We start from the raw sequence: 60,948 nt of genomic DNA, 5'->3' as shown, positions 1-60,948 counted from the left end.
CGAAATGAATAACCTGTCAGCCCTGCATCCACGGATACACAACCGTTCTCACGCTTACCACTTATTGATTCCCGTGAGGGATGGATGGGTATCCTGGCACAAGGGCCACGGGACATAAGCCTAGGGTTTCTTCAGCACGCTCAGTCACCTAGCTGGAAACCAGTTACCAAAGTGGACGGAGCCCCATAACTAAGAATGCTCTGTGGGGACCAATCTCTACACCTGTTCCAAAAGCATCCATAATTCCAGGAGAGCACACCATGATGCGTGGCGAGAACCTGGATTTACTCCAACTGCCAAGGGTTTTCAACCAAACCCTAATACGTGAATCATCAAGTTAATTCTGGTCCTAACCCTGATCAGTAACAACAAAGTGACAGAATCCATCACAAGCCTGTCTCCCCAGGAAGCAGTGGCCAGGACACAGGCCTCAGAGTCTCAGACTGCTGTCTCAAGAGTCTCAGACTGCTGTCGATATGGACCAGAGCTGGACGGCTCCTCTTGATGTCCTTCTCTCTATGGACTTAGTGCCCAGGAGAGCCCCCGAGAGAGGAGACACTCTTCCCCCAACACTCCAGTGGAGACAACCGAGCTGGGAGGGTTTGGAAGGTTTTTTTGGCTCCCGTGGGCCTTTTTTAACACGCAAAGGGCGGAGGGAGAGGCCCAGCTCCAGAGGGTGGTTGGCATTTCTGGAGCAACAGTGCCATCAAGCGGAAACCTTTTGAGCATGGCATGCAGGCCCTTCCTGTGGGGGAAGGCCCGTGACTGGAGGAAGCGAGGGTCTGGAGCACTCACAAGATCCTGGGCGAACCTGGTGGCCAGCCACTTCACCAGAACAGGTGTGGGACCAACAGGGACTGGTGTGCTGGGGCCTGGCTTACCCACCAAGGAGCCCCTGGCTGTCAAGCGCTCGGGGGCATGGCGTCAGCAGCGGCCATGTTCAAGAACAAGGCTCTGAAGCGCCTGCCCCCGGCCACCTGGCCCATGCTGCAGGAAGGCTACTTTTGCTAGGTTTACAAGGACTCAGGTTGCTGAACTAACCCTGCCTTTGCTCAGTCTTAGCATTAACGAAGCACCTCCATGGAACTAGGGTAAACTGGATTAACATACTTCGGAAATCATCTTTCTCAAAGGCAAAGGAGTAAAACACAAAGTATACCAGGGAGTTCTCGTCCACACCCATCAGATGTGTGAAATCCCCTCCAGGAAAAAAACGGCCCTTGCCGGGCTTGAGTTTAAATTAAATTCAGGCGCCTTTGAACTTGCAGATGAGTGATAGTTGAGACAAGCAGGGAAAACTTTGCTGATCATTACGATCACACAACTGCAGCCACTGAGTATACCTGAACACGCTACTAACCAGACAGTAACCTGAGAAATTCGGTGAGAGACCTGCCTTGAGAGAGGTGCCTACTGTACAGAAGCGGGTAACAGAACCAAAGGACGACTGAGGCCTGTATTGCGCACCTACGAGACGTGTGAAATCAGTGTCTGGTCTCGGTCAATTCCTCAACGCTGGCTCCACACCAAGGCAACGAAGGAGCCGTTGATCACGCTCTTCTCTTACTTTAGCAAGACCCCACCTGGAAAGCAAAGAAAATACCATTTTACACCTTTGCCACATACGCAGATTAACATCCTTCAGTAAGAACTCAGCTTGAAAAACATAAGAAGGAAAAAACGCACCAGTCCCCTCCTAGTTCCATTAACAGAAACCAAACAAAAACACCCTAGCGAACCACACTACCTACGCTTAGGAGAAGTCAGCCTAAATGGCCAGATGGTGTGGACTCTATACTGCAAACCCACTGTGACGTACTTCACTGTGACCATTTAGTCGCCAGTAGAGACACTTCCTGGGACTGAGGTTGCAGTTCCACATACTAATGACCTTTCCTGCTTACCTAAACGTGTAGCCCTGAGGTTTGCGAAATGAGTAACCTGTTCGCCTTGCATCCACAGATACGCAAACGTTCTCCCGCTTACCACTTATTGATGCCCGTGGGGGATGGCTGTGCTGGCACAAGGGCCACGTGACATAAGTCTAGGGTTTCTTCAGCACGCTCAGTCACCTAGCTGGAAACAACTTACCAAAGTGGACGGAGCCCCATAACTAAGAATGCTCTGTGGGGACCAATCTCTACACCTGTTCCAAAAGGATCCGTTATTGCAGGAGTGCACACTATGATGCACGGGTAAAACCTGGATTTATTCCACGTGGCAAGGGGTTTCTACCAAACCCCAATACGTGAATCATCCGGGTAATTCTGGTCCTGACTCTCATCAGTAACAACAAACTGACAGAATCCATCACATCCCGGTCTCCCTAGGAACCAGCTGGCCGGGACACAGGGCTCAGAGTTTCAGACACTGCTGTTGATGCGGACCAGCGCTGGCCGACTCCTCTGGATGTCCTTTTCTCTACGGTCTTCTGGCCCAGGAGAGCCCCCGAGAGGAGACATCTCTTCCGCCAACATTCCAGTGGAGCCGACCCAGCTGGGAGGGTTTGGAAGGTTTCTCTGGCTACCGTGGGCCTCTGTGAACACGCAAAGGGCGGAGGGGGAGGTCCAGCTCCAGAGGCTGGTTGGCATTTCTGGGGCAGCAGTGCCATCAAGCGAAAACCTTTTGAGCATGGCGTGCAGGCCCTTCCTGTGGATCCTGCTGGGGGAAGGCCTGTGACTCTAGGAAGTGAGGGTCTGGAGCACTCAGAAGATCCTGGGCGAACCCGGAGGCCTGTCGCCTCACCACGTGTGGGAGGAACAGGTAGTGGTGTTCTGGGGCCTGGCATACCCACCAAGGAGCCCCTGGCTGTCAAGCGCTCGGGGGTGTGGCGGAGGCAGCAGCCATGTCCAGAACGGAACAAGGCTCTGAAGCGCCTGCCCCCGGCCACCTGGCCCATGCTGCAGGAAGGCTACTTTTGCTAGGTTTACAAGGACTCAGGTTGCTGAACTAAGCCTGCCTTTGCCCACTCTTAGGATGAAGGACACACCTCACTGGAAGCAGAGTAAACTGGATTCATATCCTTCAGAAAATCATCTTTCTCAAAGGCAAAGGACTAAACCAAACAGTACACCGGTGAGTTCTCTTCCATACCCATCAGACAGGTGAAATCGGCTCCAGGAAAATAATGGCCCTTGCCAGGCTCAAGTTAAAATTGAATTCAGGCGCCCTTGAACTTGAAAATGGTTGACAGCTGAATCAAGCAGGGAAAACTGTAGCCACTAAGGATACCTGAACACGCTACTAACCAGACAGTAACCCGAGATATTCGGTGAGAGACCTGCCCTGAGAGGGGTGGCCTACTGTACAGAAGCGGGTAACAGAACCAAAGCACGGCTGAGGGCTGCATTCCGCACCTACGAGAAGTGTGAAATCAGTGTCTGGTCTCGGGCTATGCCTCAACGCTGGCTCCACACCAAGGCAACGAAGGAGCCGGTGATCACACTCTTTTCTTACTTTAGCAAGCCGCCACCTGGAAAGGAAAGAAAACACCATGTTGCCCCTCTGCCACATATGCAGATCAACATCCTTCAGTAAGAATTCAGCTTGAAAAATATGAGAAGCAAAACAAAAAAACGTACCAGTCACCTCCTAGTTCCATTAACAGAAAACAAACAAAGAAACCGGATCGAACCACACTACCTACCCTGAGGAGTAAAAGTGAAAGTGAAGTCCCTCAGTCAAGTCCAACTATTTGCAAACCCATGGTCTGTAGCCTAGTAGGCTCCTCCGTCCATAGGCTATTCCAGGCAAAAATACTGGAGTGGGTTGCCATTTCCTTCTCCAGCAGCAGTCAGCCTCAATGTCCAGATGGTCTGAACTTTATTCTGGAAACCCTCTGTGATGTAACTCACTGTGACCATTTAGTCGCCCGTAGAGTCACTTCCTGGGACTGAGGTTGCAGTTCCACATACCAATGACACTTCCTGCTTACCTAAACGAGTAGCCCTGAGGTGTGCGAAATGAATAACCTGTTAGCCCTGCATCCACGGATACACAACCGTTCTCACGCTTACCACTTATTGATTCCCGTGAGGGATGGATGGGTATCCTGGCACAAGGGCCACGGGACATAAGCCTAGGGTTTCTTCAGCACGCTCAGTCACCTAGCTGGAAACCAGTTACCAAAGTGGACGGAGCCCCATAACTAAGAATGCTCTGTGGGGACCAATCTCTACACCTGTTCCAAAAGCATCCATAATTCCAGGAGAGCACACCATGATGCGTGGCGAGAACCTGGATTTACTCCAACTGCCAAGGGTTTTCAACCAAACCCTAATACGTGAATCATCAAGTTAATTCTGGTCCTAACCCTGATCAGTAACAACAAAGTGACAGAATCCATCACAAGCCTGTCTCCCCAGGAAGCAGTGGCCAGGACACAGGGCTCAGAGTCTCAGACTGCTGTCTCAAGAGTCTCAGACTGCTGTCGATATGGACCAGAGCTGGACGGCTCCTCTTGATGTCCTTCTCTCTATGGACTTAGTGCCCAGGAGAGCCCCCGAGAGAGGAGACACTCTTCCCCCAACACTCCAGTGGAGACAACCGAGCTGGGAGGGTTTGGAAGGTTTTTTTGGCTCCCGTGGGCCTTTTTTAACACGCAAAGGGCGGAGGGAGAGGCCCAGCTCCAGAGGGTGGTTGGCATTTCTGGAGCAACAGTGCCATCAAGCGGAAACCTTTTGAGCATGGCATGCAGGCCCTTCCTGTGGGGGAAGGCCCGTGACTGGAGGAAGCGAGGGTCTGGAGCACTCACAAGATCCTGGGCGAACCTGGTGGCCAGCCACTTCACCAGAACAGGTGTGGGACCAACAGGGACTGGTGTGCTGGGGCCTGGCTTACCCACCAAGGAGCCCCTGGCTGTCAAGCGCTCGGGGGCATGGCGTCAGCAGCGGCCATGTTCAAGAACAAGGCTCTGAAGCGCCTGCCCCCGGCCACCTGGCCCATGCTGCAGGAAGGCTACTTTTGCTAGGTTTACAAGGACTCAGGTTGCTGAACTAACCCTGCCTTTGCTCAGTCTTAGCATTAACGAAGCACCTCCATGGAACTAGGGTAAACTGGATTAACATACTTCGGAAATCATCTTTCTCAAAGGCAAAGGAGTAAAACACAAAGTATACCAGGGAGTTCTCGTCCACACCCATCAGATGTGTGAAATCCCCTCCAGGAAAAAAACGGCCCTTGCCGGGCTTGAGTTTAAATTAAATTCAGGCGCCTTTGAACTTGCAGATGAGTGATAGTTGAGACAAGCAGGGAAAACTTTGCTGATCATTACGATCACACAACTGCAGCCACTGAGTATACCTGAATACGCTACTAACCAGACAGTAACCTGAGAAATTCGGTGAGAGACCTGCCTTGAGAGAGGTGCCTACTGTACAGAAGTGGGTAACAGAACCAAAGGACGACTGAGGGCTGTATTGCGCACCTACGAGACGTGTGAAATCAGTGTCTGGCCTCGGTCTATGCCTCAACGCTGGCTCCACACCAAGGCAACGAAGGAGCCGTTGATCACGCTCTTCTCTTACTTTAGCAAGACCCCACCTGGAAAGGAAAGAAAATACCATTTTACACCTTTGCCACATATGCAGATTAACATCCTTCAGTAAGAACTCAGCTTGAAAAACATAAGAAGGAAAAAACGCACCAGTCCCCTCCTAGTTCCATTAACAGAAACCAAACAAAAACACCCTAGCGAACCACACTACCTACGCTTAGGAGAAGTCAGCCTAAATGGCCAGATGGTCTGGACTCTATACTGCAAACCCACTGTGACGTACTTGACTGTGACCATTTAGTCGCCAGTAGAGACACTTCCTGGGACTGAGGTTGCAGTTCCACATACTAATGACCTTTCCTGCTTACCTAAACGAGTAGCCCTGAGGTTTGCGAAATGAGTAACCTGTTCGCCTTGCATCCACAGATACGCAAACGTTCTCCCGCTTACCACTTATTGATGCCCGTGGGGGATGGCTGTGCTGGCACAAGGGCCACGTGACATAAGTCTAGGGTTTCTTCAGCACGCTCAGTCACCTAGCTGGAAACAACTTACCAAAGTGGACGGAGCCCCATAACTAAGAATGCTCTGTGGGGACCAATCTCTACACCTGTTCCAAAAGGATCCGTTATTGCAGGAGTGCACACTATGATGCACGGGTAAAACCTGGATTTATTCCACGTGGCAAGGGGTTTCTACCAAACCCCAATACGTGAATCATCCGGGTAATTCTGGTCCTGACTCTCATCAGTAACAACAAACTGACAGAATCCATCACATCCCGGTCTCCCTAGGAACCAGCTGGCCGGGACACAGGGCTCAGAGTTTCAGACACTGCTGTTGATGCGGACCAGCGCTGGCCGACTCCTCTGGATGTCCTTTTCTCTACGGTCTTCTGGCCCAGGACAGCCCCCGAGAGGAGACACCTCTTCCGCCAACATTCCAGTGGAGCCGACCCAGCTGGGAGGGTTTGGAAGGTTTCTCTGGCTACCGTGGGCCTCTGTGAACACGCAAAGGGCGGAGGGGGAGGTCCAGCTCCAGAGGCTGGTTGGCATTTCTGGGGCAGCAGTGCCATCAAGCGAAAACCTTTTGAGCATGGCGTGCAGGCCCTTCCTGTGGATCCTGCTGGGGGAAGGCCTGTGACTCTAGGAAGTGAGGGTCTGGAGCACTCAGAAGATCCTGGGCGAACCCGGAGGCCTGTCGCCTCACCACGTGTGGGAGGAACAGGTAGTGGTGTTCTGGGGCCTGGCATACCCACCAAGGAGCCCCTGGCTGTCAAGCGCTCGGGGGTGTGGCGGAGGCAGCAGCCATGTCCAGAACGGAACAAGGCTCTGAAGCGCCTGCCCCCGGCCACCTGGCCCATGCTGCAGGAAGGCTACTTTTGCTAGGTTTACAAGGACTCAGGTTGCTGAACTAAGCCTGCCTTTGCCCACTCTTAGGATGAAGGACACACCTCACTGGAAGCAGAGTAAACTGGATTCATATCCTTCAGAAAATCATCTTTCTCAAAGGCAAAGGACTAAACCAAACAGTACACCGGTGAGTTCTCTTCCATACCCATCAGACAGGTGAAATCGGCTCCAGGAAAATAATGGCCCTTGCCAGGCTCAAGTTAAAATTGAATTCAGGCGCCCTTGAACTTGAAAATGGTTGACAGCTGAATCAAGCAGGGAAAACTGTAGCCACTAAGGATACCTGAACACGCTACTAACCAGACAGTAACCCGAGATATTCGGTGAGAGACCTGCCCTGAGAGGGGTGGCCTACTGTACAGAAGCGGGTAACAGAACCAAAGCACGGCTGAGGGCTGCATTCCGCACCTACGAGAAGTGTGAAATCAGTGTCTGGTCTCGGGCTATGCCTCAACGCTGGCTCCACACCAAGGCAACGAAGGAGCCGGTGATCACACTCTTTTCTTACTTTAGCAAGCCGCCACCTGGAAAGGAAAGAAAACACCATGTTGCCCCTCTGCCACATATGCAGATCAACATCCTTCAGTAAGAATTCAGCTTGAAAAATATGAGAAGCAAAACAAAAAAACGTACCAGTCACCTCCTAGTTCCATTAACAGAAAACAAACAAAGAAACCGGATCGAACCACACTACCTACCCTGAGGAGTAAAAGTGAAAGTGAAGTCCCTCAGTCAAGTCCAACTATTTGCAAACCCATGGTCTGTAGCCTAGTAGGCTCCTCCGTCCATAGGCTATTCCAGGCAAAAATACTGGAGTGGGTTGCCATTTCCTTCTCCAGCAGCAGTCAGCCTCAATGTCCAGATGGTCTGAACTTTATTCTGGAAACCCACTGTGATGTAACTCACTGTGACCATTTAGTCGCCCGTAGAGTCACTTCCTGGGACTGAGGTTGCAGTTCCACATACCAATGACACTTCCTGCTTACCTAAACGAGTAGCCCTGAGGTGTGCGAAATGAATAACCTGTTAGCCCTGCATCCACGGATACACAACCGTTCTCACGCTTACCACTTATTGATTCCCGTGAGGGATGGATGGGTATCCTGGCACAAGGGCCACGGGACATAAGCCTAGGGTTTCTTCAGCACGCTCAGTCACCTAGCTGGAAACCAGTTACCAAAGTGGACGGAGCCCCATAACTAAGAATGCTCTGTGGGGACCAATCTCTACACCTGTTCCAAAAGCATCCATAATTCCAGGAGAGCACACCATGATGCGTGGCGAGAACCTGGATTTACTCCAACTGCCAAGGGTTTTCAACCAAACCCTAATACGTGAATCATCAAGTTAATTCTGGTCCTAACCCTGATCAGTAACAACAAAGTGACAGAATCCATCACAAGCCTGTCTCCCCAGGAAGCAGTAGCCAGGACACAGGGCTCAGAGTCTCAGACTGCTGTCTCAAGAGTCTCAGACTGCTGTCGATATGGACCAGAGCTGGACGGCTCCTCTTGATGTCCTTCTCTCTATGGACTTAGTGCCCAGGAGAGCCCCCGAGAGAGGAGACACTCTTCCCCCAACACTCCAGTGGAGACAACCGAGCTGGGAGGGTTTGGAAGGTTTTTTTGGCTCCCGTGGGCCTTTTTTAACACGCAAAGGGCGGAGGGAGAGGCCCAGCTCCAGAGGGTGGTTGGCATTTCTGGAGCAACAGTGCCATCAAGCGGAAACCTTTTGAGCATGGCATGCAGGCCCTTCCTGTGGGGGAAGGCCCGTGACTGGAGGAAGCGAGGGTCTGGAGCACTCACAAGATCCTGGGCGAACCTGGTGGCCAGTCACTTCACCAGAACAGGTGTGGGACCAACAGGGACTGGTGTGCTGGGGCCTGGCTTACCCACCAAGGAGCCCCTGGCTGTCAAGCGCTCGGGGGCATGGCGTCAGCAGCGGCCATGTTCAAGAACAAGGCTCTGAAGCGCCTGCCCCCGGCCACCTGGCCCATGCTGCAGGAAGGCTACTTTTGCTAGGTTTACAAGGACTCAGGTTGCTGAACTAACCCTGCCTTTGCTCAGTCTTAGCATTAACGAAGCACCTCCATGGAACTAGGGTAAACTGGATTAACATACTTCGGAAATCATCTTTCTCAAAGGCAAAGGAGTAAAACACAAAGTATACCAGGGAGTTCTCGTCCACACCCATCAGATGTGTGAAATCCCCTCCAGGAAAAAAACGGCCCTTGCCGGGCTTGAGTTTAAATTAAATTCAGGCGCCTTTGAACTTGCAGATGAGTGATAGTTGAGACAAGCAGGGAAAACTTTGCTGATCATTATGATCACACAACTGCAGCCACTGAGTATACCTGAACACGCTACTAACCAGACAGTAACCTGAGAAATTCGGTGAGAGACCTGCCTTGAGAGAGGTGCCTACTGTACAGAAGCGGGTAACAGAACCAAAGGACGACTGAGGGCTGTATTGCGCACCTACGAGACGTGTGAAATCAGTGTCTGGTCTCGGTCAATTCCTCAACGCTGGCTCCACACCAAGGCAACGAAGGAGCCGTTGATCACGCTCTTCTCTTACTTTAGCAAGACCCCACCTGGAAAGGAAAGAAAATACCATTTTACACCTTTGCCACATATGCAGATTAACATCCTTCAGTAAGAACTCAGCTTGAAAAACATAAGAAGGAAAAAACGCACCAGTCCCCTCCTAGTTCCATTAACAGAAACCAAACAAAAACACCCTAGCGAACCACACTACCTACGCTTAGGAGAAGTCAGCCTAAATGGCCAGATGGTCTGGACTCTATACTGCAAACCCACTGTGACGTACTTGACTGTGACCATTTAGTCGCCAGTAGAGACACTTCCTGGGACTGAGGTTGCAGTTCCACATACTAATGACCTTTCCTGCTTACCTAAACGAGTAGCCCTGAGGTTTGCGAAATGAGTAACCTGTTCGCCTTGCATCCACAGATACGCAAACGTTCTCCCGCTTACCACTTATTGATGCCCGTGGGGGATGGCTGTGCTGGCACAAGGGCCACGTGACATAAGTCTAGGGTTTCTTCAGCACGCTCAGTCACCTAGCTGGAAACAACTTACCAAAGTGGACGGAGCCCCATAACTAAGAATGCTCTGTGGGGACCAATCTCTACACCTGTTCCAAAAGGATCCGTTATTGCAGGAGTGCACACTATGATGCACGGGTAAAACCTGGATTTATTCCACGTGGCAAGGGGTTTCTACCAAACCCCAATACGTGAATCATCCGGGTAATTCTGGTCCTGACTCTCATCAGTAACAACAAACTGACAGAATCCATCACATCCCGGTCTCCCTAGGAATCAGCTGGCCGGGACACAGGGCTCAGAGTTTCAGACACTGCTGTTGATGCGGACCAGCGCTGGCCGACTCCTCTGGATGTCCTTTTCTCTACGGTCTTCTGGCCCAGGAGAGCCCCCGAGAGGAGACACCTCTTCCGCCAACATTCCAGTGGAGCCGACCCAGCTGGGAGGGTTTGGAAGGTTTCTCTGGCTACCGTGGGCCTCTGTGAACACGCAAAGGGCGGAGGGAGAGGCCCAGCTCCAGAGGCTGGTTGGCATTTCTGGGGCAGCAGTGCCATCAAGCGAAAACCTTTTGAGCATGGCGTGCAGGCCCTTCCTGTGGATCCTGCTGGGGGAAGGCCTGTGACTCTAGGAAGTGAGGGTCTGGAGCACTCAGAAGATCCTGGGCGAACCCGGAGGCCTGTCGCCTCACCACGTGTGGGAGGAACAGGTAGTGGTGTTCTGGGGCCTGGCATACCCACCAAGGATCCCCTGGCTGTCAAGCGCTCGGAGGTGTGGCGGAGGCATCAGCCATGTTCAGAACGGGACAAGGCTCTGAAGCGCCTGCCCCCGGCCACCTGGCCCATGCTGCAGGAAGGCTACTTTTGCTAGGTTTACAAGGACTCAGGTTGCTGAACTAAGCCTGCCTTTGCCCACTCTTAGGATGAAGGACACACCTCACTGGAAGCAGAGTAAACTGGATTCATATCCTTCAGAAAATCATCTTTCTCAAAGGCAAAGGACTAAACCAAACAGTACACCGGTGAGTTCTCTTCCATACCCATCAGACAGGTGAAATCGGCTCCAGGAAAATAATGGCCCTTGCCAGGCTCAAGTTAAAATTGAATTCAGGCGCCCTTGAACTTGAAAATGGTTGACAGCTGAACCAAGCAGGGAAAACTGTAGCCACTAAGGATACCTGAACCCGCTACTAACCAGACAGTAACCCGAGATATTCGGTGAGAGACTTGCCCTGAGAGGGGTGGCCTACTGTACAGAAGCGGGTAACAGAACCAAAGCACGGCTGAGGGCTGCATTCCGCACCTACGAGAAGTGTGAAATCAGTGTCTGGTCTCGGGCTATGCCTCAACGCTGCCTCCACACCAAGGCAACGAAGGAGCCGGTGATCACACTCTTTTCTTACTTTAGCAAGCCGCCACCTGGAAAGGAAAGAAAACACCATGTTGCCCCTCTGCCACATATGCAGATCAACATCCTTCAGTAAGAATTCAGCGTGAAAAATATGAGAAGCAAAACAAAAAACGCACCAGTCACCTCCTAGTTCCATTAACAGAAAACAAACAAAGAAACCGGATCGAACCACACTACCTACCCTGAGGAGTAAAAGTGAAAGTGAAGTCCCTCAGTCAAGTCCAACTATTTGCAAACCCATGGTCTGTAGCCTAGTAGGCTCCTCCGTCCATAGGCTATTCCAGGCAAAAATACTGGAGTGGGTTGCCATTTCCTTCTCCAGCAGCAGTCAGCCTCAATGTCCAAATGGTCTGGACTTTATTCTGGAAACCCACTGTGATGTAACTCACTGTGACCATTTAGTCGCCTGTAGAGTCACTTCCTGGGACTGAGGTTGCAGTTCCACATACCAATGACACTTCCTGCTTACCTAAACGAGTAGCCCTGAGGTGTGCGAAATGAATAACCTGTTAGCCCTGCATCCACGGATACACAACCGTTCTCACGCTTACCACTTATTGATTCCCGTGAGGGATGGATGGGTATCCTGGCACAAGGGCCACGGGACATAAGCCTAGGGTTTCTTCAGCACGCTCAGTCACCTAGCTGGAAACCAGTTACCAAAGTGGACGGAGCCCCATAACTAAGAATGCTCTGTGGGGACCAATCTCTACACCTGTTCCAAAAGCATCCATAATTCCAGGAGCGCACACCATGATGCCTGGCGAGAACCTGGATTTACTCCAACTGCCAAGGGTTTTCAACCAAACCCTAATACGTGAATCATCAAGTTAATTCTGGTCCTAACCCTGATCAGTAACAACAAAGTGACAGAATCCATCACAAGCCTGTCTCCCCAGGAAGCAGTGGCCAGGACACAGGGCTCAGAGTCTCAGACTGCTGTCTCAAGAGTCTCAGACTGCTGTCGATATGGACCAGAGCTGGACGGCTCCTCTCGATGTCCTTCTCTCTATGGACTTACTGCCCAGGAGCGCCCCCGAGAGACGAGACACTCTTCCCCCAACACTCCAGTGGACACAACCGAGCTGGGAGGGTTTGGAAGGTTTTTTTGGCTCCCGTGGGCCTTTTTTAACACGCAAAGGGCAGAGGGAGAGGCCCAGCTCCAGAGGGTGGTTGGCATTTCTGGAGCAACAGTGCCATCAAGCGGAAACCTTTTGAGCATGGCATGCAGGCCCTTCCTGTGGGGGAAGGCCCGTGACTGGAGGAAGCGAGGGTCTGGAGCACTCACAAGATCCTGGGCGAACCTGGTGGCCAGCCACTTCACCAGAACAGGTGTGGGACCAACAGGGAGTGGTGTGCTGGGGCCTGGCTTGCCAACCAAGGAGCCCCTGGCTGTCAAGCGCTCGGGGGCATGGCGTCAGCAGCGGCCATGTTCAAGAACAAGGCTCTGAAGCGCCTGCCCCCGGCCACCTGGCCCATGCTGCAGGAAGGCTACTTTTGCTAGGTTTACAAGGACTCAGGTTGCTGAACTTACCCTGCCTTTGCTCAGTCTTAGCATTAACGAAGCACCTCCATGGAACTAGGGTAAACTGGATTAACATACTTCGGAAATCATCTTTCTCAAAGGCAAAGGAGTAAAACACAAAGTATACCAGGGAGTTCTCGTCCACACCCATCAGATGTGTGAAATCCCCTCCAGGAAAAAAACGGCCCTTGCCGGGCTTGAGTTTAAATTAAATTCAGGCGCCTTTGAACTTGCAGATGAGTGATAGTTGAAACAAGCAGGGAAAACTTTGCTGATCATTACGATCACACAACTGCAGCCACTGAGTATACCTGAACACGCTACTAACCAGACAGTAACCTGAGAAATTCGGTGAGAGACCTGCCTTGAGAGAGGTGCCTACTGTACAGAAGTGGGTAACAGAACCAAAGGACGACTGAGGGCTGTATTGCGCACCTACGAGACGTGTGAAATCAGTGTCTGGTCTCGGTCAATTCCTCAACGCTGGCTCCACACCAAGGCAACGAAGGAGCCGTTGATCACGCTCTTCTCTTACTTTAGCAAGACCCCACCTGGAAAGGAAAGAAAATACCATTTTACACCTTTGCCACATATGCAGATTAACATCCTTCAGTAAGAACTCAGCTTGAAAAACATAAGAAGGAAAAAACGCACCAGTCCCCTCCTAGTTCCATTAACAGAAACCAAACAAAAACACCCTAGCGAACCACACTACCTACGCTTAGGAGAAGTCAGCCTAAATGGCCAGATGGTCTGGACTCTATACTGCAAACCCACTGTGACGTACTTGACTGTGACCATTTAGTCGCCAGTAGAGACACTTCCTGGGACTGAGGTTGCAGTTCCACATACTAATGACCTTTCCTGCTTACCTAAACGAGTAGCCCTGAGGTTTGCGAAATGAGTAACCTGTTCGCCTTGCATCCACAGATACGCAAACGTTCTCCCGCTTACCACTTATTGATGCCCGTGGGGGATGGCTGTGCTGGCACAAGGGCCACGTGACATAAGTCTAGGGTTTCTTCAGCACGCTCAGTCACCTAGCTGGAAACAACTTACCAAAGTGGACGGAGCCCCATAACTAAGAATGCTCTGTGGGGACCAATCTCTACACCTGTTCCAAAAGGATCCGTTATTGCAGGAGTGCACACTATGATGCACGGGTAAAACCTGGATTTATTCCACGTGGCAAGGGGTTTCTACCAAACCCCAATACGTGAATCATCCAGGTAATTCTGGTCCTGACTCTCATCAGTAACAACAAACTGACAGAATCCATCACATCCCGGTCTCCCTAGGAACCAGCTGGCCGGGACACAGGGCTCAGAGTTTCAGACACTGCTGTTGATGCGGACCAGCGCTGGCCTACTCCTCTGGATCTCCTTTTCTCTACGGTCTTCTGGCCCAGGAGAGCCCCCGAGAGGAGACACCTCTTCCGCCAACATTCCAGCGGAGCCGACCCAGCTGGGAGGGTTTGGAAGGTTTCTCTGGCTACCGTGGGCCTCAGTGAACACGCAAAGGGCGGAGGGAGAGGCCCAGCTCCAGAGGCTGGTTGGCATTTCTGGGGCAGCAGTGCCATCAAGCGAAAACCTTTTGAGCATGGCGTGCAGGCCCTTCCTGTGGATCCTGCTGGGGGAAGGCCTGTGACTCTAGGAAGTGAGGGTCTGGAGCACTCAGAAGATCCTGGGCGAACTCGGAGGCCTGTCGCCTCACCACGTGTGGGAGGAACAGGTAGTGGTGTTCTGGGGCCTGGCATACCCACCAAGGAGCCCCTGGCTGTCAAGCGCTCGGGGGTGTGGCGGAGGCATCAGCCATGTTCAGAACGGAACAAGGCTCTGAAGCGCCTGCCCCCGGCCACCTGGCCCATGCTGCAGGAAGGCTACTTTTGCTAGGTTTACAAGGACTCAGGTTGCTGAACTAAGCCTGCCTTTGCCCACTCTTAGGATGAAGGACACACCTCACTGGAAGCAGAGTAAACTGGATTCATATCCTTCAGAAAATCATCTTTCTCAAAGGCAAAGGACTAAACCAAACAGTACACCGGTGAGTTCTCTTCCATACCCATCAGACAGGTGAAATCGGCTCCAGGAAAATAATGGCCCTTGCCAGGCTCAAGTTAAAATTGAATTCAGGCGCCCTTGAACTTGAAAATGGTTGACAGCTGAATCAAGCAGGGAAAACTGTAGCCACTAAGGATACCTGAACACGCTACTAACCAGACAGTAACCCGAGATATTCGGTGAGAGACCTGCCCTGAGAGGGGTGGCCTACTGTACAGAAGCGGGTAACAGAACCAAAGCACGGCTGAGGGCTGCATTCCGCACCTACGAGAAGTGTGAAATCAGTGTCTGGTCTCGGGCTATGCCTCAACGCTGGCTCCACACCAAGGCAACGAAGGAGCCGGTGATCACACTCTTTTCTTACTTTAGCAAGCCGCCACCTGGAAAGGAAAGAAAACACCATGTTGCCTCTCTGCCACATATGCAGATCAACATCCTTCAGTAAGAATTCAGCGTGAAAAATATGAGAAGCAAAACAAAAAACGCACCAGTCACCTCCTAGTTCCATTAACAGAAAACAAACAAAGAAACCGGATCGAACCACACTACCTACCCTGAGGAGTAAAAGTGAAAGTGAAGTCCCTCAGTCAAGTCCAACTATTTGCAAACCCATGGACTGGAGCCTAGTAGGCTCCTCCGTCCACAGGCTATTCCAGGCAAAAATGCTGGAGTGGGTTGCCATTCCTTCTCCAGCAGCAGTCAGCCTCAATGTCCAGGTGGTCTGGACTTTATTCTGGAAACCCACTGTGATGTAACTCACTGTGACCATTTAATCGCCCGTAGAGTCACTTCCTGGGACTGAGGTTGCAGTTCCACATACCAATGACACTTCCTGCATACCTAAACGAGTAGCCCTGAGGTGTGCGAAATGAATAACCTGTTAGCCCTGCATCCACGGATACACAACCGTTCTCACGCTTACCACTTATTGATTCCCGTGAGGGATGGATGGGTATCCTGGCACAAGGGCCACGGGACATAAGCCTAGGGTTTCTTCAGCACGCTCAGTCACCTAGCTTGAAACCAGTTACCAAAGTGGACGGAGCCCCATAACTAAGAATGCTCTGTGGGGACCAATCTCTACACCTGTTCCAAAAGCATCCATAATTCCAGGAGAGCACACCATGATGCGTGGCGAGAACCTGGATTTACTCCAACTGCCAAGGGTTTTCAACCAAACCCTAATACGTGAATCATCAAGTTAATTCTGGTCCTAACCCTGATCAGTAACAACAAAGTGACAGAATCCATCACAAGCCTGTCTCCCCAGGAAGCAGTGGCTAGGACACAGGGCTCAGAGTCTCAGACTGCTGTCTCAAGAGTCTCAGACTGCTGTCGATATGGACCAGAGCTGGACGGCTCCTCTCGATGTCCTTCTCTCTATGGACTTACTGCCCAGGAGAGCCCCCGAGAGACGAGACACTCTTCCCCCAACACTCCAGTGGAGACAACCGAGCTGGGAGGGTTTGGAAGGTTTTTTTGGCTCCCGTGGGCCTTTTTTAACACGCAAAGGGCAGAGGGAGAGGCCCAGCTCCAGAGGGTGGTTGGCATTTCTGGAGCAACAGTGCCATCAAGCGGAAACCTTTTGAGCATGGCATGCAGGCCCTTCCTGTGGGGGAAGGCCCGTGACTGGAGGAAGCGAGGGTCTGGAGCACTCACAAGATCCTGGGCGAACCTGGTGGCCAGCCACTTCACCAGAACAGGTGTGGGACCAACAGGGACTGGTGTGCTGGGGCCTGGCTTACCCACCAAGGAGCCCCTGGCTTTCAAGCGCTCGGGGGCATGGCGTCAGCAGCGGCCATGTTCAAGAACAAGGCTCTGAAGCGCCTGCCCCCGGCCACCTGGCCCATGCTGCAGGAAGGCTACTTTTGATAGGTTTACAAGGACTCAGGTTGCTGAACTAACCCTGCCTTTGCTCAGTCTTAGCATTAACGAAGCACCTCCATGGAACTAGGGTAAACTGGATTAACATACTTTGGAAATCATCCTTCTCAAAGGCAAAGGAGTAAAACACAAAGTATACCAGGGAGTTCTCCTCCACACCCATCAGATGTGTGAAATCCCCTCCAGGAAAAAAACGGCCCTTGCCGGGCTTGAGTTTAAATTAAATTCAGGCGCCTTTGAACTTGCAGATGAGTGATAGTTGAAACAAGCAGGGAAAACTTTGCTGATCATTACGATCACACAACTGCAGCCACTGAGTATACCTGAACACGCTACTAACCAGACAGTAACCTGAGAAATTCGGTGAGAGACCTGCCTTGAGAGAGGTGCCTACTGTACAGAAGCGGGTAACAGAACCAAAGGACGACTGAGGCCTGTATTGCGCACCTACGAGCCGTGTGAAATCAGTGTCTGGTCTCGGTCAATTCCTCAACGCTGGCTCCACACCAAGGCAACGAAGGAGCCGTTGATCACGCTCTTCTCTTACTTTAGCAAGACCCCACCTGGAAAGGAAAGAAAATACCATTTTACACCTTTGCCACATATGCAGATTAACATCCTTCAGTAAGAACTCAGCTTGAAAAACATAAGAAGGAAAAAACACACCAGTCCCCTCCTAGTTCCATTAACAGAAACCAAACAAAAACACCCTAGCGAACCACACTACCTACGCTTAGGAGAAGTCAGCCTAAATGGCCAGATGGTCTGGACTCTATACTGCAAACCCACTGTGACGTACTTGACTGTGACCATTTAGTCGCCAGTAGAGACACTTCCTGGGACTGAGGTTGCAGTTCCACATACTAATGACCTTTCCTGCTTACCTAAACGAGTAGCCCTGAGGTTTGCGAAATGAGTAACCTGTTCGCCTTGCATCCACAGATACGCAAACGTTCTCCCGCTTACCACTTATTGATGCCCGTGGGGGATGGCTGTGCTGGCACAAGGGCCACGTGACATAAGTCTAGGGTTTCTTCAGCACGCTCAGTCACCTAGCTGGAAACAACTTACCAAAGTGGACGGAGCCCCATAACTAAGAATGCTCTGTGGGGACCAATCTCTACACCTGTTCCAAAAGGATCCGTTATTGCAGGAGTGCACACTATGATGCACGGGTAAAACCTGGATTTATTCCACGTGGCAAGGGGTTTCTACCAAACCCAATACGTGAATCATCCGGGTAATTCTGGTCCTGACTCTCATCAGTAACAACAAACTGACAGAATCCATCACATCCCGGTCTCCCTAGGAACCAGCTGGCCGGGACACAGGGCTCAGAGTTTCAGACACTGCTGTTGATGCGGACCAGCGCTGGCCGACTCCTCTGGATGTCCTTTTCTCTACGGTCTTCTGGCCCAGGAGAGCCCCCGAGAGGAGACACCTCTTCCGCCAACATTCCAGTGGAGCCGACCCAGCTGGGAGGGTTTGGAAGGTTTCTCTGGCTACCGTGGGCCTCTGTGAACACGCAAAGGGCGGAGGGAGAGGCCCAGCTCCAGAGGCTGGTTGGCATTTCTGGGGCAGCAGTGCCATCAAGCGGAAACCTTTTGAGCATGGCGTGCAGGCCCTTCCTGTGGATCCTGCTGGGGGAAGGCCTGTGACTCTAGGAAGTGAGGGTCTGGAGCACTCAGAAGATCCTGGGCGAACCCGGAGGCCTGTCGCCTCACCACGTGTGGGAGGAACAGGTAGTGGTGTTCTGGGGCCTGGCATACCCACCAAGGAGCCCCTGGCTGTCAAGCGCTCGGGGGTGTGGCGGAGGCAGCAGCCATGTTCAGAACGGAACAAGGCTCTGAAGCGCCTGCCCCCGGCCACCTGGCCCATGCTGCAGGAAGGCTACTTTTGCTAGGTTTACAAGGACTCAGGTTGCTGAACTAAGCCTGCCTTTGCCCACTCTTAGGATGAAGGACACACCTCACTGGAAGCAGAGTAAACTGGATTCATATCCTTCAGAAAATCATCTTTCTCAAAGGCAAAGGACTAAACCAAACAGTACACCGGTGAGTTCTCTTCCATACCCATCAGACAGGTGAAATCGGCTCCAGGAAAATAATGGCCCTTGCCAGGCTCAAGTTAAAATTGAATTCAGGCGCCCTTGAACTTGAAAATGGTTGATAGCTGAATCAAGCAGGGAAAACTGTAGCCACTAAGGATACCTGAACACGCTACTAACCAGACAGTAACCCGAGATATTCGGTGAGAGACCTGCCCTGAGAGGGGTGGCCTACTGTACAGAAGCGGGTAACAGAACCAAAGCACGGCTGAGGGCTGCATTCCGCACCTACGAGAAGTGTGAAATCAGTGTCTGGTCTCGGGCTATGCCTCAACGCTGCCTCCACACCAAGGCAACGAAGGAGCCGGTGATCACACTCTTTTCTTACTTTAGCAAGCCGCCACCTGGAAAAGGAATGGAAACACCATGTTGCCCCTCTGCCACATATGCAGATCAACATCCTTCAGTAAGAATTCACCGTGAAAAATATGAGAAGCAAAACAAAAAACGCACCAGTCACCTCCTAGTTCCATTAACAGAAAACAAACAAAGAAACCGGATCGAACCACACTACCTACCCTGAGGAGTAAAAGTGAAAGTGAAGTCCCTCAGTCAAGTCCAACTATTTGCAAACCCATGGTCTGTAGCCTAGTAGGCTCCTCCGTCCATAGGCTATTCCAGGCAAAAATACTGGAGTGGGTTGCCATTTCCTTCTCCAGCAGCAGTCAGCCTCAATGTCCAGATGGTCTGGACTTTATTCTGGAAACCCACTGTGATGTAACTCACTGTGACCATTTAGTCGCCCGTAGAGTCACTTCCTGGGACTGAGGTTGCAGTTCCACATACCAATGACCTTTCCTGCTTACCTAAACGAGTAGCCCTGAGGTGTGCGAAATGAATAACCTGTTAGCCCTGCATCCACGGATACACAACCGTTCTCACGCTTACCACTTATTGATTCCCGTGAGGGATGGATGGGTATCCTGGCACAAGGGCCACGGGACATAAGCCTAGGGTTTCTTCAGCACGCTCAGTCACCTAGCTGGAAACCAGTTACCAAAGTGGACGGAGCCCCATAACTAAGAATGCTCTGTGGGGACCAATCTCTACACCTGTTCCAAAAGCATCCATAATTCCAGGAGCGCACACCATGATGCGTGGCGAGAACCTGGATTTACTCCAACTGCCAAGGGTTTTCAACCAAACCCTAATACGTGAATCATCAAGTTAATTCTGGTCCTAACCCTGATCAGTAACAACAAAGTGACAGAATCCATCACATGCCTGTCTCCCGAGGAAGCAGTGGCCAGGACACAGGGCTCAGAGTCTCAGACTGCTGTCTCAAGAGTCTCAGTCTGCTGTCGATATGGACCAGAGCTGGACGGCTCCTCTCGATGTCCTTCTCTCTATGGACTTACTGCCCAGGAGAGCCCCCGAGAGACGAGACACTCTTCCCCCAACACTCCAGTGGAGGCAACCGAGTTGGGAGGGTTTGGAAGGTATTTTTGGCTCTCGTGGGCCTTTTTTAACACGCAAGGGCGGAGGGAGAGGCCCAGCTCCAGAGGGTGGTTGGCATTTCTGGAGCAACAGTGCCATCAAGCGGAAACCTTTTGAGCATGGCATGCAGGCCCTTCCTGTGGGGGAAGGCCCGTGACTGGAGGAAGCGAGGGTCTGGAGCACTCACAAGATCCTGGGCGAACCTGGTGGCCAGCCACTTCACCAGAACAGGTGTGGGACCAACAGGGAGTGGTGTTGTGGGGCCTGGCTTACCCACCAAGGAGCCCCTGGCTGTCAAGCGCTCAGGGGCATGGCGTCAGCAGCGGCCATGTTCAAGAACAAGGCTCTGAAACGCCTGCCCCCGGCCACCTGGCCCATGCTGCAGGAAGGCTACTTTTGATAGGTTTACAAGGACTCAGGTTGCTGAACTAACCCTGCCTTTGCTCAGTCTTAGCATTAACGAAGCACCTCCATGGAACTAGGGTAAACTGGATTAACATACTTCGGAAATCATCCTTCTCAAAGGCAAAGGAGTAAAACACAAAGTATACCAGGGAGTTCTCGTCCACACCCATCAGATGTGTTAAATCCACTTCAGGAGAAAAACGGCCCTTGCCGGGCTTGAGTTTAAATTAAATTCAGGCGCCTTTGAACTTGCCAATGTGTGGTAGTTGAAACAAGGAGGGAAAACTTTTCTGATCATTACGATCACACAACTGCAGCCACTGAGTATACCTGAACACGCTACTAACCAGACAGTAACCTGAGAAATTCGGTGAGAGACCTGCCTTGAGAGAGGTGCCTACTGTACAGAAGCGGGTAACAGAACCAAAGGACGACTGAGGGCTGTATTGCGCACCTACGAGACGTGTGAAATCAGTGTCTGGCCTCGGTCTATGCCTCAACGCTGGCTCCACACCAAGGCAACGAAGGAGCCGTTGATCACGCTCTTCTCTTACTTTAGCAAGACCCCACCTGGAAAGGAAAGAAAATACCATTTTACACCTTCGCCACATATGCAGATCAACATCCTTCAGTAAGAGCTCAGCTTGAAAAACATAAGAAGGAAAATACGCACCAATCACCTCCTAGTTCCATTAACAGAAACCAAACAAAAACACCCTAGCGAACCACACTACCTACGCTTAGGAGAAGTCAGCCTAAATGGCCAGATGGTCTGGACTCTATACTGCAAACCCACTGTGACGTACTTGTCTGTGACCATTTAGTCGCCAGTAGAGACACTTCCTGGGACTGAGGTTGTAGTTCCACATACTAATGACCTTTCCTGCTTACCTAAACGAGTAGCCCTGAGGTTTGCGAAATGAGTAACCTGTTCCCCTTGCATCCACAGATACAGAAACGTTCTCCCGCTTACCACTTATTGATGCCCGTGGGGGATGGCTGTCCTGGCACAAGGGCCACGTGACATAAGTCTAGGGTTTCCTCAGCACGCTCAGTCACCTAGCTGGAAACAACTTACCAAAGTGGACGGAGCCCCATAACTAAGAATGCTCTGTGGGGACCAATCTCTACACCTGTTCCAAAAGGATCCGTTATTGCAGGAGTGCACACTATGATGCACGGGTAAAACCTAGATTTATTCCACGTGGTACGGGTTTCTACCAAACCCCAATACGTGAATCATCCAGGTAATTCTGGTCCTAACTCTCATCAGTAACAATAAACTGACAGAATCCATCACATCCCGGTCTCCCCAGGTACCAGTTGGCCGGGACACAGGGCTCAGAGTTTCAGACACTGCTGTTGATGCGGACCAGCGCTGGGCGGCTCCTCTGGATGTCCTTTTCTCTATGCTCTTCTGGCCCAGGCGAGCCCCCCCAGATAAGAGACACCTCTTTCACCAACATTCCAGTGGATTCAATGCTGCTGGGATGGTTGGAAGGTGTTTTTGTTTAATGTGGGCCTTTTTTAACATGCAAAGGCCAGAGGGATAGGCCCAGCTCCAGAGGGTGGTTAGCATTTTTGGAGCAACAGTGCCATCAAGCGGAAACCTTTTGAGCATGTCATGCAGGCCCTTACTTTGGATCCTTCTGGGGGAAGCCCCATGACTGGAGGAAGTGAGGGACTGAAGCACTCAGAACATCCTGGGCGAACCTGGTGGCCTGCCACTTCACCAGAACAGGTGTGGGACCAACAGGGAGTGGTGTTCTGGGGCCTGCCTTACCCACCAAGGAGCCCCTGGCTGTCAAGCGCTCGGGCCCGTGGCGTCAGCAGAGGCCATGTTCAGGAACAAGGCTCTGATGGGCCTGTCCCAGGCCACCTCGCCCATCCTGCAGGAAGGCTACTTTTGATAGGTTTACAAGAACTCAGGTTGTTGAACTAACCCTGGTTTTGCTCATTCTTAGCATTGACGACGCACTCCATGGAACCAGCGTAAACTGGATTAATATACTTTGGAACATCATCTTCCTGAAAAGCAAAGGAATAAAACACAAAGTATACCAGGGAGTTCTCGTCCACACCCATCAGATGTGTGAAATCCCCTCCAGGAAAAAAACGGCCCTTGCCGGGCTTGAGTTTAAATTAAATTCAGGCGCCTTTGATTTTGCAAATGTGTGATAGTTGAAACAAGCAGGGAAAACTTTTCTCATCATTTCGATCATACACTGTAGCCACTTAGTATACCTGGACAAGCTAGTAACCATACAGCAACCCAAGATATTCGGTGAGAGACCTGCCTTGAGGTCTTGAGAGAGGTGCGTACTGTACAGAAGCAGGTAAGAGAACCAAAGCACGACTACAGGCTGTATTCCACACCTACAAGAAGTGTGATTTCAGTATTTGCTCCTGGTCTATGGCTCAACGATGGCTCCACACCAAGGCAACGTACGAGCCGTTCATCACACTCTTTTCTTACTTTAGGAAGCCTCCACCTGGAAAGCAAAGAAAACACCATTTTGCACCTTTGCCACATATGCAGATCAACATCCTTAAGTAAGAATTCAGCTTGAAAAATATAAGAGGCAAAACAAAAAACACACCAGTCACCTCCTAGCTCCATTAGCAGAAAGCAAACAAAACAACCTGATCGAGCCACACTACCTACCTTTAGGAGAAGTCAGCCTAAATGTCCTGATGGTCTAGACTTTATACTTCAAACCCATTGTTATGTAACTGACTGTGACAATTTTGTTGCCCGTAGAGTCACTTGTTGGGACTGAGGTTGCAATTCCACACACTGATGATGTTTCCTGCTTTCCTACACTAGTAACCCTGAGGTTTGCGAAATGTATAACCTGTTAGCCCTGCATCCACTGATACTCAAACGTTCTCCCGATTACCACTTATTGATTCCCGTGAAGGATGAGTGTCCTGCCAGAAGGGAAAAATGACAGTTTGGTGTTTGCTCAGCACTCCCAGTCACCTAGTTAAAAAGAAGTTACAAAACTCGATGGAGCCACTTAAGTAAGAATGTTGTATAGACACACCAATCTCCATACCTATTCCCCAAGGATCTGTATTACAGGAACCCAGCCTTTGTATGTGTGGCTAGAACCCAGATTTATTCCATGTAGCATAGGTCTTCAACCAGCCACTACTTATGTAAATCATCAAGGTTAATTCTGGCCCTAATCCTGATCAGTAATAGCAAAGTTACAGACTGAGGAGCTAAGATGGCAGAGTAATAGGATGGGGAGACCACTTTCTCCCCCACAAATTCATCGAAAGAACATTTGAACGCTGAGCAAACTCCACAAAACAATTTCTGATCACTAGCAGAGGACATCAGGCAGATATCCCAGAAAACCACCCATTGTCTTCAAAAGGATGTAGGACCAAATATAAAAGATAAAAAGAGAGACAAAAGAGTTAGGGACAGAGATCTGTCCCGGGAAGGGAGTCTTAATAGAGCAAGTTTTCAAACACCAGAAACCCTCTCACCGGGATTCTGGGGGAAGATTTCAAATCTCGGAGGGCAACCTAACCGGAAGGAAAAATAAAAACAATAAACAAAGTTACAGAATACATCACATCCCAGTCACCAGGAAATGGGGATCAGGCCATGTGGACTCAGAATCTCTTAGAGTGCTATGGACATGGACACAGAGATGGATGGCTTCTTTTGCTCATCCTTATCTGTACATTCTTACTGCAGAGCAGAAGAGGAGACATCTCTTTCCACAACACTCCAGTGGATGGCTTGGAAGACTCTTGGCCTCCATGGGCCTTTTTACACCTGCAAAGGGTGGAGGGAGAGGCCAGGCTCCAGAGTGTGGAGAGCATTTCTGGGGCAAGAGTGCCATCAAGTGGAAACTTTTTGAGCCTGGTCTCCTAGTTCTTTGGTCAATCTTACAGGAAATCAGTCCTGAATATTCATTGGAAGGGCTGATGCTAAAGCTGCAACTCCAATACTTTGGCCACCTGATTCAAAGAACTGACTCATTGGAAAAGACCTTGATGCTGAGAAATATGAAGGCAGGAAAAAAGGTGAGGACAGAAGATGCGATGGTTGGATGGCAACACCAGCTTGATGGACATGAGTTTGGGCAGTCTCCAGGATTTGGTGATGGACAGGGAGACCTGGTGTGCTACAGTTCATGGGGTCGCAAAGAGTGACTGAACTGAACTGAACTCCTGGTCCTACCCCTGGATCCCGCTGGGAAAGGCCTGTGAAGGGAAGAAGGAGGGTTTGGAGCACACAGAGGACTCTGGGAGAACCTGGCCGCGGTGCACCCCTCTAGAGCAGGTGTGGAAGGGACAGGCAGTGGTGTTGAGGGCGGGCTAGCAGGCCCGGTGAGGATACCAAGGCTGCAGGCCCTCCGGGGTGTAGCCTAGGCAGTTGCCATTTTCAGAAACAAGGAACTGAAGCTACCACCCCAGGGCCTCTGGCCAGGGGATCCTCGCCAGTCCTGCAGGAGCAAAGTCCGCCAGTGTAGTCCCTGGGGTCTCAGGACTACCAGGGATCCAGGATCCATTGCCCAGGTGCAGGCGCAGTGCTTCGCCACTATGCACAAAGCTGAAACGGGAAGAGGTGGCCACCCTGTTAGGGGTAAACATCCAGCAGACAGGATGTGGAATTTTGCCTGATGAAGACTTGGTCCCAGACCCAGACAAGTACATGTGCACTTTATGTCTGGCTTGGAGTTGAATTTTTGTTTACTTTTGCTACTGGCAAACAGAGTCTGGATCTCATGCCCCACAGGATCCCGTGAGGCCCTTCCTGTACCTTATGACACAGGGTATCCAGACCCACTCGCGGTGGGAAGAAACTGGCCCCTGACTGGTACGCTGAGTTGGGCGTCACCATCCGCAGCCAGCAAGGGGATCCAGGTCCATGTTCTGCCTGTACTACCGGACATTCCCTCACCTCTAGAATTGTTTCAAGTGGCCCCAAAACCTTTTTACCCATGAAATGCTTATAATCCCACTGTAAACAATGTACAGTCCTTTACATGAAAATCTCTGACCCTTTTATTTCGATTGCCCTCCTTCCCCGATGGCTCAGTTGGTAAAGAATCTACCTGCAATGCGGGAGACCCCGGTTCGATCTCTGGGTTGGGAAGATCCCCTGGAGGAAGGCATGACAACCCACTGCAGTATTCTCGCCTGTAGAATCCCATGGACAGAGGAGCCTGGCGGGCACAGTCCACGGGGTCGCAAAGAGTGGGACACGACTGAGCGTCTAAGCACAGCACATTCTTCCACGTGGTTCAATCCATACGTGAGAATGGAGCTACATTTTTTTTTTTTAGGTCAAAAACTCATGAAAGGAAATGTTACTTCTCTAGGGATGCATTCCGAGATGCCCAGTCCCCGTGGGCAGCACGTCAATCTCACCCGACCAAGCGGACTCCAGGGCGGCCACATAAATGGGGAGGAAGGGAGAAGCAGCTGGCGAGCCTCCCACACTCCTCCGGCCCGCCCCGCCCTCTGCCCACTGGGAACCGCTTCCAGGCCCACCGACGAGAGGCCCGGAGGGCTCTGCTTGGACCCTCTCCCTGCTGGCGCGAGGGCACAGAACACACACGGCAGTACAATCCCGGTGCCCACGCTCACCCAGCCCAGCCTAAACGCCAAACCACGGCCCGGACCACGCTGCGCCCCGCTGCCCGTCTCCGTCTCCCCCAGGCCGGCCGGGCTGCAGCCATCACTGGCCTACCTTGCACGCAGGGTACAGGCTGCTCAGACGTTAGGGGATGGGGAGGGTCCCTGGGACCAGAAAGGCTGCCGGTCCCGGCCCCGCGTCGCCTCGCGTTGCCCCAGGGAAAGAACACGAAGGAGGCTGAGGGGACCAACGTGGCTGAGGCCACGCTCCGGCGGCAAAGATCCGATTCCCTCTGAGCTTCGCGCGGTAGCCGGCGAGGTTCGGCTGTGACCCCGCTCACCATTGCCGTAAAGCGTCGCCGGCGTTACCCGGCGAATACGACCCCATCCCCCACCCGCCCACCGTCGTGGGCGTCTCCTCGGAGACGCAATGGAGGTAGAGTGCTGAGGTGGGAGGGGTTGATCTTCGCCCCGCGACGTGGGCGTCTCCTTGGAGACGCACTGGAGGTGGGGCGCTGAAGAGGGAGGGGTTCGGAATCGGGTTCCTCGCTGTTGGCCCCGCCCAGGGGAGGGCTGAGACAGCTCTCAGTTGGTCCCAGGAGTGTGAGCGGGAGAGGAGAGATTGGGAAGGTGACAGGAAACCTCTGGAGAGCCCACTTGTCTCCCCTGTAGGGTCCATGCCGCCAGCGATGAAAGTGAAGGAATGGTAAAAACGGAAATTTTACCATTCGGCAGTCGCAGAACTATACAGTGGAAGTGAGAAATAGATTTAAGGGGCTAGATCTGATAGAGTGCCTGATGAAATATGGATGAAGGTTCGTGACATTGTACAGGAGACAGGAATCAAGACCATCCCCAAGAAAAAGAAATGCAAAAAAGCAAAATGGCTGTCTGAGGAGGCCTTACAAATAGCTGTGAAAAGAAGGGAAGCAAAGGAGAAAAGGAAAGATATACCCATTTTAATGCAGAGTTCCAAAGAATAGAAAGGAGAGATAAGAAAGCCTTCCTCAGTGATCAGTGCAAAGAAATAGAGGAAAACAATAGAATGGGAAAGACTAGAGATCTCTTCAAGAAAATTAGAGATACCAAGCAAATATTTCATGCAAAGATGGGCACAATAAAGGACAGAAATGGTATGGACCTAACAGAAGCAGAAAATATTAAAGAGGTGGCAAGAATACACAGAAGAACTGTACAAAAAAGATCTTCATTACCCAGATAATCACGATGGTGTGATCACTCACCTAGAGTCAGACATCCTGGAATGTGAAGTCAAGTGGGCCTTAGGAACCATCACTATGAACAAAGATAGTGGAGGTGATGGAATTCCAGTTGAGCTATTTCAAATCCTGAAAGATGATGCTGTGAAAGTGCTGCACTCAATATGCCAGTAAATTTGGAAAACTCAGCAGTGGTCACAGGACTGGAAAGGGTCAGTTTTCATTCCAATCCCAAAGAAAGGCAGTGCCAAAGAATGATCAAACTACCGCACAATTGCACTCATCTCACACGCTAGTAAAGTAATGCTTAAAATTCTCCAAACCAGGCTTCAGCAATACGTGAACCGTGAACTTTCAGATGTTCAAGCTGGTTTTAGAAAAGGCAGAGGAACCAGAGAGCAAATTGCGAACATCTCCTGGATCATCAAGAAAGCAAGAGAGTTCCAGAAAAACATCTATTTCTGCTTTATTGACTCTGCCAAAGCCTTCGATTGTGTGGATCACAATAAACTGTGGAAAATTCTGAAAGAGATGGAAATACCAGACCACCTGACCAGCTTCTTGAGAAACCTATATGCAGGTCAGGAAGCAACAGTTAGAACTGGACATAGAACAACAGACTGGTTCCAAATAGGAAAAGGAGTACATCAAAGCTATATATTGTCACCCTGCTTATTTAACTTATATGTAGAGTACATCATGAGAAATGCTGGGCTGGAGGAAGCACAAGCTGGAATCAAGATTGCTGGGAGAGAAATATCAATAACCTCCGATATGCAGATGACACCACCCTTATGGCAGAACGTGAAGAGGAACTAAAAGGCCTCTTGATGAAAGTAAAGGAGGAGAGTGAAAAAGTTGGCTTAAAACTCAACATCCAGAAAACTAAGCTCATGGCATCTGGTCCCATCACTTCATGGCAAACAGATGGGGAAACAGTGGAAAGAGTGGCTGACTTCATTTTTCTGGGCTCCAAAATCACTGCAGATGGTCATTGCAGCCATGAAATTAAAAGATGCTTACTCCTTGGAAGGAAAGTTATGACCTACCTAGATAGCATATTAAAAAGCAGAGACATTACTTTGCCAACAAAGGTCCGTCTGGTCAAGGCTGTGGTTTTTCCAGTGGTCATGTATGGATGTGAGAGTTGGACTATAAAGAAGGCTGAGCACAGAAGAATTGATGCGTTTGAATTGTGGTGTTAGAGAAGACTCTTGAGAGTCCCTTGGACTGCAAGGAGATCCAACCAGTCCATCCTAAAGGAGATCAGTCCTGGGTGTTCATTGGAAGGACTGATGCTGAAGCTGAAACTCCAATACTTTGGCCACCTGATGTGAAGAGCTGACTCATTTGAAAAGACCCTGATCCCGGGAAAGATTGAGGGCAGGAGAAGGGGATGACAGAGGATGAGGTGGTTGGATGGCATCACTGACACAATGGACATGGGTTTGGGTGGACTCCAGGAGTTGGTGATGGACAAGGAGGCCTGCCATGCTGTGGTTCATGGGGTCGCAAAGAGTGGGACATGATTGAGCGACTGAACTGAACTGAATTGCGAAACTATTTAGAGGAAAAAGTTTAAGTAAGTACAATATCAAACGATGTTACAAGTTTGTATCCTTCATATGCTTGAGGTTATTATTACTTACTTGAATTATCTCTCCTCAGGTGAGAGGCAGAGTCCCAAAAGGAGATGCTCTTTGTGCCTGGTCACCTTCTGCTCTTTGTCAAGGGCCTGTTAGGGAGCCACTACCTCTTAAGCGCCTTTTCCTGGGGTTACCTCAGGTGGTGTCCACACCGGCTTGGTGTGGGGATGTTATGTATCTGAGAGTCGCAGCGACACACAGGTTATTCCTGTCTGACGGGAGCCTTGACTAATTTTTCCTGTGGAGGAAAGTTACATCCTCCTCTAGGGAAATAACTTTCAAATAAAGGAGACATGGGCTTCCCCGGTGGCTCAGAGGTATAGAATTCGTCTGCAGTGCGGGAGACAGGGGTTCAATCCCTGAGTTCAGAAGATCCCCTGGAAAAGGAAATGGCAACCCACTCCAGCCTCCTTGTCTGAAGAATCCCATGAACAGAGGAACCTGGTGGGCTACAGTCCATGGTGTTGCACAGAGTCCCACACGACTGAAGCGACTTAGGCAAGGCAGAGAAAACACATGTAGCACAGATAAGAAAAAGAAGGTAACAGATAATGCCTCCACTCAGAGATGACAGATATTAAATCGGGGCTTGTGTCTACTTGGTACCTTGTTCCTTACAGAGGGATTAGTGGAGCCTAGAAGGTGGGAGATTGATACAAATAAAGATTATCTTTAGAAACAATGGTCTCTTGGAGCTTGAGTAACCTGCAGCATTTTGGTGGCTAAAACGATCAAGACTGTGAAGATGGTCTTATTAGCTGGTTATTTCCATAGACAAATGTAATTCAAGCTTGATTATTCTTTATGGAAAAACATCTTCACAAATACAGAAGTTTTTCAAGGGAGAACTGAAGTCACCCCTACCCAGATCGATTCCCCAGTGTAACCACCCTTCAAAGAAACATTTGAAGTAAACCCATGAGCTCTGCACCCACTGCAGGGCAGCACAACTGCCCTGCTGCCTACCCCTAATGCCTCAGGACTTCCTGCTCCCATTCTGCTCCCCACACAGGACCTGCACAGGCTCAGGGCCCCCAAGACCAACCTGCTGTCTGGCTAGTCCCAATCTTAGCTCAGGATCTGACTCTTGGCCCCTTTACGCCCCCATTCCCTGTTTTGTGGGCAGAGGTGGTGGGAATTTCCAGGGCAGAAAGGAGAAGGACAATGAGGGCCCTCAGGTGCTTAGTTCTGCCCAGGCAACTGCCTCCTTGCGTTTCAGGTCAACAAGGAAATTTCACAAAACCCAGCCACTTGCAACTCCTAAGGAGTGAAGGGAGGAGTTCATGCCCTGCTACAACTTACCTACCTTGTTGAGGGTGGAAAGGGAAGGGAGTGTCCATGTCCTCTCCAGGTGGAATTACCTGACCAGCCTCTGGGCTCTGGATCTCAGCTGCCCCTCTGGATTTCTCCGTGAGTTTCTTTTCCTTCACTCTAGGCAGAAGTGACTGTTTCTCCACACGGAGATCCAAGTCAAATTCTTTTTCAATGTGTTCCTTCCCTGCATGAACACAGATTAAATAACGACTCACTGTGCCTGGAAATCAAGGTCCAAAGAAGCTGCATGGCTTTTCCACCTGGTTCACACACAGGGGACTCTCATGGTGCAGATCCACTGCTCTCTCCATGCAAATAGCCACTGAATGCAAGAGAAGATGTTCAACATGAATAATCATTGGAGAAATCAACATGAAAATCCCGAGAGATACCACTTCACATCTACCAGAGCAACTCTTTTTTTTTTTTTTTTCAGGCTTCTTTCATTTTATTTTTTTTCTTTTTAAAAAAAAATTATTTATTTTGATTGGAGGTTAATTACTTTACAATATTGTAGTGGTTTTTACCCAACATCGACATGAATCAGCCACAGGTGCACATGTGTTCCCCATCCAGAAGCCCCCTCACACCTCCCTCCCCATCTCATCCTCCAGGGTCATCCCAGTGCACCAGCCCTGAGCACTCTGTCTCATGCCTTGAACCTGGACCAGTGATCTGCTTCACATATGATAATATACACGTTTCAACACTACCCTCTCAAATCATCCCACCCTCGCCTTCTCCCACAGAGTCCAAAAGACTGTTCTTCACATCTATGTCTCTTTTGCTGTCTCAGATCTAGGGTCATCGTTAACCATCTTTCTAAATTCCATATATATGCATTAGTATATGATATCGGTGTTTTTCTTTCTGACTTACTTCACTCTGTATAATAGGCTCCAGTTTCATCCACCTCATTAGAACTGATTCAAATGCATTACTTTTAATGGCTTAGTAATATTCCGTTGTGTATATATATCCCAATTTCCTTATCCATTCATCTGCCGATGCACATCTAGGTTGCTTCCGTGTCCTGGCTATTATAAACAGTGCTGCGATGAACACTGGGATACACGTGTCTCTTTCAATTTTGGTTTCCTCAGTGTGTATGCCCAGCAGTGGGATTGCTGGGTCATATGGCAGTTATATTTCCAGTTTTTTAAGGAATATCCACACTGTTCTCCATAGTGGCTATACTAGTTTGCATTCCCACCAACAGTGTAAGAGGGTTCCCTTTTCTCCACACCCTCTCCAGCATTTATTGCTTGTAGACTTTTGGATAGCAGCCATTCTGACTGGCGTGTAATGGTACCTCATTGTGGTTTTGATTTGCACTTCTCTGATAATGAGTGATGTTGAGCATCTTTTCATGTGTTTGTTAGCCATCTGTGTGTCTTCTTTGGAGAAATGTCTGTTTAGTTCTTTGGCCCATTTTTTGATTGGGTCGTTTATTTTTCTGGAATTGAGGTGCAGGAGCTGCTTGTATATTTTTTAGATGGATTCTTTGTCAGTTGCTTCAGTTGTTATTATTTTCTCCCATTCTGAAGGCTGTCTTTTAATTTTGCTTATAGTTTCCTTCGTTGTGCAAAAGGTTTTAAGTTTAATTAGGTCCCATTTGTTTATTTTTGCTTTTATTTCCATTACGTGGGAGGTGGGTCATAGAGGATCCTGCTGTGATTTATGTCAGAGAGTGTTTTGGTATGTTTTCCTCTAGGAGTTTTAGAGTTTCTGGTCTTACGTTGAGATCTTTAATCCATTTTGAGTTTATTTTTGTGTATGGTGTTAGAAAGTGTTCTAGTTTCATTCTTTTACAAATGGTTGACCAGTTTTCCCAGCACCACTTGTTAAAGAGATGTCTTTTCTCCATTGTATACTCTTGCCTCCTTTGTCAAAGATAAGGTGTCCATAGGTGTGTGGATTTATCTATGGGCTTTCTATTTTGTTCCATTGATCTATATTTCTGTCTTTGTGCCAGTACAATACTGTCTTGATGAGTGTAGCTTTGTAGTATAGCCTGATGTCAGGCAGGTTGAGTCCTCCAGTTCCATTCTTCTTTCTCAAGATTGTTTTGGCTATTCGAGGTTTTTTGTATTTCCATACAAATTGTGAAATTATTAGTTCTAGTTCTCTGAAAAATACCGTTGGTAGCTTGATAGGGATTGCATTGAATCTATGGATTGCTTTGGGGAGTATACTCATTTTCTTTTATTGATTCTTCCAATCCACGAACACGGTATATTTCTCCATCTATTTGTGTCATGTTTGATTTCTTTCATTAGTGTTTTGTAGTTTTCTATGTATAGGTCTTTTGTTTCTTTAGGTAGATTTATTCCTAAGTGTTTTATTGTTTTCATTGCAATAGTGAATGTAATTGTTTCCATAATTTCTCTTTCTGTTTTCTCATTGTTAGTGTATAGGAATGCAAGGGATTTCTGTGTGTTAATTTTATATCCAGGGTAGCTCTAATTTTAAAGATGAAAATAAATGAAATAAGGATATGCAGAAATTGAAACCCTCATACACTGCCGTATGAGAATGTAAAATGGTGGGGACACTATAGAAAGTAGTTTGGCACTTGCACCAAAATTTCAACCTAGAGTGACCACATCAACAGCAATTTCACTCCTAGATATATATCCCAGAGAATTTAAAACAAACATTCGAATGGAAACTTGTACATGAATATTTATGGCTGCATTATTCACAAAGCCAAAGTGGAAACAACCCACATGTCCACCGACTGTTGAATTTTTATGCACAATGTGCTATATACCCCTACCATGGATTTTATTTAGCTATAATATGAAATGAAGTAGTGATACATACTGAAATATGAATGAATCTTGAAAACACTATGATAGATGAAAAAAGCTAGACACCAAAGAACACATTTTGTAAGATCTCATTCACTTAAAATATCCAGAACAGACACATCTACAGAGATGAAAAAATTTACTTGTGGTTTTCAGGGGCTTGTGAGAGGGAGTGTTGGAAAGAAAACATTTTTCTCTACCATCTCAGACTCAACTGGCTTGAGTCCTGAAAATTAATTAACAGTAAATTAATAGGAGAAAGGTTTATTAACTATGTAGGAACTTTCATATGAAGAGGCTCCTTAATGGGCTAGAGATAAGAGTTTATATACCAACTTTTCAAGGGGCTTGGTGGATTAGAACTTCAAAGGATGGAAGCATCTGATAAGGCTTATTTATGCAATCTTAAAATGTTCCCTGGTGGCTCAATTGGTAAAGACTCAACCTGCAATGTAAGAGACCTGAGTCTGATCCCTGCATCAGGACGATCTCCTGAAGAAGGAGATAGCACCACACTCCAGATTCTTGCCTGGAGAATCCCATGGATAGAGGGGCCTGGCAGGCTACAGTCCATGGGGTCACAAAAAGTTGGACAGGACTTAGCAACTAAACTGCTAAACCAATATCCAAGTTCAGGCCTCCTTGATTAGAGACACACATCCCCACCTCCCATTCCCACCTCCTGGTAATGTGGGTGGGGTTGTAACAGCTGTCTCTTACAAAGTTCAGCTTTAGTCAGATAAGACAGGTTCAGAAATGACTTATTTCTGTCTCTTTCAAGGACTTCCTGATAGCTCAGTTGGTAAAGAATCCGAATGCAATGCAGGAGACCCCAGTTCGATTCCTAGGTCAGGAAGATCTGCTGGAGAAGGGATAGTCTACCCACTTCAGTATTCTTGGGCTTCCCTTGTGGCTCAGCTGGTAAAGAATCTGCCTGCAATGTGGGAGACCTGGGTTCGATCCCTGGGTTGAAGAAGGGAAAGGCTACCCATTCCATTCTGGCCTGGAGGATTCCATGGACTGTATAGTCCATGGGGTCACAAAGACCAGGCACAACTGAGCAACTTTAATTTCACTTCACTGCCTCTCTTGTAGCTCAGATGTTTTCGATTTGAACTTAATCTCTGTACCATTCAGGTGGGTTATCCGTCCTATCAGGAGAATAGACATTCATTGATAACAAGTATAGACTTTCTTTGGGGGATGTTGAAAATGTCCTAAAATTTATTGTGGTCATGGATCCACAATTTTCTGAAAATACTAAAAATCAGAAACCAGTACATTTTAATATTGTGAATTATATGGTATGTGAAGAGCATATCAAAAATTTAAATAGTAAATCAATGATACATTTAATAAAATTTCAGTAAAAAGTCGATGGGAAATTTTATATTGGGGGTGAATTAAGGTTAGAATACTACAACCCACTGATCAACCTTTACATCAAAGTGTGGGATACAACGTAGGTGTTCAGATATGATACAATAGGGGTACGAAGCATCATCTAAAATGTTCTTGCTAAAATAACTGAGCCTGAATTTAACCAAGTTCATAGATCTCACTTCAGGATGTTCTGTTTCTAATGGAACCTGTTCAGGACAGGATGCATATAAATACAGAATGTGAGTGATGCTACGGAACAAATAATCCAGTCTTTTCATCAAGAGAATAGCAAAAAGAAAAGAGGAGCAGGGGCTGTTATTGGTGAAAAAAGGACTAAGTCCTATTTCAGTTAATGCTATGTAAGTTACCTATTCAGATCATAAGAATAAATCAAATTTAAGAGAGATATTTAGGTCAAATATCTATATTGGACATGGATAGTTTCATGTGGCATTAGGGAATAATTGTAATTTTTCTTAAATGTAGTAATCATATTTTGGTTATATATTTTAAAGTCCTATTTGTTACAGTTTATGTTACAGTAGATATATATATCTACTATATGTGGATGGAGGAAGGCTTCCCTTGTACTAAGTTGGTAAAGAATCTGCCTGCAATGCAGGAGACCCTGGTTCAATTCCTGGGTCGGGAACATTTCCTGGAAAAGGAAATGGCAACCCACTCCAGTATTCTTGTCTAGAAAATCCCATGGATAGAGGAGACTGGCAGGCTACAGTCCATGGGGTCACAAGAGTCGGACACAACTTAGTGACTAAGCCACCACCACCACATGTGGAGGAAATAACTTCTTAAGGTTTAGACATGGTATCACAAAATACTGGGAATATGCTTTGGAATATGCTAGAAAAAAAAAAAAAGAAGACTTGACAAAATGTTGATTGTTAAAACTACTGACTGACATATAGAATTCTTATTATATTGTTATATATTCTTTGTTTGAAATGATTCATGATAAAGAGCTAAAACTATCCAAAAGCAACTATGCAAACAAAACTGATAGGTCATTGCATTTTGAGTATGCTATTGAGTAATATGGGTGGAAACATCAACCTGAAAGAGTTTATTCCAGTTGCATTACCAAGATGTAGTTGGTTGTATCTCCAGTTAGGACTGGAAACAGGTGATTTTTAAATAGTGTAGAATTATTCAACTTCTTAATTATAATGTGGAGTATCTATATCTAATGATCCCCGTGTAAGAATATAAATATGGAGAAGAAGTTCTGGAGGATACATACTGTACATTTAACAGGGTCAGCTCTGAGAATGGCATGAACTTTTAGGGCTGGTGGCCAAAGGTAACCATCATTTGCTGAGTACCTACTATGGGCTAACTACTCTTCCTCATACTGGAAATACAGACACAAAAGAGACATAAATCCCTCTTCACATGGGGCTCACATTCTAGTGGGGGATACTGAAAAGTAAGCTCAATGAGATACAGGTGTATCCTGATAGATAATGACACCTGCTGTCACCACAGAAAAGCAGAGAAGGGGAATTGGACATGGGGAGGGGGAGGGACCTGCACTTGCAGGCAGGTTGTCTGGCCAGGGCCTCCCTGAGAAGGAGACATAAAGGCCTGAGGAAGAGGCCAAGTGGTGTGGGGATGTCCCTGTGGAAATCTGGGGCATCATCCTGTGAGGATCACATCCTGTGTGCCGCTTATGAAGTTATGCTGTTAAATCATTTAGATAGTTATGAATACAAATAGTCTTTTACCCTCCAGTTTTGAAGCAAGAGGAACCGTGATGTATTCTGTTAGTTTGTTATTGGTCAGGGTTATGGCCAGAATTACTTTGATGATTCACATAATTAGGGTATGGTTGAAGACCTTTGCCACTTTAAATGAATCCAGGTTCTAGCTATGCATACAAAGTGTGTACTCCTGTAACATGGATCCTTTTGGAACAGGTGTAGAGATTGGTCTCTACAGAGCATCTTACTTAAGTGACTTCTTCCAGTTTTGTAACTTGTTTCTAGCTAAGTGACTGAGAGTGCTGCACAAACCCCAGTCATTTGTCCCTTGTGCCAGGACAATCATCCCTCATAGGAATCAATAAGTTATAAGCAGGAGAACGTTTGTGTATCTGTGGATGCAGTACTAACAGGTTATTTACTTCAGGAACCTCAGGGCAAGTAGTTTAGGTAAGCAGAAAGTCTCATCAGTATGTTTGACCACAAGCCTCAATCCCAGAAAATTACTCTATGGAGTGACTAAATGGTGACAGTGGGTTATATCACAATGGGTTTGTAGTATGAAGTCCAGACCATCTGTACATTTAGGGTTATTTCTCCTAAGGGTAGGTAGTTTCTGGCTGGATTTTTTAAAATGGAATTAGAAGACTGGTGTGTTTTTGTTTTGTTTCTTATGCTTTTCTTGCTGAATTCCTACTAAGGGAAATTAATTTGTATCTGTTGCAAAGGTATTCAACAGTATTTTCTTTCTTTTCAGGTGCAGTTAAGAAAATCAAAGGGCTTGATCAACAGCTCATGCATTGCCTTGGTTTGGACCCAGAATGCAAGAGCAGACACTGACTTCACACTTCTGATAGGTATGTAATACGGGCCTTAGTTGTGCTTTGATCCTGTTTTCCCCTTCTGTACAGTAGGCTCCTCTCAAGGTAGGTCTCTAACCAAATTTCCTCAGTTAGTGTCTGGTTAGCAGTGTGTTCATGTATGTGCTCAGTCACTTCAGCCGTGTCCGACTCTTTGTAAACCCATGGGCTGTAGCCCACCAGGCTCCCCTGTCCATGGGATTCTCCAGGCAAGAATACTGGAGTGGGTTGCCATTTCCTTCTCCAGGGGTGTTCATGTATACTTAGTCACTATAGTTGTTCATCATAATGATCAGAAGAGTTCTTTCTACCTGTGTGGTTCAAATATCAGCCTATTTGTAAGTTCCAACACCCCTGAACTCAGTTTCAACTCAAAGCCCAGAAAAGGCCATTATTTTACTGTAGCCAATTTCACACATCTGATAGGTATGGAAGAGAACTCCCAGGTGTACTTTTTGTTTTATTCCCATGCTTTTTCCAAAGATGGCTTTCTAAAGTGTTTTAATCTAATTTATACTGGTTCCATGGTGGTGCATTCTCAATGCTTAGACTGAGCAAAGGCAGGGTTATTTCAGTAACCTGAGACCTTTTAAAGCTATCAAAATAACCTGATAGTTTCACAAATGCTAAATCTAGGAAGAAATTTGAGGTTAAACTGTTCCCTGGGTTGCTGAAGAAAGGACCTGTCATTCTATGTTGGAATCTCTGAAGGATGATGTGAAATTTCCCATGTGAAATGTACTTTGCTGTAGTGCCTCCTAGTTAAGAAGCATTGTTTATACATTATTAAAATCTCTATTAGGAAGGATACAGCAGAAACTCACTTGTTGTTCCTTACAGAAAGAAACTAGAATTGTCAAATGCCTGTTATGTATTATTCTTCTGGTTTATAGCTTAGGGCATGCTCAGTATTATTGAAAGAGGAATAGGTTATTATTTATGATGTACTGTTTGTGATTCTAATAGTAATACACACACAGGTGATTTAGAAAGTTTTACTAGTTTAATGGGGGAGTCATAAGGGACTGTTTTCCAGTAGTTGTACCGACCTATCACCTCTTATGGACCATATCATTGGCACACCCTCCTGTTGATGTGGGTGAGGGTGAGCATTCAGCAGACTTTGACTTCATATGGTGTATCCTAGCTTTCTATGACATCTATGTTCTGTGAATCAGCAGTTGGGGCAGGGAGAGATGAGGGGAGGAGAGAGAAGGTGGTCAGCTTCATAAACCCCGTATGACCTCATCAACCTGTGACCTCAGATTTTGAACAAATCCTTTTACTTCTCCAGGTTTTGATATCTTCACCTAATTTATGAGTAAGTAAATGAAAAATTCCTACATTTTGTGGTCAAATTCCTTTTTGAGAAGCTGATGAATAGTATGGAAATTAATTTTTAAAAGTGTGTATCTGTACATATGTATACAATTAGCAGCTACTTTAGGAAGTTTAAGGACCTATGACCCTCTCTTAAGAGCACCTGGACTTAGGGAGGTCACTGTCTTTTCCAGTTTCACACATCTGTCATTTTAGTGCCTTCCATAATTCAAGTCATATCCGACCCATGCCTGGAACTCTCCAATAATTTCTCACTGAAATTAGAATGAAAATATTTACCAAGCATGGCCAGCAATGAACAAGATTTGGCTACTCTTTGCCCTGATTACTTAACCTCTTTCCTCCTTGGTTACTTTGCCCTGGACACACAGGTTTGTTCCTTTGGGGCTTTATTAGTAGGAGTATAATTTACAGAAGATAAAGTGTCCTGTTTGAAATGTACAATTTGATAATTATTGACATGTTTCACCTGAAATGTGACTACCACCCTAAGAATAATAAACACATCCATCACACCCCAAAACCTTTTTGCTTCCCTTGGTATAAATGTAAAGAGAACTAAATTTTCCTACAGAGAGGTTCTCAAGTTCTTTTTTTCATGCTGAACTAGGGATACTTTATTATCATGAAAATTACATATGTTGGGAAAAAACTTGATCCTGGTTTATTTAAATATGTCTGAGAAATTTCTTTCTTATGTTTTTGATACTTTATGTCCCAGATCAAATATTACTCAAGTAAAATCTTTTGTAGGATTCTCATATTAATGAGTGTTATGATATATTCTCCTATCAATGCTTTCATTTTAGGCATTTTGAATGTTAATCCTAGTACATTTGTAGTCCCTGGCATATTTCTACCCATAACAAATATTAAAAGAAATTTTATAGAATTTTGTATTCATAAAAGTTGAAAAATCCTTAATCATTTAAAAATGGTAAAAATATGCTTAAAATATATTTATGGATGCTTGCTTATGGTCCTCAACAAGCCAAAAGTTGAATTCAACAAGTTAGCTAAGGAAAGAGTATATGGTAGCTTATGATTTGTGTGGGATAGGCCAATTTTTCTTTAATGGCAATAGACATAAAATGATCATCTACAAAACAGTTAATTTTATGTTACATATTGTAGGAAAGTAAAAAGTTTTTTTTCAACCTTCTTAGGGTCCCTGGCTAGGTCTGAAAATGAAACTGATAAAGATAGGTGGACAGGAGAAAGGCATAGAGATTTATTTGGCAGAAGGTTTATGTGAGATGAGAGTCTTCATAAGAAAATGAAAACCTGAGGAAATGGTTAGATTTGTGTAGTTTATGCTAGGTGTGAGAAAGAATGGAAAATCATGGAGGAATATGATAGGTTAAGGAAAATGAGGTAACTCTAATAAATGGGAGTCATTTCATCAAGGCCTCTTTGTTTGGATTCTTCTTGGTGTCCCTTCTAATTGAGATAAAGATGCTCCTTTCCTCCAGGTATGGGCTTCCCTGGTGGCTCAGATGGTAAAGAATCCACCTGCAATTCAGGAGACCCAGGTTCCATCCCTGGTTTGGGAAGATCTTCTGGAGAAGGGATTGGCTACCCACTCCAGTATTCTTGCCTGGAGAATTCCTCCCAAACAGAGGAGTCTACAGTCCATGGGGTCACAAAGAATCAGACACAACTGAGTGACTAACACTTCCTCTAAGTATAAGAAGGGTACCTGTCACATAAAGGTTTTATTACCTGTTTCAGGGGAGAAAAGCATGTCAGAGAGGTGATCAAAGAGGCCAATTTGTTTCTACCTTTTCTCAAACCTCTTCAACTTAAAATATTCAATATTGTCAGTGTGCCATATTTTAGGATATCATGTCCTAAACACCCATCATTATACTTTACCACAGTAAAACAAATGATACCCTGCATCGAATAATTATAGGATGGTGGCAGCCACCTAAGGGGTAGGATTTAATGTTATAATTTCTAATCACTTTTGTTTAATTTTAATGAATTCTTGTGTGGACTAGTCAAAATTTGGCGAAAATAAATATTTTAAAAAATGATAAGAATTATTAAATGTTAGATTAAAATAGTCTAAATTTTTATCACACCTCTTCTTTCTCTTTTGCAAGATCTTTTAAATATTGTTTCAGTTATGCAATACTTTATACTTCTGGACCCAAAACATAACCTCTGAAATTTCTTTTCCCTGTAAATTAAACTTACTGTAATCTATATACTTTACTCTTCACCTTCAATACTTATAAAAGACAAACACTAGCCATATTAAAGTAATAAATGAAATGAAATAAAAGTAGGTTGTCGAAAGGATATGATTAGAAGCAATCAACCTCAATACATCCCTATTGCATTCCTTCAGCTTTCACTTGCTTACAGTGGGTAGATCCTTGGAGATCTGCGAGATGGCTGTCTAGTTCTATCTATGTTCTATGGTCTTCTTCTTGATAACAATGAAAGCCAAGTCCCCCCACCCCCTTTTCTTAGAGTGAGATCATTCAGCTTCTTCGGATTTTCTACTGCACATTTAAAAATGAGATTCTAATTCATATGGCTTGGTGAAATTTGAGGTTGTCTTCTTTTTAATGTCTTACACAAATCCTTTTGAGCATTTGCCAGCTTTGTAAATACCTAGATTGTCTTTTGCTTGTTTCATGAAAGCATAGCTACAGTTATGCTAGATCCTACTGGAAGTTTCATGCCTTTTCTTTCTACATACTATGAATCTTTAATATAGTATTTCTTTCCTGTTGGTGGAAGGGAAAAGGATTGAAGCAGAAGCCAAAAGCTCTAGCTTTCATCTGTCTGACTAAAGTGCTTTCATCTTGCTATTTCTTTAAATTTTACTTTTCATGGAGATTAAATTATCACTTTTCCTCTATCACTCAAGACATTACAGAGCCTCACAAAAGTTACTTAAGGGTTTCTGAAGAAATGTCTTTGATTTTTATGTCATGAGAATAAATTCTAACAACTTGAGCATCACATGTTTGCATGATGCTGTCAGTTTTATTGGTGATAAAAATGCAAGCTTTCAGATTAATAGACCTTTATGTATCTATTGTTCTTATTTTAAGTAGCACATTCAACACTCACTTTGAGAATATTGGCATCTACTTAGTTTTAGGCAATTTGACCAGTCACAAAGACAGGAGCAAATTGTGACTGTGTCTGCCAAGGCTTTCTGTAAGGATATATTTTGGGGAAAGGAGCACTTAAAAATAATAACAAAGTTAATACAGTGTTTGATGCTTTATTCTCTTCACAAATATTTAGAATGAAACCATCTATGTTCTCCCAGAGACTATTTGTACCCCTTTATTGTTCTGAATCATTTAAAGAAGCAGTAAAAAGCAAAAGAAGTAGCAATAGTAGTAGTTACAGAATGATAAGCAGTAAAATCTGATCTCAGTTACACTTCTTAGATCTTAGCTTCTTCATCATCAAATGTGGAGGACAAGATTAGTGGACTTCTAAGAAGACCTCTTCCCACTTACATATTTCAGGCTTGTGTGATTCTACGTGTGGTTAGTTTTAAATTGTAAGCAGAATGATTGTGTGCTTCTCTGAAAAGGTAGCAATGAAACATTTACATTAGAAATTTGTGGACAATGTGCTTGTGTAGGCACTATGCTCAAAAGGCCCAGGGGAGAAGCCAATTTCAGGAGAGGAGATGGGAATATGGATTCAGAGAAATCATGACATTAATAGTAGTGAAGTTGAACAGGGTGGCGCTTGTGGTAAAGAACCTGCCTGCCAGTGCAGGTAAACCTAAGAGACTCAGGTTTGATCCCTGGATTGGAAAGATTCCCTGGAGGAGAGCACGGCAACCCACTCCGGTATTCTTGCCTGGAGAATCCCATGGACAGAGGAGCCTGGCTATGGTCCATAGGTTCACAGAGAGTTGGACTCAACTGAAGTGAAGTTGAACAAGCTGACATCTTCCCAGTGCACTAGGAAATCAGATCATTGATCAAGAAAGCTCTGGGGAAGGTTTAAAATTTAATGAAACTAGAGAAGATTTGGATCATCCACTGTGGCACATTTTCCAAGGATTCAAGTATGAATGGATAAAACAATTATTAAGTATTTAGTATTTCAGGTTTGACCCCATATTGCTCACCAACTCTCTCTTCAGACTTGACTCTGAATGCCTTTTATAATTTCTAAAGTTCAAATATACTCTAAGAATGAATATTTACTAACAGTTAAGGTAATTTTTATTGTTCTACATAAACTGAAGACAATTCTAGACAAGATCTATCGCTTTTAGAAACATAAGTAGAATTGTTATGATATGCGTCCAGCCTTCTAAAATGACTTGAGGTAACATAGAAACAAAGATGAAATAAGATGAATATGGTCCTTCTTTAGCTGAACTTAAGAAGTGATCATGCTAAGTATGCAGGCTTGCTTAGACTTGTTTAGAGGCTTGAATGAGATAGGAGCTTTGGCAGGACACAAGTGTTTTAATATGCCATCTCGGGGAGAATGCTGTTATGGCAAATATCATTCTACTGTCTGATTTTGTGGTGTATATCTTTTAGAATGCTAGAAAATCAAGGTGAAATGTATTTAAGTAGTTGAACTGATGGCTTATCTTTAGTCTTCATTTTCTAATTTATTAAACTTAAATATGTGGTATACAACATTAAAAAACAGCATAAATTATTGATATCTAATTTTCAACAGCAAACAATAAAAATGTCTGATACTTGAAGAAAAATATGGCCCATCCACTTAAAAAAATTTTACAATTTTTCTTTTTCAGGGGTAAAAATGGTTTTGTCTGTCTTGAGTTAGGGCATGTTTCTTCATTACTACCACTACCACCACCAGCATTAGCCCCATATTCACATAGGGGTTTTAAATTGTCATGAAAATAATCTTGAGTGAGGGGCTAGGAACAAGAAAAGAATGTTCCATTTAGTTCATATGTAATATTGTTTAATACTGTCATAAAATTATGTTATGAAGTGTGTGTTTATGGTGATGATCATTGAAGAACATAACCTAAGCTGAAAACATGGTGCCAGGGCTTCCCTTATGATTCAGTGGTAGAGAATCCACCTGCCAATGCAGGAGGCATGTGTTTGATCCCTGATCTGGGAAGATCCCACATGCCACAGAACAGCTAAGCCCATGAACCACAACTGTTGAGCCTGTGCTCTAGGGCCTGGGAGCTGCAACTACTGAGTCCACGTGCTACAACTACTGAAGCTCATGTGCCCTAGAGCCTGTGCTCTGCAGCAAAAGAAACCACCACAATGAGAAACCCGTGCACTGCAATTAGAGAGTAGCCCCAGCTTGCTGCAACTAGAGAAAAGCCCACACTGCAGTGAAGATCCAGCAAAGCCAATAAATAAATAAAATTACATTTATGAAACAACCAAGATGCCAAAAAAAAGGAATAAAAGATTAAAAAAAACTTGGAACAGAATTCCAGCAAATTGAATCTAACTGAATGATGCTTGCTCCTTGGAAGAAAAGCTATGATCAACCTAGACAGCATATTAAAAAGCAGAGACATTACTTTGTCAACAAAGGTCCATCTAGTCAAAGCTATGGTTTTTCCAGTAGTCATGTATGGATGTGAGAGTTGGACTATAAAGAAAGCTGAGCACCAAAGAACTGATGCTTTTCAACTGTGGTGTTGGAGAAGACTCTTGAGAGTCCCTTGGACTACAAGGAGATCCAACCAGTTCATCCTAAAGGAAATCAGTCCTGAATATTCATTGGAAGGACTGATGCTGAAGCTGAAAGTTCAATACTTTGGCCACCTGATGAGAAGAACCTACTCATTGGAAAAGACCCTGATGCTGGGAAAGATTGAAGGCAGGAGGAGAAGGGTATGACAGAGGATGAGATGGTTGGATGGCATCACCAACTCGATGGACATGAGTTTGAGCAAGGTCTGGAAGTTGGTGATGGACAGGAAAGCCTGGCGTGCTGCAGTCCATGAGGTCACGACTGAGTCGGACACGACTGAGTGACTGAACTGAGCTGAACTGAATGAAACTATATGTATATTGTATCATATCAAGATGTGGTACAAAATTATCTGTTAAATGGAAGGAAAATGTGACCAGTAACAGACTTTCTGGTATATTAACATTTTAGTTTAAATAACTTTACAAATATGATTTCCCCAAGACAGAGTATTTCCATGTATGGAAAGACTTAAGCATTAGTTTTTTTTTTTTTTAAGTTGCCTAAATATTTTGTGACAGGATGTATTATACAAGCAAAACTGTTTTTGATAGAAAATTTTCATTTTAATTTGAAAACTTAGGCCTGCTTTTGTGTTACTCTCAGTTCTCCAGAGAAACAGAATCAATAGGATGTATGGATATCTATATATATATGAATTGGCTCACATGATTATCATGGCAGGCAAGTCCCAAGATCTGCAGGCTGAGATGGCAAGCTGGAGACTCAGGAAAGCCTTTGCCATAGTTCTAGTCTGAATGCAAAGGGATGAGAACCGTGAAGCCAATGGTTTATAGTTGGAAGACCAACACTCTTTGAGACCCAGGAAGAGCCAGTGTTTCAAGTCCTAATGCATGAAAAAAGATGATGTCCCAGTTCAAAGGCAGTTAGAGAGGAAGAATTTTCTTATTGGTGGATCAGTATTTTTGTTGTAATCAGACCTTCAACTTTTTGGATGAGGCCCACCCACATTAGGGAGAACAATCAGTTTCACTCAGTCTACCAATTAAAATGTTAATCTCATTCATCCAATAACACCCTCACAGAAACACCCAGAATAATGTTTGACCAAATATCTGGGTGCCCTGTTGCTCAGTTATGTAGACACATAAAATTAACCATTAGAACCACATTTCCATTCATGAAGAAAATCTTCAATTATTTTTAATGATCCAAAAGGCTTTTGTAGTCTTCTGTTATCTTGACTACCATCATTTCAAGACCTATCAATGTTACATTCCCACCTGCATTCTCTTTGAGGAAGGCTTTCATATATACCTAAAGTCTTTATTACATAGTCTACAGTTTACAACTAAGTACTCTCCTTAAGACAGCTTATGTTTGAAGAGAATAGTCAGAATGTGAAGACTGTATCTTAAAATAGTGGATTCTCAATAGGCATTTCTTGCTTGAACTGGTCTGTTTCTACCATTCTACTGAAAGGTTATGTAAAAACTCAACAATGAACTCCAAATGACCCTATCTGGTGGCCCTTTCTTAGCCTAACTCTGCTTTACTATATCTGGAATATTTGTTAATTTTTTTGGTAAAGTTTTGCTTCTCTGGTAGCTCAGTCAGAAAAGAGTCTGACTAAAGTGTGGCAGACCCAGGTTCAACCCCTGGGTTGGGAAGACCCCCCTGGAGAAGGAAATAGCAACCCACTTCAGTATTCTTGCCTGGAGAATTCCGTGAACAGAGGAGCCTGGTGGGCTCTGTGACCATGGGGTCACAGAGAGTCAGACATGAGTGAGTGATTAACACTTCAACACACAGAAGTCCTAGTCACAGTTATTAGACAAGGAAAAGAAGTAAAAGGAATCCAAAATGGAAAGAACAAGAGGCATGTGGCATGACACTTTACATATCATGTACTACATAGAATATGTCAATAAATTCAGTAATGTTGCAGGATAAAAAATTAATATACAGAAACTTGTTGCATTTCTATGTACTAACAATGAACTATCAGGAAGTGAAATTAAAACAATCCTGTTTAAAATCATGTGAAGAAGAATAAAATACCTTTGAATAAATCTAATGAAGGCAGTAGAAGATCTGTACTTGGAAGCCTATAAAATACTGATGAAAGAAATTGAAGATGGAAAAATATACCTCATTCATGATTGGAAGAATTAATATTGTTAAAATTACTGTACTACCCAAGGCAATCAACAGATTCAATGCAGTCTCTGTTAAAATACCAATTTTTCACAGAACTCAAATAATTCTAAAATTTATATGGAAACATAAAAGACCCCAAATAACCAAAACAATCTTGAGAAAGCAAAGCTGGAGGTATCACACTTCCTATTTCAAACTGTACTACAAGCTGTAGTAATCAAAACTATATAGTACTGGCACAAAAGCAAATATAAACCAATGGAACAGAATAGAGATCTGAAAAATTGATCCACACTTATATGGAAATTAATCTGTGACAAAGGCAAGAATATACAATGAAGAAAAGATGGCCTCTTCAGTAAATGGTGTTGGGAAAATTGGATAGCTACATGCAAAATAGTCAAGTTGGATTATTCTCTCATACCATGCACAAATATATATTCAAAATAGATTAAAGGTTTGAATATAAGACCAGAAACCATAAAACTTCTAGAAGAAACACAGGCAGTAAACTCTTTGACATTGGTTTTAATAAAAATTTTTTGCATATGTCTCCTCAGACAAATTGGAGAAGGAAATGGCCACCCACTCAAGTATTCTTGCCTGGAGAATCCCAGGGACAGAGTAGCCTGGTGGGCTGCCATCTATGGAATCACACAGAGTCGGACACAACTGAAGTGACTTAGCAGCAGCAGCAGCCTGAGACAAGGAAAACAAAAGCAGTAATATACATTTGTCACAATCCGTAGAATGTACAATAAAAGAGTGAACAATAATGTAAACTATGACTTTTAATGCTTCAGTATTGCTTCATCAGTTATAACAAATGAACCACACTGTTACAAAACATTAATAATGGGGTACCTGAATGTACATGTGTAGAGGGGATGTATTGAGGTAGATGAGAATTCTGTACTTCCCACTCAAGTTTTAGGTAAAACTAAAACTGCTCTAAAACATAAATTGTGTTAGTTTAAAAAAGCCAACAATCCTAAAAATGATTCAGAAAGAAAAAATTAGATCAAAAATAAGGGAATTAAATTTAGATTGCTATCCAACTTTTCAATAGTATTCTGGATGCAAGAAGGCAACGGAGATATCTTTGTTTAATATTGAGGAAAAGAACTTTGAGCCTAGAATTTTTACCTACCTAAACTGTTATTCAAATGTGAAGGAATGATAAAAATATTCTTTGGGATACTAGGCCTTACAGGGTCTGCTACACAAGAATCCATATTGGAAACTTGATCAAAAGAAGTCTTTAAATGAGAATAGAAAAAAAATTCAAATGATAGATCTAGAAATATAGCAAGTTAATATGATCACATTTCTTTGCTAGGTTTATTTATGCCTTAAAAATAAAATAAACATAATTCAAGTACTAGAGAAGGAAAAATGTATATTCATCATAGCCTATAACTAAAATTACAGACAACGGTAACATAGTGGAGATGAGATGTGACAAAATTAATTTGACAGCATCCTGAATTTCTCATTTTAATTGGGAGAAGTTATCATTAATGGGCTTCCCAGATGGCTTAAGTGGTAAAGAATCTGCCTGCCAAGTCAGGAGACACAGGCAGGAGACTTGGGTTTGACCCCTGGGTCGGGAAGATCCACTGGACTAGGAAATGGTAACCCACTCCAGTATTCTTGCCTGGAAAATCTCATGGACAGAGGAACCTGGCAGGCTACAGTCCATGGAGTCTCAAAGAGTTAGACATGACTGAACACACAGACACACACAAACACATACAGATGTTAATACTGTTAAACAATTAAAAAAAATAGACATGTGCATGATTCTTAAGTTAAGGGCAAATACCACAGAACATTTAAAAAACCTTCACTTTTAAAACAACATGGAGAGGAAAAGACTGGTCAATAGAAAGCACTTAGTGGAAACAAAAAGAAACTCTGTAGTATAATCTGATTTCAGGCATTTCATAAAAAGTAAATTCATTTAGTCCAATAGCTAGAAAGTCAGATTTTTCTCTTCTTTCACACACCATTTTACCAAACACTGAATTCTCCAGTTCCCGAGGTTTTAATATTTTTTAAGGCTGGCTATATTCAGTTCAGTTCAGTTCAGTCACTCAGTTGTGTTCGAATCCTTGCGACACCATGTATCGCAGCACGCCAGGCCTCCCTGTCCATCACCAACTTCCAGAGTCCACCCAAACCCATGTCCATTGAGTCGGTGATGCCATCCAGCCATCTCATCCTTTGTCGTCCCCTTCTCCTCCCGCCCCCAATCCTTCCCATAATCAGGGTCTTTTCCAATGAGTCAACTCTTCGCATGAGTTGGCCAAAGTATTGGAGTTTCAACTTCAGCATCAGTCCTTCCAATGGACAATCAGGACTGATCTCCTTTAGGATGGACTGATTGGATCTCCTTGCAGTCCAAGGGACTCTCAAGAGTCTTCTCCAACACCACAGTTGAAAAGCATCAGTTCTTCGGCGCTCAGCTTTCTTCACAGTCCAACCCTCACATCCATACATGACTACTGGAAAAACCATAGCCTTGACTAGATGGACCTTTGCTGGCAAAGTAATGTCTCTGCTTTTAAATATGCTATCCAGGTTGGTCATAACTTTCTTTCCAAGGAGTAAGTGTCTTTTAATTTCATGGCTGCAATCACCATCTGCAGGGATTTTGGAGCCCAGAAAAATAAAGTCTGACATTGTTTCCACTGTTTCCCCATTTATTTCCAATTAAGTGAAGGGACCAGATGCCATGATCTTAGTTTTCTGAATGTTGAGCTTTAAGCCAACTTTTTCACTCGCTTCTTTCACTTTCATCAAGAGGCTTTTTAGTTCCTCTTCACTTTCTGCCATAAGGGTGGTGTCATCTGCATATCGGAGGTTATTGATATTTCTCCCAGCAATCTTGATTCCAACTTGTGCTTCCTCCAGCCCAGCATTTCTCATGATGTACTCTGCATATAAGTTAAATAAGCAGGGTGACAATATACAGCCTTGGCATACTCCTTTTCCTATTTGGAGCCAGTCTGTTGTTCCATGTCCAGTTCTAACTGTTGCTTCCTGACCTGCATACAGGTTTCTCAAGTGACAGCTCAGATGGTCTGGTATTCCCATCTCTTTCAGAATTTTCCACAGCTTATTGTGATCCACACAGTCAAAGGCTTTGGCATAGTTAATAAAGCAGAAATCGATGTTTTTCTGGAACTCTCTTGCTTTTTCAGTGATCCAGCAGATGTTGGCAATTTGATCTATGGTTCCTCTGACTTTTCTAAAACCAGCTTGAATATCTGGAAGTTCATGGTTCATGTATTGCTGAAGCCTGGCTTGGAGAATTTTGATCATTACTTTACTAGCGTGTGAGATGAGTGCAATTGTGTGGTCGTTTGAACATTCTTTGGCACTGCCTTTCTTTGGGATTGGAATGGAAACTGACCTTTTCCAGTCCTGTGGCCACTGCTGAGTTTTCCAAATTTACTGGCATATTGAGTGCAGCACTTCCACAGCATCATCTTTCAGGATTTGAAATAGCTCAACTGGAATTCCATCACCTCCACTAGCTTTGTTCGTAGTGATGCTTTCTAAGGCCCACTTGACTTCACATTCCAGGATGTCTGGCTCCAGGTGAGTGATCACACCATCATGATTATCTTGGTCATGAAGATCTTTTGTACAGTTCTTCTATGTATTCTTGCCACCTCTTCTTAATATCTTCTGCTTCTGTTAGGTCCATACCATTTCTGTCCTTTATTGAGCCCATCTTTGCATGAAGTATTCGCTTGGTATCTCTAATTTTCTTGAAGGGATCTCTAGTCTTTCCCATTGTGTTGTTTTCCTCTATTTCTTTTTTTCCCCTCTGTTTCTTTGCATTGATCACTGAGGAAGGCTTTTTTTAAATCTCTCCTTGCTATTCTTTGGAACTCTGCATTCAGATGGGAATATCTTTCCTTTTCTCCTTTGCTTTTTGCTTCTCTTCTTTTCACAACTATTTGTAAGGCCTCCTCAGGCAGCCATTTTGCTTTTTGCATTTCTTTTCCATGGGGATGGTCTTAATCCCTGCCTCCTGTACAATGTCATGAACCTCTGCCCATAATTCATCAGGCAGTCTGTCTTTCAGATCTAGTCCCTTAAATCTATTTCCCTCTTCCACTGTATAATCATAAGGGATTTGATTTAGGTCATACCTGAATGGTCTAGTGATTTTCCCTACCTTCTTCAATTTAAGTCTGAATTTGGCAGTAAGGAGTTCATGATCTGAGCTGCAGTCTGCTCCCGGTCTTGTTTTTGCTGACTGTATAGAGCCTCTCCATCTTTGGCTGCAAAGTATATAATCAGTCTGATTTCGGTGTTGACCATCTGGTGATGTCCATATGTAGAGTCTTCTCTTGTGTTGTTGGAAGAGGGTGTTTGCCATGAGCATTGTGTTCTCTTTGCAAAACTCTATTAACCTTTGCCCTACTTCATTCTGTACTCCAAGGCCAAATTTGCCTGTTATTCCAGGTGTTTCTTGACTTCCTACTTTTGCATTCCAGTTCCCTATAATAAAAGGATATTTTTTGGGTGTTAGTTCTAAAAGATCTTATAGGTCTTCATAGAACCATTCAGCTTCAGCTTCTTCAGCGTTACTGGTTGGGGCCTAGGCTTGGATTACCACGATATTGAATGGTTTGCCTTGGAAACGAACAGAGATCATTCTGGCTATGTTCAGCAATAAGCAGTTAGTGCATATGTAGGTGGTATCCACAGCATCCATAATTTGTCTGTGTTCTAATTTTGCTCCAGTCTTGTAGTCTAGTCATAAAGAAACAAAAGAGATACATATACATATACTGTGTGTATGTGTTTAGTTTGCTAAGGATACGTATGAACATTTTTACACTTAGGTTGTTGAAAAGGAGAAAAAAAGGAACTCAAAATAGTCTGGTGGCTACTCTCCTTTAGGTCACTAGAGGGGGATCATGCTTCACTTTTACTCAATTGAAAAAATGCAACTTTTCAAAGTGGACCTGGTTTTTCCATGCTTCCTACTCAGAGCCAATATTTTCTTTCCAGGGAATCCTGTTCCTTCTACTTGTTTCAGAGGCTCTGAAAGTCTAGATATGCTTGAGAGGATTAATCTGTGCCTGAGAACCTAATGGAAGCTAACAAAGTTTACATTCCTTCATATGTTCATTAGTCACCAGAGTTAATGACTAGAGTCCTGCTCAAGTTATAGTAGCAACGACAGTGCTTTCTGGCTTCCTGAGCTACAGAGGCCCCTTTCTCTTCATATAACACACACACACACACACACACACACACAGAGCTATTTCTGTAGGATCTTGGATTTAGTGAGGCAGCCAATGGTGAAAGAAATTTGCTTTTTTCCAATTACTACCACCCAAATGCTTCAGTTTGAAATATTTCAGTTCAACATCTGTTGAAGTTTAATAATCTAAAATGCAGTGGGAAAGCAAAGACTGAGTCTTTTTTAAATAGTTTATAATTGTGAAATGATTTTTTCTTTATTAGAAGTTATTATTTGATTGTCTAGATGTAGCCATGTCTAGAAAATAAAGAACATAGGAAGATCCAAAAGAAACATTCATGACCTTCAAATTAAGAGTATAAATTAGAATTCAGTTAAGGAAACAGAATTTCACATACAAAACTGGTCTGAGACTCAGAAAGTACAAAGGAGTCTTGGCCCTTTACCCATAAGACACTTTGGAACACAGAAAATTTATGCTTAGGTGAGGCTGGAACCTGAAATATTTGGAATGGGACAGATGCTGGAGGAAAGGCCTAGCTTCAGGTGATAAAAATAAGCCCAGCTGAGAAGGCAGAGGTTCAGAAGCCTTCCTTGTTTGTTTTTTAAAAAGATTTTTTCTTTCTTTCTTTCTTTTTTTTTTTTTTTTGATGTGAACTATTTTAAATTCTTTATTGAATTTGTTACAATATTGCTGTTTTAGGTTTTTTGGTTTTTTTTTTTTTGACTGGGAGTCATGTGGGATCTTAACTCCCTGCAGAGATCGAAGCTGCACCCCCTGCATTGAAAGGTGAAGTCTTAATTAACCACTGGACCCACAGGGAAGTCTCACCTTGTTTCTAACATTAGAGGGAGGGTACCAAAGGATGGGCTTGTATGGAAGTTTATGTGATGTTAGCTGGTAGGGGAGTGAGCAGTTTTTTTTTAAGACAATATTTGACTCCCTTCTCTGTATCTCAAGACTTAAAAATAGTCTTGTCAATATATAGCACGTTAAAAATATTGCTGAATAGCAATCACTTCACTTTTGGAGAATGCTTTTCTCTTGTTCTTTCCTTATTCAGAACAGGCAGTGACAGATAGGTGTAGTCAAGGCCACACCTGGGTGTACATTAGAATCTTATCTGGTGCTTTAAATATATAACCATTTTGGAAAATTCTTTGATAGTATATATAAAATTGAACATATACATACAATGCAATTTCACTCTTAAATATAAAACGATGTTTCCCAACCTATTTTTCATTATCATCTCCCAAGAATCTTTTTAGATCCTTTGTCCTTATCATACCCACCCCAACATGATACTACAGACATAGTCTATATAGGTTTATTGTGTATTGGGGCCTTTTAGAGGGCCACAAACCACTTTAACACCTTAAGATTTCTTTTGCCTCCTCAAAATCAGTTTTTATCCTTTTGAGGGTGCTATTGCTTCGCTGGATGGTTTCAAGCCTAGCAATGTGGGCCTATGTTCATTAAAAGGCATGCGTGAGAATGTTCTTAGTAGCTTTATTCTTATTTGCCCCAAACTGTACATCAACCAGTGAGTGGTTTAAAGTATTGTGAGGGAATTCCCTGGTGGTCCAGTGGTTAGGAATCTGTGCTTTCACTGGTTGGGGAACAAGTATCCCACCAAAAAGAAAAAAAAAAGCCTTGTGGTACATACATACATACATCTAAACTACTACATAGCAAAAAAAAAAAAAAAAAAGGAAATGGACCACTGATTCATACAGCTGTACATTTGTTTTATGCATTTTCTCTACGTATGTTAAGAAAAATATATTGATGCCCGTGTCCTGTCTCTTCTCAGATAGACAATTGAGTCAGAGTCTCTGGGAGAGAGGTCTGAGCAGTGGCAGGTTTGAAAAGCTCCTCAGGTGATTTTAATGTACACATTAAATGTAAGAGACACTGAGGTGGTGGTTGAAGCATGGATTTTAGAATCAGAGAGTCATGGGTTCAAATCCTGCCATTTACTAATTGTTGTGTCTCAGACATTTTTCTCATGTGTAAAAAGGGCATAAACATGCTATCTATCCTACAGGGCTGTTGTATGGATGTGTCAAAGAAGTCCCAGAATATAGAAAGTGCTCCATAAATGCTAGTTTCCAATCTCTTTACACCTCTCCACTACTCTTGAATACTAGGAAGAGCTTAAAACTATTGCAATTACTGTGGCTGCCCAGGAATCTTGCCCTGAGTTAGAAGTGCTCATATACACACATGGCTTGAATTATTAAATGTGGGTGTTGTACTACAGCACCTTCAGCCCCTTCCCAAACATATATTGTATATGGAGTATCTTCTTCATCAGTGATTTACTTTGTGGGCTGGTGTTATTTCTCCCTGTTCTTATTCTTACTTATTGTCTATCTCATTGCCATTCTGTTTTCTAACCTCTGCCACATGATGAAAGCAGGTGACGACTAGCCTCAAGCACTAAAACTTGTCAGGTATAGGTCAGATGTCCTCATCCATAGTAATTCTTTTTCTATTGCCCCTTCAAATTAGACCAAGCAACCTCTTTTGTCTAGACTCTCTTTCCATGGACTCTCAGTACATAGTTTTTCAGAATATTTTTCAGTTCATTTGGGATAATTTTAGTTTAAATTTTTTAAAAAATAATCACCCCCATGATCTGATAGGTTGAGAGATAGTATTATTTCTATTTCTGAGAATGGGATTTCTGACTTTTCCCAGAGCTAGCAATAATATAATCTCAGACATGAAACTTTCCTAAAGATCACACAGCCTAACTTCCCTATGTGATATGTGAAATCCCATTACAGTTTTCTTGCTAAGTAGTTATTGAGTTTCTGCTGGAACACCTTCAGTAATAGGCTGTTTACTGCCTCCCAAGGGTGGCCCACATCATTTTTTTTTTTTTTCTGACTCTGACTGTTGGAAGTGATTTGGGAGTCTCTGGGGACCTTCTATTTCTAGGATTCTATGATTATTATGATTTTATTATTTTCTGAGGCAGTGCTTCTTAAAGCATGACCTATGGACCCCCTGCATCTGGATCATCTGGGAGTGCTTGTGATAGATGCAGATTTGTAAGCCTCCTCCAAAATTTGTGAGGCTACTAGTCATTTGTGCCATCTCCATATTTATATAGGGTTCGGATTGAGATATTGCCTTTCCCTTGGATTGGCCTTGGTGTTTAACTGGTCAATCTAATCAGGATGTGCTTGAGAAGGGGGAGTGCAGAAAGGGTCAGAGTTTGATTTGCTCCAAACTCAGAGCCTCTAAGACTACCATGCCCTTTTTGTTCTTCTCTGGGAGTATTATATCCTGCTCTACAGTTGGTGGCTATGTCCAGGGCCTTGCCCCACTTTTATTTGCTCTGGCTGTACTCTTCTCAGGGTGGTTCTAGCCTTCCTTTCTGGGATAGTATGAATCCAGCATAAGCTCTCAAGGCCTCTCTTGAATTTTTTGTGTTAATAATTAACTAGAGAGAAATGCCTCATCTGATTCATGATTTATGCAGTTATTCAAGCACTAGTGTTTAGCAGCCCCCAAATCAACCCGGTGTTAAATTATATACCTTTAGCTTTGGGTCCATTTATATGTACGGGAATCCTGGGTCCATTTATACATATGCTCCTGCAGATGTTTATGCTATAACTGAGTCTTGGGAACCAACATTTACTATTGTTTAGTCGCTAAGTCACGTCCGACTCTTTGTGACCCCATGGACTGTAGCCCCCCCAGGCTCCTCTGTCCAAGGGATTTGCCATGCAAGAGTACTGGAGTGGGTTGCAATTTCCTTCTCCAGGAGATCTTCCTGGACCAGTAATTGAACCCATGTCTTCTGCATTGCAGGCGGACTCTTCACTGACTGAGCCACTAGGGAAGCCCAACCAACATTTATAAAGAGTTACTAAATTACTCATTGATAGTTTTACAATAGTTTAAGTTTCTTTACCCAACAAAGCATCTTATTGTCAAAATAAAATGATAGGGGTGGGGAGTGGTTTATTTTCGCAGTGATTTTTTTTTTAAAGAAAACATTTTAAACCTTACAGTTCAGTATCTTGAAAAGTACAGTGAAAGTGAAAGTTGCTCAGTCGTGTCAGACTCTTTTCGACCCCATGGAATTCTCCAGGCCAGAATACTGGAGTGAGTATTACCCTTTCCCTTCTCCAGGGGTTCTTCCCAACCCAGGTGTCGAACCCAGGTCTCCCACATTGCAGGCAGGTTCTTTACCAGCTGAGCCACAAGGGAAGCCCAGGAATACTGGAGTGGGTAGCCTATCCCTTCTCCAGCGTTTCCCAACTCAGGAATCGAACGAGGGTCTCCTGCACTGCAGGTGGGTTCTTTACCAACTGAGCCATCAGGGAAGCCCATAAAGTACAGTAGTACAGTAAAACACCTGGCATATGGGGACTGCCACTGAGTGAACAGGCACAAAGAGCGAAGAGGGAGAGCAGGTGGGAGATGGTAGAGCTGAAAGATCATCAACAATAGGAGATGGAAAGCAAGCTGCAGTTTCACTCACGTCTGACATCGACGGCACAGGTTCTGGTTCATTGATGGATTCGATTCCATCTACCCACTTGAAAAAATGATTCAGTGATGTCTGGGTAGTACTGTACCAGCTACACCACTGCTGCTCTTATGCTTGCTTCTGGACATCCTGGGCTTGAAATAGGGATACTGTACTACTGTACTCTATACAGTAGTATACAGTAAAGTACACAAAAGCACAACCACTTGTAGAGGATGCACACATGTGACAATGTATGCCAGACACGTGAACTAACTTACGTGATTGGACATGCAAATGCATGTTCGCATCTTTGAAAGTTCAAAATTTGACAGTTCATATGTAGGGAACTTACTGTATTATTAGACTTCCCTATCCTACCCTAGCCCTGAGAATCATCTAAGTAGTTGAATCCCACTCCTCTTACCCCTTTCACCCTCAGAAAATGCTTAATCGCTCAGTCTAACATCTCAATTATACAATGTTTCCATAGTGATTCTTGAAAGAAATATATAATTTATAAAATATTTGTCACACTCAACTGAAGCTGGTCATTTGCATTCAGGAAATAGCTTGTCAGGTCCCAACCCTAATGCTGAACATGCCAGATGAAGGCAATAATAAATAATCTGTGAACAGCAGCAGGTAGAATGGAAGCTGTGGTTATAGGGATGTCTTCCTACTCATCTTTTTCTAAGATGTATTTTATTTTATTTATTTATTTTTTTGCCACACCATGTAGCCTGTGGGATGTTAGTTCCCCAACCAAGGCTCAAACCCAGGCCCTTGACAGTGAGAGTGATGAGCCCTAACCACTCACCCGCCAGGGAATTCCCCTTCTATTCATCTTAAACTGCTAGTTAGAAAGGCAGCAGGGTGCTGCTTGAGTCCTGAGCCAGACCCAGTGGTTGACATGAAATAATAGCTCAGGACAGTTCCTCTCCTATGCCTTCTTTCCACTGACACAGTCCAGCCAATGTATAGACACAGTTCTAATAACTGGAGCTTTGAAAAGCACATATCTCTGCTTAGGTAAATTTGGGGATCAGATGACTTGGAAGGCCACTTTCGTTACTTTTGCCTGAAGAAAGAGACATGTGATTTTTATTAGATGGGAAAACATAAAATGGGGGATTTTCAGAACTCATTTTTCTGTTCAGATTTAAATTTTTCACATCAATCAAATTGCTAAAAAGGGAATGAATTCTGACAATTTAGTTAGCTTTAAGATTTGAACTTTCTAGTTTGATCAAACAACAGAAAATCCAATTAGTAAGCTTGGTGATTTGGTCATGGCCTAAATTTAACATGGAAAGCATTAAGCTTTAATAGGCTGCATATTTCAGCTTGAATTATCTATCTATATCTAACTATATTCAGGAATATTTGAGAGAATATTTACAGATATTTGTAACAAATGTTTCCCTATGGCTTCAATATAATTATTTGGCTTTTTGAAGAGACTTGATATTTGAGAATTTCAAAGACTCATGAGAATTTATAATATCTGAATAGGGACTAAATCAAAAGTTTTGGAACAGAGATTTGAAAATGCCAAAAAGAAAGATTTCGTGGTTACTAGAGTGGTTAATTTGATTTATTTAAATAGAGCATTTAAGGTATTAATATGAAGATATGTCAACAGGGAATTTTTGCTCAGATGCAACTTTTGAAATCTTAAGGGTATTAACTTAGAGTAAAAGAACATCACAATGTGGACTAATGAAAGAGTGTAATGAGGAGTCAGGTAGATGAATGTACTGGCTTTCAAAAGTACTGGCAAAACTATTCATGTGACTTATGGAAAATAATAGATATGACAATTTTGGCAGCAGGATGCCTATTTTTTTTTTAACAGAGAAAAACACCTTCTGAAAACACGTATGTTACAAGTAGAAGCACATAAATAGTTGTAGGAAAGAAAGTCACACCCAAGATAATGCAGAAATGGTAAGCTAGAACATTTTGAAGGGTTGAGTCACTCAGTGGATTTTTGTCAATGTGTGACAGGTGGCTTGTGCCTATTGTGGGCCAGTGAGATTCACCTGTGTTGCAAGAGGAATAGTCCAGAATCTTTTTATTATTTCTGGCTATATAAAATTGATAAATGTCCCTCCCTAGACAGAAACCACATTCTCACTCTGGGCAGGGCCTTTAGCATAACTGGACAGTGCACACCTGCCTTAGAACAGGCAGGAAAGGAGCAGAGTCTACCTCCTTACCCATTCCTTGAAAAGAAAAGGAGAGATCTGAATTAGGCTATTCATTGGCAAGAAGGTGTTGATTTTGGAGGTAGGATATGGGGGGAGTGTGTAGTAAAGGGAGCAGAAGCACAACTATTAAATTTGTTCCAGGCACAAAAGGAGGCTTTGAGTGAGTTTAGCAGTGATTTTGATTAGTAGAGCTTGTGATTTAACAATCATTTTGCTCTTCTGGGAAACTGTTCTCACATTGCTTGGGGATCCTGATTGGCTCATTCTATTAAAGTGGCAGGTATAAATAGCAGCAAGAATGAATAAGATGAGGCAAGGCAGGCAGAGGGGTGGCAGAAGACTCCTGGAAGCATGGTGACTGGGGCACAGTTTGCCTTGACTTTCTTTGTAAGATGGTAGAGGATTGGCAAATGAAAGAGAAATTCTTGGTGACATAATGTAGCCTGCATGCATCCCTGCTCAGTCATGTCTGACTCTGTGCGACCCTATGGACCACAGCCTGCCAGGCTCCTCTATCCATGGGATTCTCCAGGCAAAAATACTGGAGTGGGTTGCTGTGCCCTCCTCCAGGGGATCTCCCAACCCAGTGATCAAACCTGAGTCTCTCAGAAAGTCTCTTGCATTGGCAGGCAGGTTCTTTACTGCTAGTGCCACCTGGGAAGCCCATATTGTAGCCTACTTACCCTAAATGGACCCATCAGCATCCAGTCAGGTAGCACTTCAGTTATGCAAAGTACAGTCTAACTTCACTCATGATAAAGTAACACAAAGGTGACCATAGGTATAAATTCTTTTTTTTTTTAAGGTATAAATTCTTATAAATCCTCAATTACCTCTCACATGTACATAACTGAAACAAAAATCCCTGATTAAAATATAAATTTGATGTTAGTGTAAAAAAGAAATCATAGATGTATACATTTCTAGTCTCTTCTATTCACTAATTACCTTTCCATTCATGTTTTTTAATTTTTATTTATAAAAAATTGAGCATCTGAAAAGTGAAAGTATTAGTCACTCAGTCGTGTCTGACTCTTTGTGACTCCATGGACTGTAGCCCCCTAGACTCCTCTGTCCATGGAATTCTCCAGGCAAGAATACTGGAATGGGTTGCCATTTCCTTCTCCAGGATATCTTCCTGACCCAGGGATTGAACCTGGGTCTCCTACATTGCGGGCAGACTCTTTACCCACTGAGTCACCAGGGAAGACCCTTTTAATTAAGCATCTACTATGTACTAAATAATGTACTAAGCAGTAGAGATGCAGAAATATCAATGAAAAAGTCCCTGCCTTTGGACCTTTACTGTGTGATAGAAGAATCATACAAGTAAATCAGTATTCATAAGTCAGTGTAATAAGGTGCTGTAATAAACATTATACACAGAGTACTGAGGGTACAGAAAAGGAGGAGGAAAAATAATTTTCCCTGTACCCTTCTAGATTTTTGACTGAGACGCCCCTGAAATAAAGATTATCAGGAGAAAAACAACAAAGTTTAATAGCATATGTACCTCTTATATACAGGGGAGATAGCCAGGAAAACTAACTCCCTGAAATGGCCCAAGTCATCATAGTAAATACTATCTCCAACTAAAAACAAAAGATGTTGGGGAGTAGGGGAGCCAGTCACAGCGACTTTTGGGAAAAACACAGTAAACAAGAGTAAGGTTGTCATGCAGATTTAGGTCATGACCTTCTCCATTGATAAGAATTTCCAGAGATTTAGTCATCCCACTCTTCTTTAAGGACAGAGGAGGAGACACCCCTACAAATGTAGATTTCCCTTATAAATGGAAATGTCTCTTACAAAAGGATAACTTCTACTCAGTTTTCAGAGCTTTTCCAATGTCTACCATTTCTTAAAAAGTGTTAGTCTCTTAGTTGAATCTGACTCTTTGCAGCCCCATGGACTGTAGCCCACTAGGTTTCTCTGTCCATGGAATTCTCCAGGCAAGATACTGGAGTGGGGTGCCATTTCCTCCTCCAGGGGATCTTCCTGACCCAGGGATCAAACCCAGGTCTCCTGCATTGCAGGCAGATTGTTTACCACCTGAGCCACCAGGGAAGCCCTTTTCTTAAACATAATCAGCCTAAAACAATCCTTAGGATAAAGAGACATATTTTAGGGTGGCAATTTCTCCTCCCCTTCAAGGGTCAGGGAAATCTTCTTGGAGGAGTTTATATTTGAGTTATGTTTTGAAGGAAAAGTTTAGAGTTAGCCAGCAGACAAGGGGAAAAAAAAAAAAAGATTAGGAATGTGGGCTAATTCTAAGCAGAGAGAACTGCATGAGTGAAAGTACAGATATGAAGCAGTGCAATACATTCAGGAAAGTGCAAGCAGTTCCATATAGCTAATGCATAGAGGGCATGTGGAGAAGAGGCAAGAAGTGGAGCTAGCTGTGTTGGTAAGGACTGGTTCAGGAAGGGCCTGCACTCTAAATTACTGCTTTAGCTTTATTCTGAAATCTATGTGCAGTCATTGTAAA

At 44.7% G+C, this 60,948-nt stretch overlaps 1 long non-coding RNA gene across 1 annotated transcript; it reads right to left on the bottom strand.

Annotated features, from left to right (window-relative positions):
* Nucleotides 1-19,177: 19,177 nt before the first annotated feature.
* Nucleotides 19,178-26,760, bottom strand: LOC136154289 (uncharacterized). Its single transcript, XR_010660505.1, has 4 exons — nt 26,518-26,760; nt 23,179-23,290; nt 21,253-21,368; nt 19,178-19,300 (listed from the first exon to the last, which is right to left on the bottom strand). It is a non-coding gene; the product is annotated as an uncharacterized lncRNA (long non-coding RNA).
* Between the last annotated feature and the right edge of the window lie 34,188 nt (nt 26,761-60,948).

Source organism: Muntiacus reevesi, chromosome X, assembly GCF_963930625.1.
Source record: "Muntiacus reevesi chromosome X, mMunRee1.1, whole genome shotgun sequence".
Taxonomy (NCBI): domain Eukaryota; kingdom Metazoa; phylum Chordata; class Mammalia; order Artiodactyla; family Cervidae; genus Muntiacus; species Muntiacus reevesi.
Note: the sequence above shows the minus strand (reverse complement) of the source record. Positions and strands in the feature narration are given on the sequence as shown.